The sequence below is a fragment of the Ictalurus furcatus genome, chromosome 29 (assembly GCF_023375685.1).
Source record: "Ictalurus furcatus strain D&B chromosome 29, Billie_1.0, whole genome shotgun sequence".
Lineage (NCBI taxonomy): Eukaryota > Metazoa > Chordata > Actinopteri > Siluriformes > Ictaluridae > Ictalurus > Ictalurus furcatus.
The window spans coordinates 7,743,442-7,804,389 of record NC_071283.1 but is presented as its reverse complement, the minus strand read 5'-3'; the positions used below and the strand labels follow the sequence as shown (position 1 = coordinate 7,804,389).

The 60,948-nt window shown below is 39.6% G+C and overlaps 2 protein-coding genes across 2 annotated transcripts in view; both read left to right on the top strand.

Annotated features, from left to right (window-relative positions):
* Nucleotides 1-3,315: 3,315 nt before the first annotated feature.
* Nucleotides 3,316-33,656, top strand: LOC128604158 (serine/threonine-protein kinase MARK1-like). The gene is made up of 3 exons (XM_053619029.1): nucleotides 3,316-3,944; nucleotides 24,143-24,328; nucleotides 33,366-33,656. The coding sequence occupies exons 1-3, from the start codon at nucleotides 3,894-3,896 to the stop codon at nucleotides 33,486-33,488; spliced, it is 360 nt and encodes a 119-aa protein (XP_053475004.1). The 5' UTR covers nucleotides 3,316-3,893; the 3' UTR covers nucleotides 33,489-33,656.
* Nucleotides 33,657-55,808: 22,152 nt separating this feature from the next.
* The window catches only part of LOC128604022 (serine/threonine-protein kinase MARK1-like), a 13,577-nt gene continuing 8,437 nt past the window's right edge, over nucleotides 55,809-60,948 (top strand). Inside the window, exons 1-5 of the mRNA XM_053618793.1 lie at nucleotides 55,809-56,552; nucleotides 56,723-56,788; nucleotides 58,603-58,673; nucleotides 60,313-60,369; nucleotides 60,539-60,775. Coding sequence (XP_053474768.1) covers nucleotides 56,525-56,552; nucleotides 56,723-56,788; nucleotides 58,603-58,673; nucleotides 60,313-60,369; nucleotides 60,539-60,775 — 459 coding nt within the window. The 5' untranslated portion in view covers nucleotides 55,809-56,524. The remainder of the gene's footprint in view (nucleotides 56,553-56,722; nucleotides 56,789-58,602; nucleotides 58,674-60,312; nucleotides 60,370-60,538; nucleotides 60,776-60,948) is intronic.

The window sequence follows — 60,948 nt, the reverse complement described above, 5'->3', positions numbered from 1 at the left end:
AAAAACTACTAAGCAATGAAAGCCCTGAAATAAGCAATTAATTTAGTACTAAATTTATTATTATTTTTTAAAATAAACTCTCTCAATTGTTCTATCCCTTTAAACCATATTTCACCATCTTCTTTCTTTTATTGTTGTAGGTCACTAAATATAATTCTCGGTCCAATAACCTAACTGTTAAAAGCTTTGTTTAACTAAAATGCGTAATTCCTGTTACCCTTCAGATTATTATCTATGGACTGCTCCGAAGAGCCTTGTTCACGCAAATAAAAAGACAACACTGCCATCTGGTGGACAAAGTTAAGTTATTTTATCATTAAAAATCTGCTTGAGGTTAATATTTAAGGGTCTAGTTCTATATTGAATTTGAATATATATATATATATATATATATATATATATATATATATATATATATATATATATATATATATATAAACATTAATTAATTAAACAAAGTCATAATTTGGTGTGACAAAAAAAAGTAGTCTCAGGTAGAATTAGTGCTGTTTTATAAGGAAATGGGCTGTAAGTTTTATTGAGTATCTTGAAGAATCAGACACGGTTCTTCTGGAGACTTTGACTGTCACACTTACTTCTTATTTTTGCAGCAAAATCCAGCAGCCTTCATTGTGGTTTTTGTCTGAAAAGTGTCTCTTACGTAATACGCTGCTTTCTTTACTGACATACAAACATTTTTCTGTAACATTTAATTTTCTGCTGGAAAACTAATGTTTGGGAATCAAAATTTTTTTTTTGTACTGACTTTATAATGTAGAAGTCATAAAATTAAAATCTATAACAAAGTTTGTATTAAAAAAAAATTGGGTACCTAAAACTTTTGCACAGTACTTTATATATACTCTAGAGACCGCTGTGTGAAAATCCCAGGAGATCAGCAGTTATAGAAATACACAAACCCATCTGGCATCAACAATCATGCCACTGTCAAAATCACTGAGATCACATTTTCCCACCATTCTGATGGTTGATGTGAACATAACCCGAAGCTGCTGGCCCATATCTGCAGGATTTTGCCATTTTCACTTAATTTTTATATGTTGTAATTTCACATTGAGGGTGGAAAAAGTTCTCACATGATTCATCTATGTTAAAAAATTTTTTGTCACATCACAAAAACCTGCCATTTTAACAGAGGTGTGTAACAGGGGTGTGTTTTTATTTTTTATTTTTTATTTTTTATATCCACTGAACCTCTCAACATGCACACTACAAGCATACATGCACGCTACTGCACAGACACTGGCTCTGCTTCTGACCTACTGCACAAACTCAGTCAAAGATCGCAACTTTTAATTTGACCAATAAATGCTTTGAAACCACACAATGACTGTAAATGGCACCATGTTGTCTCATATATGCAGTCACTGGTTGAGCTGTGAGCAACCTTTCTTATCTGCCTGTAGAGCTGGCTCAACCAATGTAGTAACATGAATAAATTAAGACATTACCAAACACAAATGGAAGGACAAACCATGAGCCCCAATCCATGGTACAGTACCAACGTATCCTAACCAAAAATATGTTAACGTGCTTCCTCTTGCGCTTAACTCAATCTAAAAATGCAGAGTTTATGAACTCAGTAAGATGGTGTTTGAAAAAAACGGTACTGAAGTCAAAAGGAGGCTACATCTCAGTGATCTCATTGAAAGGATGTCAGAGGAGTTGTATTATAACTATTAATATGTGTCCCTATGTTCCTACTTTACTTATTTACCACCCATGCTGCCTGTACTGTTTAATTTTGAGGTACTCCTTTGTTTGGCTGTAATAGGGCACTTATCTACCTACTGTATATGTAGTTCAATAACCATTCAATGTATTTAAAATTAGAACTAATCTAGCTGAGTAGCTCATTGAGTACATTAGGAGAGTAGGAATGATCAAGATTCCAAGAGTCTACTGATGGTTGGAGTTGGAAACACTGCCATACTAGAAGAAATCCTGTTCTAGTCTACAACAAACTTGACACTGGGCAGAGAGGAAAATGAAAATTATGTACACCTCCATGACACACACTCTGAAGATCTGATATCCAACAGGACATCATTAAATGTTAAATTTCATTGCCTTAAAATGCCATAATTGTCCATGAAAATCAAAGTAATATTTAAAGTTTGCTGCAGAAATGGGCCATCTAAGTCCAAGACTTCACAGACTAGAGAACCTTAATACACAACTCACATAGTAAACTGCAAAAGGTTGAGATTGGAAACAGTAGTGGAAATCTAATTGAATTCATTTGTCAGTGATGGTCCCAACTGGGGGCACACGGTGGCTTAGTGGTTAGCACGTTTGCCTAACACCTCCAGGGTTGGGGGTTTGATTCCCACCGTGGCCCTGTGTGTGCGGAGTTTGCATGTTTGTATGTTCTCCCCGTGCTGTGGGGGTTTCCTTTGGGTACTCCGGTTTCCTCCCCCAGTCCAAAGACATGCATGGTAGGCTGACTGGCATGTCCAAAGTGTCCGTAGTATATGAATGGGTGTGTGAGTGTGTATGTGATTGTGTTCCCTGCAATGGATTGGCACCCTGTCCAGGGTGTACCCCGTCTTGTGCCTGATGCTTCCTGGGGTAGACTCCAGGTTTCCCCATGACCCTGAAAAGGATAAAGCGGTTGAAGATGGATGGATGGTCCCAACTGGTTTCAGAGTAGCCTAAATACTATGTCAAGTCATTCAATTCAATTCAAACAAGCTTGAGAGGAACCTGACAAAAGTAACAAAAAATTGTGTTACTATAAAACATATAATGAAGTAAAATAACTACTTTAGTAAGAAATTAGTCATTTAACTCATTAACTCTTTTTTTCCTTGCTAGATCAACTTGTTATACATGTTGTAGAACAAACCCATGGTAATTAGTTGTAATCAGTCATCTTCAACTGATCTTTTGCAGTTGCAGCCGCAAAACTTTGGAATAATTGCCTTTACATGTTCGGCAGGCCCAGACACTTTCTGCTTTTCAATCTAGTCTTAAAACTCATTTTTACTCTTTGGCGTTTAACTCATTATGAGAGCTGTTTTTTTATGATTTTGTTCTTGTTTTATGTTTTGTTGTATGTGTTTACTGTTTTATTCTGATTATGTTTGTACAGCACATTGGTAAACACTTTGTTTTTAAAAGTGCTCTATAAATAAACTTTTACTTTATATGCAGGATTATTATTATTATTATTATTATTATTATTATTATTATTATTATTGTTGTTGTTGTTGTTGTTGTTGTTTTATTTTATAAAACAGAATTTTTATGTAAAAAATACTAACGGTCACATGTTGATATTGTTAAGCCCTGTTTGGACTGGATTTGTTGTACATGAGGAGGTGAGGTTGTTATGGAACTATTATCTGAATTCACATGATGCACCTGTTTTAACCTCCAACACCTGCGTTCTCTCTTGTGCGCATGCGTTGGGAGGCGCAAGCGCGCCGAGTGGAAACAGGAGTGCCTGCAGCGATATCATATTTCCGGTAGGTGGCAGAAGTCGACATCTGAATCTCCCTATTGATAACATGGAGCCCTGAGTGAGTGTTGATGCCTTTACTTCAACACAGGGAGTCTATGTAGGGACCACGGATACATTTGGTATACAGCTCACGCGCTCTCGCATCCATCCGGTTGGCCGCTGCACGCACATGAGCCAAGAAGACTGATGGAGTAACAGCGGATAACAGCGGAGCATCTTCATTCACACCAGCTGGTTTTCTTCATGAACACCACCATTCTGGATATTGGACTTCCGGAAGTTGGTTTGGATGTGGCTATGGGTTTTTGTTATGGTAGCGCGCGAGCCGTGTGACAGGCCGTTAGAGATGTAGGGTCCAGCGGGGACTGAAATACGCGTTAGCTCGAGCCGGCCTCAAAACCCAAACATGTCTATCCGGATGCCTTTACCCACTGTAAATGAGCGAGAGACTGAAAATGTAAGTATTGAGGAACATATGTGAAGAAATCTTTCCTGTTTTCCGGTGTGTTTGGGATGTTTATGCGCGTTATTAGAAGAGACAGTACACAGAGAGAGAGTCTTTGCTGTGTCACCGCTGACATGCACTTTTCCTGAACAAAACACAAACATGATGATACACACCAGTCCTTTGTAGCATATTTGGTCTAAGTGTCATAATGTTGGCTTGACAAAGCCAACATAATGTTCTGCGTTATTTATAAATTGTTATTCTAGTTAAACAGTTAATAAGGCATTAGTGTTATGTGATATTCGTGGTCCTCCTGAGATCACACCTGGACTGCAGGTGCCACTTCATTCCTGTTCAGATGTTGTTAATGAGGTGCTTCCTTCATTGTTCTGGAATTAACGCATCTTACACTCTAACACTTACAGCCCTTAATTAACCTGTTCAGATGACTCTCTTCTCGGATGTTCCATATCGACGTCGTTGTTCGAGACCAAACGTTGTGTGTCACTTCATTAGCTCTGGCCCTAGAGGTTCACGCTACAGGTGTCATAAAGGAAATTGTCCTATTTTTCCATTGTCCGTTGTCCTATTTTTCAGTTCACTTCCCTTTTATTTGTAAAGTTTTACAGACATCTAGATCCCTAATGAGCAACTCGGCAGCAAGGAAAAATTCCCTGAGACGACATGAGGGGGGAAGAACCTTGAGAGGAACCGGACTCAAAAGAGAACTCGTTATCTTCTGGGTGACACCGGATTGTGGGATTATAAATCATTACTCTTCTTCTACTGCATACTATATAGTCAACAGTACTGTGGATTAAAAACAGTATTTAACAGTACTGAGGATGTTTACATTACAGTTACAGCATATGACAGATGCCCTTATCCAGAGTGACTTACATTTATCTCATTTATGCAACAGAACAGTTGAGGGCCTTGCTCAAGGGCCCGGCAGTGACAGCATTGGGATTTGAACTCACAACCTTCTGATCATTAGTCCAACTTCTTATCACAGATCTACCACTGGCAATGTTTAGTATAGCTAGCAGTTCTTTGTTAAAAGTCTACAGTATCTAGGTGAGATTAGCCACTGACGAAACGGTGGGACTTGGGCATGAACTGTTTTTGGGAAGTGCAATTACTGTTCCCTTAACAATGTTACTGGTTAGGAAAACCGCTAGATAAAACAGCTTCCTACAGCAAAAAGCATTATTCTCAGTAGTTGATCAAAACGATATAGAAACACTATCTTCTCAGATGAGCTCTTTAAAAAGTAGGCTTTCATGTACCTTGAAATTCTAGGAGCACATTTAAAACAACAGCTAGATATAATGTCACCTAAACTAGTATAGCATAACATTAACCGATTTACCAATCTGGAATGAGTTTCCCAAAAGTATCATCACGTTAAGATCATTTTAACTAGAGAGGAGCATGGTTTGATGCTTGCTCTAACATTTATCAGTCTTAATTCCAACAGTGCTTTTGGGAAATATGTCAAAATCCCAAATATCCAATACCAAGATCCAGTACCAATCAAATGTTTGTATGTATATGTTAGGTACATCTCTACATCTGTTTTCAGTCATATTGATAAATGACAAAAAATAATAACGTGACATCTAACATATAAATAATACCAGATAGAAGATAGTTCAGGGCCAAACATGGATGAGCTTAGACACACCAGAGTTACTTATGGCAATAAAAAGGCACTTATGGTGTTGTGGGTCAACCTTGCATAAGCTTCACCCTCACCAATCAAAATGCTGATTCAATTCAGTTTTATTTGTATACCACTTTTAAAAATGGACAGTGGCACAAATGCCTGTTGTATTTATCGAACGCAATGCAAACTGTTGTCCATGGTCATGTACACTGAGTATCTACTCGGTCGTAGAACCACAGTTACATATGGAACCATCCTTTCTACGTCCTTCATTGCGGACCACCAGGATAGTTTTCTTCTGAACTAGTGGAGGTCATATATCAAAGTCATCACAAGGGTGTGTAACACTACCCAATGGCACCCCTTTCCAGACAATAACACACAGCACACAGCACTCTGCTGTAGTACAGATACCATACTGAGAATGAAAATCACTCAAGTGTTGATATTGCTCCATACTGAGGGTGAGAATCACTTGTGTTGGTACTGCTCCCTATTGAGGATGAGAATCACTTAAGTGCTCAAGTAGTAATACTGTTCTAAGCATGCTTGCTTGTTAAGTATTCATCCTTTACCCAGTGGGCTAACCTGGGACCATTGTTTTGCATGAAGCGCTCAGTGGTAAAGCCCAGTCTGTCCCTGTTGTGGAGACAGTGCTGCCACATGCATTTTTAGGGGAGATCCAGCAAGAGGAGATCCACAGTCTAGCAAAGATATCTTGCATTTCTAGAGCTTGTTTGCTTGACCTCAATTTTGTCAACCATTTTGTCATGGTTCGTGCTGGATGGCTATTGTTCTATTGTATCATTTTTTGCTTCTGAACAGTTGTGGTTGGTTTTATCTCATATATTACTGATAGATCTCAGTTTATCACCATTGGGAAGTATAAACCTTCCACTGACACTGTTTCTTATGGTGTTTCCCAGGGATCAGTCCTTGGCCCCCTTCTCCTTATTTACATGTTGCCCACAATGGTCTTCATTCACAGTTACAGTTACGTTGATGATACTCAGATTTATGTTAGCACCCAAACTACCTCCATCTTGCCACTCCCTATCCCTTTATCATGTATTCGTGAACTTTCTAAAACTGAATCCCAGCAAAATTGAAGTTCTACTCATTAGCCCAAAATCCATTGTATCACAAATAAATAACTTTTCACTTGACCTTAATAGGGCGACTATGAATCCTACTGTAAGACCAATGCAGAAACTCCATCTTTATTGGAATTCCTAAAATAAAAATAAAAAACCCTGCATCCACTACAATACATTCAAAATTCTGCAGCTAGAATTTTCTCTCATTCAAAAAAAAATTCCTCTCATCACCCCAGTCCTGGCAACACTGGCTACCTGTTTCACAGTGCATCCAGTTTAAAGTCCTTCAACTTACAAATAAAGGCCATACATGGCGCATCTACACTAAATCCAGTTGATTTTTTTGGTGTGCTTTTTCAGTGACCTTGTGTATGAGAGTGGTACTGTATAAATTAAATGTAGTATTATTATTATCATTACTATTATTATTAAAACACCACTGTGGTGTTGTCAGTCTGCGCTAGTATGTGTGACCCGCCGGGGGTCCTGAAAATGTTGTAGCATTAGCCACAATTTCTTCAATTTGGTTCTTTTAAACCTTTGCTGTCATTACAATTTCCCTCTTTGCAGGAAGAAAATATGCACTGGACCAGTGCCTCAAGGAGTGCGCAGACTACAACTGAAACCTGTTTTTGTAATATGCATGACAGGCACTGAGCATGCAGCCAACATCATTCACCAAATCCAGTTTTAGTACTAGAGTTTCAATTAATAGAGTCCCAGCCTACATATGGGTGATCTGTGGCCACTTGTAGTTTCATGACTGCATCCATACTTCATGCTCATTGGACAGTCTCCTAACGAGTCAAGTTACCCTTTTCCTGATTAACTTTAGTCGTAGTACTTCCACTTGCAAGATCAGGACATTTTTCTGGCTCAAAACTTGCTGTTGGGACTGTACCCTAGCATTGCAGGCGCTCTATGGCTCTTCACATACTCTTCATTCTTTGTGAAATCTGGGTGCCAAAGATAACCCAAGTGGAAAGAGATAACACTCCACTGACATGGAAGCAGAAATTTCGCCTGTATCCCACAGCAATTGAAAGGTGGAAATGCATCTTTCAGATCTGTGGTCACAGCCAAGCCATAATCTAGAATTATGGCCCCTTTTATTTAAATTGAAATTTTCTTGAAAGGAACATGGCCAAGTTTTTAAAATCTCTATTGCTTGTTGCTGTAGTAGCAAGGTCCTGCACTTCTGCCATCAGTATAGTCAGTTGGCATGGGTCCCAGGTTAGCGGACCCTTGTGTTTGGTCAACAGGGACATACAATCGCATACAATTGCTTCTTTATTTTCTTTTTTATTAAACAGTGGTTCAGTGAGCAAACTATGGCTCTGTCTTTAAATAAAAAACTCTTTCAATACTTCTGCAACCGGCTGCAACCTACTAATAAAAAAGTCAAATTTCCTTAAATAAAATCATGATCATTATTCTCTCAATTAAATACAAATATAATACAATAAATATCCATTAAGATATTAACTGTATTAACTGTACTGTATTTGTATTCAAATTTGCAGCTTTCAGCTTCACATGGTGATCTGGCTTTGCACTCCACTCAGTTTTTTCCTTGTATCAGTGATGTTCACATTCAGGCGATGTCGTCTCAGTTGAGTGAGCAAGTTCGACATACAGTCAGCTAGATACCCGATTGCCGGCAAATCGCTTTCATCCAATTCACCTGCCTTTCTCCGTCGTCATTGTAGTTAACTGAGAAATCATAATGTTCCCAAACTGGAGACTTTAATGATTGTGGAGGATCCTCAGGTTCTGGTTTAACTTCGTTCGCCATAACTACTTGTGCATGCTTAGTTGGGTAGTTGAACCAACAACATCTGGTCTTTTGTGGAAGTTGCTGGGGGGAAGCTTGGAGTTTCAAATTAAGTTTGGCGCACACAGAAGTTCTTCACGTTCAGTGGTTAAAACAATGCTGCAATTGTTCAGAACACATGCGTGCCAAACCGAAAGACCTGTACTGAAAATTTTTGGTATGAATGCGTGTACCGTTACACTACGTTACCCTAGCTAGCTCTCCGCTTCATACAACAGCTACCACCTGGGGAAGATGAAGGCTAACACATTCTCCCTCCCAGACAACCAACTGCATCTTTTTCGAACTGTTTCTCTTGCTGCATCACAGGGCAGTGTAACACACTTGGTGGAAAGCTCTAACTGCCCTCCTCCACATACCTGGGCTCACAAATGCCCACGATTGGCTAGTATCACTGGGATTGACGGAGAGAAAGTACGCCATCCCTCCCACACAGAGCGCACAGCCGTTTGTTCTCTTGGCTCTCAGTATTTGTACTCACTCTCCTCATCTCCTGACAGTATTCCTTTTTAACTCAAGAACAGATTTAAGAACTTTGGAGATGGCAGCCAAGAGTGCCTAATGGTAGCCTTCTGCTTGAAAATGTCTATGACAGAAGGAGGTGATAATCTAGTGTCTCCCACTCCTGGGTGCCAGAGACATGGCAGGATTTACATGAAAGGTTTCGTCGGTCTGTGCCACTACTGAGACCAGTGGTGTCTATAACAGAGGAGTTGCATGCATGCCTTTTTCTCAGGTTGCAGACTCTGTGTGCTGTTGAGTGTGCATAAGGGCTCTTTAATGCAGTTGATACACTGTGGGATAGCACAGTCACTCTCTTGGGTGACTATACCACTAATTGGGTTAGGCATTCAGTCAGATTCAGTTTCACTAAGGCAGCTTTAGTATCACAGTGCATTTGCTGCTTCTGAGCCACACTACTGCATTACACTCTGAACATCAGACTCAAGGAATACCGAATAACTAGTGTTTGACAGCCACTGAAACTTTAGGGTCTGTCTCTGTATGTGAACACACCTGTGCACTTCCTTTGCGCTGTTGCATTGCCACTAACAGCTCTTATGTTTAGCCCATGCCTGCTGCTAGGTCCTCTACTGTGGGCTTTAGCAAAGGCACTCACTCCTCTCCTTCCATGGGGCTGTTTAGCCGAGTCTTCTGCCCATTTCTCTTCTTGCCGATGCAGTGTGGCGAAGGAGCTTATTTAACTTTCATCTCATCAAGTTCTGCAGCCATATCTGTTGCTCACTTCACACAGCATCAGAGGAAGATAATGAATAGCCAGCAGTATTTCCCTGGCATTTGAGGAGGCTTGCCATCCTGCTCTGAGCCACCTCTACAAGAGGTTGATGATGTAACTACCGCATATTATGACGGTTACACTGCATCTGCAGTGCCCATGCTGCCATACGCTGATAAACAGTAGGCCACATGTCTATTCCAGTGACACGAATAACCATGATGGTGGTAGTAATAAGTTAAACACAAGAATAATTGTCATCCCTGGTGCATGGTGCAACAAAATTAAGCTTGTTAGCAAGACACAAGGGATTAGAGCACCATACTCAACATCTTTGAATCCACTTACTACAATACTCACATGGGGCCATTGTCACAAGGTCATTACTCTGCTTAGGTACTTGGTCAAGGAAAAAAGCAAGCAAGAATACTTGACTAGTTCTGAAGGAAACACCTTAGTGATTTGGACTAAAAGGAAGTAGAAACTATGTTAAGTGTGTTTTAGTAAAAAAACAACAACATTATTTAGAACTATCAAGTTTGTTTATCTTAAGGTGTATGTAAGTTTTTTTGTTTGTTTGTTTGTTTGTTTGTTTTTCCCCCCAAATATATGAACACAAGACCATGCTAAAAGATTAGGCAGTTGTTGTGCTATGAATATTTAATATTTGCACATGCATCATAAGGACAGAGCAAGGAGCTGACATCCAATTATGCATGCAAACCACACACACACACACACACACACGCACTCATCTGGGTGTTCTTGGAGGAAACGGTAAGTTATTTTCATTTTTGAAACTGGTGTTTTATCTGTGCAGCATCAAGGGCTCACCGGAAAAATAAATCCTGCTGAGTCTGTGAAGCTTTCAACCTGTGAGGTCTCGATCAAATAGCAAAGATAAAAGTGAAGAGCCTCAGCTTTTGCTCACTTTTTTTTTGTTGGTGGTAATTCACTGTTTGTGTGAGCTCATTTGCCTTCATGGCACCAGTTTACTGAAATTTTGTAAAGATGGGTAGCTACAATAGAGTACAGTAGGACAGACTGAAACAGTCCGTTTGTTTTCAATGCTTGCAACTTGCCTGCCTTCTTCCTGTACTAGGTGTTGATCATGATTATCTTAATCATAGTGCAGCCACTCTGTTTATTATCATATCACAGCAAACCAGTGACTACGATTCCCAATCCTGCACTGCGGCCTACAAACATGGCCGCCATGGACCGCAATTCACAGAACACTCGCTTTCAATCTAATCACGCACACCGGCATCCGATTCGCAGCACAATCACAACCACGGTTTAAAAGGAATTGCAATGCAGTCATTCTTTGCGAAGTATTAGGTGTGTTTCCGTTTACCAAGCCGGTGTTCAGTGTGTTTTGTGTCCTTGTTTTGATCCTGTTCTCGTCCACGCTTCTCGATTCCTGTTTTGCTTGGTTTGTGCCTGTTTGCCTGTTTTTGACCATGCTGTTGTCTCATGATTTGGATTTGTCTGCCTGCCTGTCTTTAATAAAAGCTCTTACCCGCACTTGCATCCGTCCTAACCCCCATTACGTGACACTTATTCTCATTCTTTTCACTCTTTAAAAGAATATCTGATGCAGTGAGGGGAAATAAGTATTCAGACACTTTTGATTTTGGTATTTAATATACTTTTTAGTGCAATTATCACCATCTTTTGGGTTTGTACTTATAAATGATGAACAAAAAAGTACGTATTTATAACCAAAAACCAAGATATGTTTCAGAAATAAAATTGATAGGGACACCACAAATGATCAAAATGAGTACTTTGTTGCAAAGCTGTTATGGCAATTACAACTTTGAGGCATCTGTGGTAAGAAGTAATTAGGTTTATGCAGCAATGTGGTTCAGTTTTTTTTCCCATTCCTCTTGGCAAACCATCTTCAATTCTCCAAGATTACGAGGATCCCTCTGATGGACTTGCAATTTTAAAATCCTCCATAAATATTGAATAGGTTGGCTAGGCCATGCAAGGTCCTCTTAAGTGATTTTGGCTGTATGTTTGGGGGTGTTGTCTTGTTGAAGTGACCATATTTTCACCATAGTCAGTTTCTTGGCTGATGAGGTTAAATTCTCCTCTAAAATGTCCTGGAACTAAACTCCATTCATGATTCCTTCGATGACGCAACCCTACATCATGATGCTTCCACCTCCATACTTCACTGTGGGTATGGTGTTGTTGGGATCATACTAGAGGTCGACCTATTGATTGGATTTTCCAGCATCGATAATCGATTGCCGGAACTATTGGTTATTTGCAAAAAAATCCACACTGTTTTCCCCAGTTGCGTGCATGCTGGGTGTGGCTGAGAGGGGTCTGCCTTCATTATACAGTACGAGAGCGGCCTCTAGAGGCGAAATAATCACTGACAAATTTTGTTGTGTTATTTGAAGTGAATTGTTGAATTTTTATTTGTTATTTGGAGTGTAACTTTTTAGTTCAGTTTGGATGTATACCTTTTATTTACTTTAATATTTATTAATAGGTAATACATATTAATATATTATATCTTTATTTCATTAAAAAAAATTACAGTACATTTTCACGGTACAGTCACTACTGTTTATTTTTGTAATAAATTTCAGCAATATTTTAGTTCAGCAGATATCGCCCAACCTAGTTATCGGTATCGGTAAAATCCATCGACCTCTAGATCATGCGTGCAATTTGTCTTTTTTCCAAACATGACAAGCTGATAATTTCCAAAGAGCTCTAAAAGTTCTATTTTTGTCTCCTCTGACCAGATTATATTGTTCAAAAAGAGCTCTGATTTGTCTAAATGCTTTTAGTCATGACTTTCTGTGCTTCTTTTTCTGTGTGAGATGTAGGAATGGAGATGATTGTGGTACAGTTCATTGCTTATTGTTTTTTTATTAATTGTTGTTCCTGCTGCTTTCAGGTTGTCCTGCAATCTTGTTGAGTGTCTGCTGACTTCTCTCTTAACTTCCTTATCAAAATCGAGATTTTTTTGCAGCATATATTCCTAGAACTTGATTTATTTTTATGTAACACACACACACAAACATACATATACATATATATATATATATATATATATATATATATATATATATATATATATATATATATACACACACACACACACACACACACACACACACACACACACCCTCGGTAAATATGAGCAAAGAAGTCCGTGAAAAATTCTCTATTGTTTAAAATAATTATAATAATTATTATTTATTATACATCTCTAACTATCTATGTATCTATCATTAGAGAAGGCTGCGAAAAATTGTCTTAATTGTTTAACCTTTTGATATTTTAGTGATAAAATTCACAAAACTAATCTTATATATATCAAACAATTGCAAACACAACACAGGTTTATCAAAAAAAAATCTTTGTTAAATATAGGTGTGCAACAATTATTGGCACTGCTATGAATTCATATGAGAAAAATATATTTGAAGTATATTTAAAAAATTTTAGGACACATGGGTGACTAGGAACAGGAAATTGTTCAACTAGGACTTCTTGTTTCACAGGGGTATACATATGAGGTAACACATAGGCCAGATTCCTTTAGTCATTCATAACAATGGGTAAGAGCAAGGAATATAGCTGTAATGTTTTTGAGCTTCACAAAATGAGTAGTGGCTATAAGAAAATAACAAGCATTGAAAATGCCCATTTCCACCATCAGGGCAATAATTAAGAAGTTCCAGTCAACTGGAAATGTTATGAACCAACCTGGAATTGGACGCGTGTCTATATTGTCTCAATGCACTGTGAACAAAACAGCAGAAAAAAGAAATTCAGAAGTAAGTTGACGTTTAGAGAGGCTCTGAACAGTATCAGAACAATCTCACCTCTTTGAGCTTTACTGACTGCTTTTTGCAGTTTTCAATAATTGCAGGACATAAAGGTGTATACATATATTGCCCTCCGAAGTTAAAAAAAAAAATGGAAAAGAAGTAAAGATAGCTCAGGTGTGGACTATTTATAAATCTATTAACTAGACCAATTGGCAATTAATTGACAAAATTTGACCATGGTTCAAGTTATGAACTGTGTACTGTCTTTATTTTTTCTTGTTTAATACACTTCAGTACAGTTCAGAAAAGCTACACTACAAGCTCCAACTAATTTTCACGTTTTAACCAAATTCCAAATCAAATTACAACAAAAACAAATGTGAGTGAGAAGTGAGAAGATGGTCGTGCAAAACCTTTGGAGAGCATGAACCATCTTCATTCCTCCAGCAGCAGAAAACGTAAGCTGTAAAGGCACTAATGACACCGATAGCCATATGTACAAGATCAATGCATCAGTGCTTAAGTACATACGTAGCCATAACATTAAAACCACTAACAGGTGACATGAATAACATTGATTATCTCGTTACAGTGGAACCTGTCAAGGCGTGGGATATATTAGGCAGCACGTGAACGGTCAGATCTCGAAACTGATGTGTTAGCAGCAGGAGAAATGGGCGAGCGTTAGGATCTGAGCGACTTTGATAATGGCCAAATGTGATTGCTAGACGACTGGGTCAGAACGGCAGGTCGTGTGGGGTGTTCTCACTATGCAGTGGTTAGTACCTACCAAAAGTGGTCCAAGGAAGGACAAACAGTGAACCAGTGACAGGGTCATGGGTGCTCAAAGCTAATTCATGTGTGTGGGGCATGAAGGCTAGTCCATCTGGTCCAGTCACACACAAGAGCTACTGTAGTACAAATTGTTGAAAAAGTTGGCTATGACCGTAAGATGTCAGGACACACAGTGCACATCAGTTGTCAGAGAGCGCCCATGCTGACCCCTGTCCACATCTGAAAGCACCTACAATGGGCACGTGAGCATCAGAACTGGACCATAAAGGATTTCCTGCCAATGTCTTGGTGACAAATACCACAGCACACTTACAGAGGTCTTGTGGAGTCCATACCTCGACAATTCAGAACTGTTTTGGAGGCACAAAGGGACATACACAATATTAAGCAGTGTTTATGATCACTGTTTATCCACATCAGGATATCAGAAACAGAACATCTCTCCAACAATATATTGTTTATTCCACCACTGTCTTTTACTTATCTCTTAAGAGTCTTCCAACACTGGCATCATTTTTGCCCCTTTTAACATCTCAGTGATTTGTTGATTGTTAAATGTAAATGTTGTGCCCCGACACCAAAAAGAACACAAAATTACAGGTGGTTTTAGTTGTTTAACTGGAGCTCCTGTGGTTTTAGCAGATTGTTGTGGCTAGTCAGCTCTGCATGTCCACTCTCAAGGAAGCTATTCCACCAGGAGATCATAGACATATTCGTTCATGAGTCATCCAACTAGAAGTGCTGCTGGCTCTTCAGCATAGTAGCGACATCACTGATGAGCTCAGTGGCTCTGGGCATACAGGTGATATTTTTTTTTTTCCGGGGGGGATTTGTGTAGCCAAAAAATGCTAATGCTGCCAAAAATGAATGCAACCTAGTAGGGGCCACTTAGCATGGTGTGAATGAGATCATGCCATCTGGTCACTGTTAGCTTTCCTTCGCTGTTGTGATGGTCATGGCATTTATTTATTTTCTGCACTTTCAGAGTCTTAGACCAGTGCAGTGGTTAAAGACGATTGAGGCAGAAGAAAACTTGCAGATGAATGCATAGAAAGCTTGAAAAAGACATTGCTGAGAGGAAAATATGGTTTAGAAGTATACAGAGAAGTGGGTCATGTAGAGCTTTCCACTATGTGAGTGCATAACATCCCAATCAATAGGACATGAGAAGTAGAACAGGACAACCATGCGGCCTGATTTCAATCAAAGTTTCACTCATTATTCCTGTCAAAGTAAACCATGAAGTAAACAGATTCAAGTCTGTGTGGATTTAAAGAATGTTAGGCTATTTAATCCAAAAAATTTATAACTGACAGAACTTTGTCACATGTCTTTGGTAAGCAATGGCAGTAATTCGTCCGCTGGTTAATCAGCTTTCTAAAGCCCTAATTGGATTGGATTAATTTATCAGGGGGACATTGATAATAAATTTGTACATGTCTCCTCAGTGATAAAACTCGTGAGTTTCTTGTGGACTATATTTTCTACAAACCCAGATGTTTGTGTCATGTGGTCACATCTCCATTCACAGCATGACGTCCAAGCAGTTGAAGAGTCACTGGAGTAGAGGACACCCTGGCTCTTATTACAGTTTGGGCAGAATCAAAGTTCCAGCAGCAATTAGAAAATACAATAAATTAATAATAACAAAGTATACAAAAAGCATCCATTTTTTTTGTTTGTTTTACAACTCACAAAATGTTTCATATCTGGGAGAGAGTCACGGATGCATGCGCTACACGATTAAAGTAAGTAGGAAAGTAACAACAGTCGGGCATCTATTTTTCCCAACGCAAGGTGACACCTGCATAGAAAATCAAGGACATGTGCATCTAAATAGGGCTAAAATGATCAGACTGCTGCTTAGTTTGGCAAAAATAGGAGGTAGTTTAATTTTCTCAGAGGAGGACAGACAAAAACACCAACATGGCTGATCTGGATGGAAATAAAATAACAGAGGAGTACCTGTAAATTAAGAAATTATCCCAGGGCCCCATGTAAAGGTAATTCTGGCTGGTGAAGGAATGATATACAGTATACCCGATACAACATTAGTGAGAACAGGTACTTACTTAACCTGTGGTATAAGAGAAATAAAACACTTCAGGTGTGCTGTTATAAGAAAATAATCAACTTCAGAATGGTAACAGTAAATTTGTTGGCTGTCAGGCAGAAAATTTCGCTGAGGTAAGGGTTTCAGTGCTGAATGCAGTCTAATTGCACCTGAAAACAGCTGCAAACAGCTTAGCTATCATCTGGCCCTGAGAGATTTAATCAGATCTTTAGTGACTCACTGGAGGACAAACTGGAATCTACAGTGCATCCGGAAAGTATTCACAGCGTTTCACTTTTTCCACATTTTGTTATGTTACAGCCTTATTCCAAAATGGATTCCTAAATTATTTTTTTTCCTCAAAATTCTACAACAATACCTCATAATGACAACGTGAAAGAAGTTTGTTTGAAATCTTTGCAAATTTATTAAAATAAAAAACAAAAAAAGCACATGTACATAAGTATTCACACCCTTTGCCATGACACTCAAAATTGAGCTCAGGTGCATCCTGTTTCCACTGATCATCCTTGAGATGTTTCTACAACTTGATTGGAGTCCACCTGTGGTAAATTCAGTTGATTGGACATGATTTGGAAAGGCACACACCTGTCTATATAAGGTCCCACAGTTAACAATGCATGTCACAGCACATACTAAGCCATGAAGTCCAAGGAATTGTCTGGAGACCTCTGAGACAGGATTGTATCGAGGCACAGATCTGGGGAAGGATACAGAAACATTTCTGCAGCATTGAAGGTCCCAATGAGCACAGTGGCCTCCATCATCCATAAATGGAAGAGGTTTGGAACCACCAGGACTCTTCCTAGAGCTGGCCACCCGGCCAAACTGAGCGATCGGGGGAGAAGCGCCCTAGTCAGGGAGGTGACCAAAAACCCAATGGTCACCCTGACAGAGCTCCAGCATGTCTCTGTGGAGAGAGGAGAAGCTTCCAGAAGAACAACCATCTCTGCAGAACTCCATCAATCAGGCCTGTATGGTAGAGTGGCCAGACGGAAGCCACTCCTCAATAAAAGGCAAATGACAGCCTGCCTGGAGTTTGCCAAAAGGCACCTGAAGGACTCTCAGACCAAGAAGAAGACAAAGATTGAACTCTTTGGCCTGAATGGTAAGCGTCATGTCTGGAGGAAAACAGGCACCACTCATCACATGGCCAATACCATCCCTACAGTGAAGCATGATGGTGGCAGCATCATGCTGTGGGGACGTTTTTTTTTTTTTTGGGAGTAATCAGGATCAAGGAAAAGATGAATGCAGCAATGTACAGAGACATCCTTGATGAAAACCTGCTCCAGAGCGCTCTGAACCTCAGAATGGGACGAAGGTTCATCTTCCAACAGGACAACGACCCTAAGCAGACAGCCAAGATAACAAAGGAGTGGCTACAGGACAACTCTGTGAATGTCCTTGAGTGGCCCAGCCAGAGCCCAGACTTGAACCCGATTGAACATCTCTGGAGAGATCTGAAAATGGCTGTGCACCAACGCTCCCCATCCAACCTGATGGAGCTTGAGAGGTCCTGCAAAGAAGAATGGGAGAAACTGCCCAAAAATAGGTGTGCCAAGCTTGTAGCATCATACTCAAAAAGACTTGAGGCTGTAATTGGTGCCAAAGGTGCTTCAACAAAGTACTGAGCAAAGGCTGTGAATACTTATGCACATGTGCTTTTTTGTTTTTTATTTTTAATAAATTTGCAAAGATTTCAAACAAACTTATTTCACGTTGTCATTATGGGGTATTGTTTGTAGAATTTTGAGGGAAATAATGAATTTAATCCATTTTGGAATAAGGCTGTAACATAACAAAATGTGGAAAAAGTGAAGCGCTGAGAATACATTCCGGATGCACTGTAACTCAATAACAATAAAGTGTGTTAAATACTAACGAGGTGCAATATCCCTTCTGCACTACACAGGCCTGAATCCCCTCTAACCAATCAATAATAAGCCAGGAGAGTGTGTAGAATAAAATCAACACATATACCCAGCCAGTCATCAGAACCTCAGAAAGTAATAAGAGACTGCTGGACCTACATATCAAAGCAAAACAATATTAAGAAATAAAAGGGGAAAAAAAAAAAAGTTATTGTTGGTCGAAGTTGGAATCCCAAGTGACATTATCAGCCAAAGGGAGGAATAAGAGAAGAAGGAGAAATACCATGAACTAAAAGAGTGCTGGAGAAAATGAAGGTTAACACCAAGGCACCCGGGGCTGTATCACCTGTGTAGACGTGGAAGAGAGAACGTAAAAAAATCTGAGGAACAGTAAAAGTACTGAACCACCCCCTCAGTCTCTGAACCTGGTATGTTATATGAATGTCTGTTCTACACATAGCAAAAGCCCCAGTGTTGCATTAACAGTCTAAAGTGGTTATATCTCTCCAATTGGACAGCCCTGTTGAATTCTTGATTTTGATTGGACAGAATCAAGATTGCTTTAATAGCATCTCTGATGGTAGTCTTGGCTGTAATTCAAATGGTTTATATTAAGGTGCACATTCCAATTCTCAGGAAATTGTATAAGGCTAATAATAAACAGATTAAAAGATATGCTGTTATTTAACAAAGGAAAAAAACATTAATATGGTGAAGCTTTCTGTAAGGAGATGTTTATTTAATATTTATGGGAGTCTCCAGTGTTACTCGTTTGTAACACAGGAAAGCCTTTAGGACTATGGATTTCTCAGTAATGTGACAGGCTGGGTGTTTTTTTTCTTGTTAAGTTAAAGAGAGGCTGGTGAGAGAACGACTATTCCAAATTTTAACTGTAACTATACAAGGTAAAAAACAAACAAACATCATTCACAAATTAGAATTGCAGTTGTTGGCAAATCATTGTGATACAGGAGGAATAAAACATGGTATTATAGGAAAGACATGTTAATATAGAAAAATGATCAACTTTACTGTAGCTCCTCTTTGTATCAGAACACACCACACCACCACGTTGTGAATTACTTTCCTATAACAGCACACACCCCTAGTGTTTTATTCTTTACTTATAATAAGTAGTAGCAGAAATTCTTTATAAAAATCATTATTGATGATGGAAGTTTCTCAGTACAGTGTCTGTAATGTTTCCTCTACAATAAAACTCTCATCCAGGCAGTTAAATGAACATAATGAGGCACAAACGAGGTTTAAGCATGTTTCCTTCCATGCAAACCCAGATATCTGCGTGACACCCGGTGAACACATTGTAATATATATTTGTTTATAGAAAGCAACGATTATTTTGTGGCATAGGCAAATATAAAGCAGCAGTGTATCTAAAAAATATATACACAGGTGCATTTCAAAAAATTTGAATATCGTGGAAAAGTTCATTTTTTCCCTGTAATTCAATTCAAAAATTGGAACGTTCATATAATCTAGATTCATTACACATAAAGTGAAATATTTCAAGTCTTTTTTTTTTTTTAATATCAATGTTTATGGCTTACAGCTCATGGAAATCAAAAATCCAGTGTCTCAAAATATTAGAATATAGAATTTATAATACAGAAATGTCGACCTTCTGAAAAGTATGTTAATTTATCCACTCAGTACTTGCTCTGGGCTCCTTTTTTTTTTTACGAATTACTGCATCGATGTGGTGTGGCATGGAGGCAATCAGCCTGTGGCACTGCTGAGGTGTTCTGGAAGCCCAGGTTGCTTTGATAGCGGTCTTCAGCTCGTCTGTATTGCTGGAGCTGGTGTCTCTCATAGATTCTCTATGGGGTTCAGGTCAAGCGAGTTGGCTGGCCAATCAAGCACAGTAATACTATGGTCAGCAGACCAGTTACTAGTAGTTTTGGCACTGTGGGCAGGTGCCAAGTCCTGCTGGAAAAGGAAATCAGCATCTCCATAAAGCTTGTCAGCAGATGGAAGGATGAAGTGCTCTAAAATCTCCTGGTAGACGCTGCTGTGACTCTCGACTTGAGAAAACACAGTGGACCAACACCAGCAGATGACGTGGCACCTCAAATCATCTCTGACTGTGGAAACGTCACACTGGACTTCAAGCAACGTGGATTCTTTGCTTCTCCAATCTTCCTCCAGACTCTGGTACCTTGATTTCCAAGTGAAATGCAGCATTTATTTTCATCTTCCCCATGATTGTGGTTCTGTACTGAACCAGACTGAGAGATTAAAGACTCAGGAAAGCTTTACAGATGTTTTGAGTTAATTCACTGAATAGAGTCTTCTCAGGTCGACATTTCTGTATTATAAATTCTTTATTCTAATATTTTGAGATACTGGATTTTTGATTTCCATGAGCTGTAAGTCATAATCATCAAGATTTTTTTTTTAAAAAAGGCTTGAAATATTTCACTTATGTGTAATGAATCTGGAATATATGAAAGTTCCACTTTATGAATTGAATAACGGGAAAAAACTTTTCCACGATATTCAAATTTTTTGAGATGCATCTGTATACACACTAACACACTGAAATATCTAATGACTGATATTAACTCGGACAATCAGCATCAGAATATTAACATTAGACATCGACTATGCTGATTTACAGAGTCTACCCTAAATTAAATCCAGTCTCTCTCTCTCTCTGTCTCTGTCTGTCTGTCTCTCTCTCTTTGTCTCTCTCTCTCTCTCTCTCTCTGTCTGTCTCTAGCTCTGTCTGTCTGTCTCTCTCCCTCTCTCTCTGTTGTCAGGGGTCATTAATGCTCCCAAAGGAAGCCGTGGATTCTCACATTTCACTGTCATCACAGACAGCCTGTGTCTTTCTTGCCTCTCTGTCTCTCTTTAGCACACACACACGGCATGCATGTCTAACATACACACACATGTCTACAACACACACATACCTGATCAGTGAAGTGTGTATGACTGCAGCAATACATACCATAATGTTATTAATCACAATACTGTTCATTTTCTACATTTAGATTGTGATTGGTCTTTTATTTATTGAGAACCTGGCCAGTGTTTTAGTATTTTGAGAGCGTCATGGAAGACACAATATGTTGTTTAACTTCTTCTTTATCTTGATTCATTTGTTGTAGTTGCCTAATTTATTGTAATATATTTATTTACCGTAATGAAAACAGCTATTACTAAGAAACGTATCTTTAAAGATGTTTATTTTTTACAATACAGTGATACTGTCATAAACCTGTTATAACATGCCGAACTTTGCACTTCATTAATGCGCAGTGTAGCATTACAGCGTAACAGGAGTGTGATGGCGGCCGAGTAACCCGAACCAGATTTTGTTCTCAACGCCAAAGACAGATAGCGCCAGCTGCCCAGGCATTCCTGGTGGCACCGGAGCATCTTATTCGCCTTCCATTCTTGTTCCACCACTAGTTTTCTATAGTTTGTCAGGCTTGTATGATCTAACTTTGGGGGAAAAAATAACCCAGGAGGGGATTTGATTTAAATTGGCTCTCTATATCTGTCTAAAATAAATAAAAGTGCATCAACTTGAATGAAAACACACAGCAGGGCTACATCAGGTCCAATATATAATGCCACATAAATAACCACATATAATTCACCACATACTGTATAATTCATGAGCAGTCCAGCCTGAACATATCTAATGGCCAAAAGTATGTGGACACCTGACCATTTACACCCACATGTGCATGCTGAACATCCCGTTCCATAAAATGGGAATTAACATGGCATTGGTCTACCCAGCTATAATAACCTCCACTCTTCTAGGAAGGATTTCCACCAGATTTTAGAGCATGGTGGTGGGGATTTGCCCATTCAGCCACAATGAGTTCATGCACTGATGTCGGGTGAGGAGGCCTGGGGTGCAGTCACTGTTCCAGTTCTCGCCAAAGGTGTTTAGAGGGGTTGAGGTCAGAGCTCTGTGCAGGACACTCGAGTTCTTCTACTCCAACTTGGGCAAACAAAGATCCTATAATAACTGTGTGCCTCCAACATTGGAACCACACATGGGTGTGATGGTCAGGTTTCTACATACTTTTGGCCATGTAGTGTATCATGGCTATTTGGTATATAATGCTATAATTAATTAATAAAACATGATTGCACGCCCCTTTAAAGGAAAATAATCAATGACAGGGTGTGGCGGGCCGTTACCACCCAGAGGTTACTGTCCTACAACAGCATACTGAATTGTTTTATGCCTCCTATACCAAAGGAATTTGCTACTGATTCATATTGTGGAAATCAGCATTCTATTAATTATGTAATATCTAATGCAATTCACGTGCATTTTTTGGAGAAATGTATTTTTTTTTTTTTAAGATAGGGTGGTCTTCTGTTACATTTTGTTTATAATATTAAACCTCTGTTCATAGCAATTTTATTAAACCTCTGTTTGTAGACTTACTTAGTTTTATACAGACATGCCCACTGTTTTGTGTTGTTTTTAGTCATCATTTTTAGTCATTAAAATTTTGTTCAAAATATTCTAAGAATCGAATTTAATTGAAATGTATCGTGTATCATGTGGGATGTCCATGAAACATGTCCGTGAGTAATTCCCTCACTTCCTCTTGGAAATCACAAAAATACTCTGCTCTCATGGATATCAAACACTTGCAATAAGACAAAAAATGCAGCTTGATCCTGAGAAAGCACAAAACAAAAAGTTCTCTATCTCTCTCTTGAAAACATTCCATTGGCAGAAAACTTAAACCTCCATTTTTATCTCTGACTATTACAAAGTGCTGACACTGGAGATTCCTTCCAAAATGCTAAATAAATCTCTACACGTCAGTACTTTTTAAAATCTGATTGTTTTTAGGTTTAGATTATGTAGCTTGTCCACCACATTGTGTAACTTGTTATTATAGAGGCACTATATATTAATATAGTTATATATTAATACTAATTATTAATTATATATTAATAATTAGTATTTAATACTAATGTATTAAAATGAGTGCATAAATATTAACCTGTGATTTGCAGCTAAACATACAGTCAGAGCTGCCGTTATTGAAAATGAATCCACACCTTCTGCCCAATCAGAATCGAGAGCAGTTATGAAGTAGTCACGAGGTAGTTACGCTGCCCTGCGATGCAGCATGAGCAGCAGGCTGTGCTGTTTTTATCACGCTGTATAGTTCCTGATCATCAGTGCAGGTGGTAACGTTGTGCAGAGGTTAGGGTTGAATCCATATTTTTGAAATTCATTTCATATTCATTGTGGTACTCGGATAAAATAGTTGGTTCCCAAATCAGTCTTTAAAAATTCGGATCAGTGCACTTCTACTGTCTATACTTCCTCTATTTACTTCATTTACTGCCCAGATATGCCAGGTGTCTCTCCCTGTAGTGTTTTAAATTTGGGCAAGCCAGCACTTGAGCTCTCAGGCGGCCATTATCAGAGATTATTGGAGCCACAGAGCACTTAGTAGCCTTGGCTGCAGTGTACAGGCTCTCAGATTCAGCTTACACACTGTCTCTTTGTGATGCAGTCTAACTCATTTGCGCAGTTGTATCGAATAGCACTGCATATTTCTGTCAGGATGGACAACATAAATTGTTATGAGAGAGTCTTTTTAGATTTGAATGCATTCCTAATGTACATTTCTGTCATAAAGCTTTAGTTCCAGAAGAGACATTAAGCCATACTACATGGCACAAGTAATATTATTAATTTGGAGACTTACTGTGCAATTACAGTTATCCAGACTGAGAAGCTTGCACAGCACGTTAGAAGTGAGTATGTATAACGATGCTGATGGTGCTAACCAAACTGCTTTCTATGCAGCACACATCCCTGGATGGCTTTTCTACCAAATTGGCGAGCCGCCAGAACCTGCCTCGCTGCAGGAACTCACTGAGCTCCAGTGTGGACGAGCATCCGCATATCGGCAACTACCGCCTACACAAGACCATCGGCAAGGGGAACTTCGCCAAGGTCAAACTGGCACGGCATGTGCTCACTGGACGAGAGGTGAGTGTCATGAGAGAGTGGTGCTTACAAGTTATGTTCATGGTGTCAAAGCATTGTCAGATTTTTGTTGTCTGTCCACCTGATTTTTGCAACACAAAAGTAAGTAGCAGCTCGTATTCCCTATTTTTGTGAATATCAATTCCGCGCTTGCTTGTAAATGTAGTAAACTAACAGTGAGCTAGTGCTGTTATACTGTAATAATGCTATTATTAATTTTAGTAGTAGTACTAGTAGTAAAAAATGTCCATTAACTGCAATAACTCACAGTTCCTTTATAGGTTTTTCTGCTTTAACTCAAGTAGAAATATACATAGAAAACCTCTACTTTTATTCAGGTGCAAGATTTTTAGCGTTTTGTTATTTGCTAATTCTGAACTATAGTGTAGCTGTTTGACTCTGCAAGCCACTGTTATACAGTCCCTCCAGGATTTCACAATTTTACGATAGCAGAATTTAACACAAAATCAAGCAAACTCCACAATATTCGGAGGAGCTTGCAAGTTTTCAAAATTACCACAGATTTTCTGCAGATTTGGGCCAAGACGCATCATGTTACACCATCACAACATGCATTCAGCCAAAGCCCAGCCTAAAAGGTCCAAATTTACCAACAAACATCACTGCGAAAGACCATGCAAAACAATTTTGTGCACTTGCATTTTCGCCAATTCAAGTAGTTTACCACAAAAAAGCACAACAGACTCTGCAAGTTCATCACAAAATTAGAAAAATTCCCGCAACAAAATCAAGCGTTTTATTCCACATCAATCACAAAAAAACCCTCAACAAAATCTGGTTATATACAGACATCTCTAATGTTAGCTTGCTAGCTAGCTAGTCTCACGGTTATGTCAGAGAACGAACAAACTCCTGAAATAACTTGATCCTTAATCGGCAAATCTCAGCAACATTTAACTTCGTTCACATGCAGTTTAACTTACATTTATGTGTTGATATCCTCTTGACATTGCCTTGTGGAGAAAGGCTTCAAGGGACTTGGTCACAATTTGTAACCGACGAAGCTTCATGAAGCTCGGGGAACATGGCAGGGGACAGCCTGGATAGGGTACCAACCCATTGCAAACACAACACATGTCTTTGGACTGGGGGAGGAAACTAGAGTGCCTAGAATAAACCCCTGAAACACAGGGAGAATATGAAAACAGAGGCAGAGGAGGGATTCGAACCTCCAACCCCAGAGGTGCAAGGCAAACATGCTAACCACTAAACCACAAGCACTGCTTCAATGTATTCACTCAAGTTATAGTAGAACCGTATAAACTCTTAAACATAATTAAAGTATGAAAGAAAGTGTACAAGAAAGAAGTCTGTCTCTGATCACACACCGATTTTATTTACTGATTGTAAATTAAGCCCCTTTCACAAAAAGCAGGAAGACATTAGCTAAGGCTAATTAGGGTTAGGGTTTTATTCCTGGATTGAACTGGCTTGATAAATACAATGTGCATATACAGTGGTGCTGTATAATATTATACTGTATTAATTTGTGAAACATTTAGAATTTTCTATATATCTGCATAAATATAACATAAACATCATCAGATTTTCATTTATATATTGAAGAAAATGATCCAATATTTCATATTTGTAAGTGGCAAAAGTATCTGAACCTTTGCTTTGAGTATCTGGTGTGAGCCCCTTGTGCAGCAGTAACTGCAAATAAAAGTTTCTGGTAATTGTTGATCAGTTCTGCACACCGGCTTGGAGGAATTTTAGCCCGTTCCTCACTACAGAACAGCTTCAACTCTGGGATGTTGGTGGTTGTTCCTTACATGAACTGCTTGCTTCAGGTCCCTCCACAATATTTCTATTGGATTAAGGTCAGGACTTTGAATGAATGAGTCTTTATTGGTCACATACACTACAGCGAAATTATTTTCTTCGCGTACCCCAGCATGTCAGGAAGCTGGGGTCAGCCATGATACAGTGCCCCTGGAGCAGAGAGGGTTAGGGGCCTTGCTCAAGGGCCCAAAAGTGGCAGTTTGGCAGTGCTGGGGCTTGAACCCCCGACCTTCCGATCAATAACCCAGAGCCTTAACCACCAAGCCACCACTGCTTGGTGACATAAACATCATTAGATGATTCAGATTTTAAGATATGTAAGTGGCAAAAGTATCTGAACAGGACTTTGACTTGGCCATTCCAAAACATTAACTTTATTCTTATTTAACCATTCTTTGGTAGAACAACTTGTGTACTTAGGTTTGTTGTCTTACTGCATGACCCATTTTCTCTAACCCTAACCCTAGATTCAGTTCATGAACAGATGTCCTGACATTTTCCTTTCCTATAATTTGCTGGTATAATTCAGAATTCATTGTTCCATCAGTGATGGCGAGTTATCCTGGTCCAGATGCAGCAAAACAGGCCCAAACCATGATACTACCACCACCATGTTTCACAGATGAGATAAGGTTCTTATGCTGGAATGCAGTGTTTTCCTTTCTCCAAACATAACCCTTCTCATTTAAACCAAAAAGTTATATTTTGGTCTCATCTATACACAAATCATTTTTCCAATAGCCTTCTGGCTTGTCCATGTGATCTTTAGCAAACTGCAGAAGGACAGCAATGTTATTTTTTTACAGAGTAGTGACTCTCTCCTTGCAACCCTGCCATACACACCATTGTTATTCAGTGTTTTCCTGATAGTGGACTCATGAACATTAACTTTAGCCAATGTGAAAGAGACCTTTAGTTGCTTAGAAGTTACCCTGGGTTCCTTTGTGACCTCACAGACTATTACAAGTCTTGCCCTTGGAGTGATTTGTTAGTCTCCACTCCTGGGGAGGGTAACTGGTCTTGAATTTCCTCCATTTCTAGACAGTCTGTCTGACTGGATTGGTGGAGTCCAAACTCTTTAGAGATGGTTTTGTGATCTTTTCCAGCTTGATGAGCATCAACAGCTCTTTTTCTCAAAAAAAAGGTCCTCAACCATGATACACTTCCACGAACATGTGTTGTGACGATCAGGCTCTGATAGATCCCTGATCTTTAAATAAAACAGGGCACTCACTCACACCTGATTGTAATCCCATTGATTGAAATCTGAACCTGACTCTAATTTCACCTTCAGATTAACTACTAATCCTAGAGGTTCACATGCATTTGCCACTCACAGATATGTAATATTGGATAATTTTCCTTAATAAATAAATGTCTAAGTATAATATTTTTGTTTTGTTTCTTTAATTGGGTTCTCTTTATCTGCTTTTAGTATTTGTGTGAAAATCTGATGATGTTTTAGGTCATATTTATGCAGATATATCGAAAATTCTAAAGGGTTCACAAACTTACAGTGATGGTTATTAGGGCTTCTTGTTTCTGTCACGTCTGTTAAAGTTAGGTTCATTAGGAATCTAGAGCATGTCCTTGAAGCTTTGTGATGTTAAAAAGTCACCTCATGACTTACCAAGTACATCATTATAGAGAAATGTAGTAATGTAGTATTTGCAAAAGGTGGTGGGAAAAAATCCAGGGAATACTTAAAAACCACACTTGTACTTGTTACTTCCCACCACTGTTGTAAACAATGGCTTTTAATGCCTTTAAGGTGTGGGAGGCCTTTTACTTACATCAGTATGCACTAGCATGAGTTTACTGGACTGTTCATGATGTTTATCTCTTTTTGACCTCTCACACGCCCCTAAGATTCATGAATGAATGGGGACGCGTAAATAAAGTGTAATGCCAGGAGCACACACTGCAGAATTTTAAGGTCCACTTATTGCTTTTCGTGGTTCTTAGTAGCTTAGTCAGTTCTAAGGGAATAAGCTGACCTTGTTTATTACTGCCACAGAGTACCAACATTTCAAAATTAGAGACGCATGAAGTCTCTACTTCTAAATATTTTAAAACTGAAAGTCCACAGAGAGGAGATTGTGGTTGATTAATGAGAATGTGTGTGTGTAATATATATATATATATATATATATATATATATATATATATATATATATATATATATATATATATATATATATGTGTGTGTGTATATATATATATATATATATATATATATATATATATATATATATATATATATATATATATATATACACACACACACACACACACACACGCATGTATATATACACACACTGTACTGTGCAAGTTTTAGGCACCCTATTTTTTTAGTATGAAATTTGTTACAGATTTTTATTTCATGTCTTCTGCATTATCGAGTCAGTACAAAAACACTTTAGATTTCTGAACATTAGTTTTCTAGCACAAAATGAAATGTTACAGAAAAATGTTTCTATATCATTAAAGAGAGCAGCATATTATGTACAGTAAGAGACACTTTTCAGACAAAAAAAAACACAATGAAGGCTGCAAAAAATTTTTTTCATTTTGCTGCAAAAATAAGAAGCAAGTGTGATAGTCGAAGTCTCCAGAAGAACCGTGTCTGGTTCTGTAAAATGCTCAATAAAACTTACAGCTCATTTCCTTATAAAACTGCACTAATTCTACCTGAGACTACTAATACATTTTTAAAACAAATGGTCATCACACCAAATATTCATTTATTTCTGTTTACTGCTCTTAATAGTATTTTTTTTTAAATGTAGAAACATTTAATTTCATTGTTTGAAGGCATCTTTGCTCTACAGCATTTCTTTGCATGTGCTTAAGACTATTGCACAGTACTGTCTGTGTGTGTGTGTGTGTGTGTGTGTGTATATATATATATATATATATATATATATATATATATGTGTGTGTGTGTGTGTGTGTGTGTGTGTGTGTGTGTGTGTATATATATATATATATATATATATATATATATATATATATATATTTAATAATGTGCAACATATTAGTTCCTGTTCCATTATTTATTGTTAAGTCATACTGCACTTTTCTCTAGAAGTCTCAGCACACCCGCACCGTGTGTCCCTGCCTCCATGAATAATGCACCACAACGCACATGTTGCCCTTCTGTCCAGTGAAGGTTAAATTATTTACTGCAAAACATATGAACTCAAATGGACACAGACATACGACTGCACCAGATCAGATTACACACTGAAACCATGAAAGCAAGCTAAACATTAATTAAAATGTGTGCATTATAAGAAAATAAAAATCCCTTATCAAAAAGGGTTTTTTTTTTTTTTTTGTGGAACCCTCAGAAATGTAACTGAAGACCTAATGCCCAGTATGGAAGGATGTGTGGCATCAGGGACTCCATGAAATACAAGGAGATTTTAAATGAAAATCTGGCTGCCTCTGCCAGGAAGTTACAACTGGGTCACGGTTGGATCTTCCTGCAGGGCAGTGATCCAAATCAGGTTTTCAAATACACACAAAGATGGTTTAATGAGCTGCTTGCACTCAGGGCTATGTCGCATTTCCATTTTTAAAAGGTTCATTTCTAGACTTTATATCATTCAGTACTGTTTGTCCTTCGTAACTCTATCGAAATTAATGTTTGCTGTAATGTATTTAAGTCAGAATATTTTCAAAGACAAATTAAGAAATATCATGAGCATTTCTACGTACTTCTCTGCACAGCTTTAATCTTCCACTGCTTCCCAGCTCAGGGTGATCTCAGGAGACAAAAGCAAACCTATGTCACGTTACTGTCACCATTTCCACCAATACAGAGGTCTGTATCCACCAATACAGGCAGTTCACACCAGATTAGTTTGCATGGGAGAGACCTTTTACATGCTAATAACATATCTAATATGTGTTGCTAATATTGACCTTTATAGCATGTGGGTTGTTATGGGAAAAAAAGACAGCCTGACCTAATAAATTGTCACACATAATAATTTAAAGTGTTTACCTAGAAGCTAATGTCATGGGTGGTATCCAGTTTCGACTGAACACATCCCGTTAGCATTAGCACAAGCTACTTTGCAGTGAATTGTCTGTGGTAAAGTTAGCTTGGGTGTTCTTGTTAATAGACATGTTCTTACGTTCATAGTAGTGTATTTAAGACCAGTTCTTACAGTATGTATCTGACGAATGTCTTTGGAGCTCCCGACTGTAAAATACTGCAATTACCAGTGCAGTAAATGAAACTGCAGTAGAGGAGCTGTGGTAAATATCATGCGGAAGTCGTTTTGCAAGTATATGAGAACCACAGAATCAAGCTCCAGTCCTCTGATCTAAACTCCATTGAAAATTTGAACCAAAGAGGAGCGTCCACAAGAGAGGACCTCAGACCGTAAGAGGTTATATTTTGAGGTGGTCTCAGATTCCGTTCTCTGTATTCTCCTATCACATCAAGTATTTTAGGAGAAAACTGTGGCATTATGGTCGAATAATTTTGGAGTTGACCGTATTATAGTCTGGGGAGGAAGCAGAGGCTTACCCATGCTCCTTTAGGTCCAGGGCACTGATTTGTGAGCAGTGAGAGAGGTTGTGATCAAGAGTGGAGTGTGGACATTACTGTAATGAGCTCAGCTTGTTATGAACTGCAGAGAGTATGCGTGCGCCGTCTGCTCACCTACCCACCCGAGAGGAGCTGAAAATAGAAGCCACCTGCGCACATCATGTCTCTCTCTCCTTTACTTTGTCTTTCTTTCACACACAGCCTCTCATTCTTTCTCTTTCTGTCTCTCTGTCTTCCGACACCCACATAGACAGAGTTGCTATTGAACAACTCATGACCAACCTGGCATCATTTCTCTATCTCCATATACCATATTGGACAAACATTCACTTGCAGTAAAACTAATGAAATTATTGACAGTAATGGCCAATGCTGGAGGCGCACTGATGTCCCAGATGTGAATACTGTCTACAGTAAAGCTTGGTTCTTCAATGAGTAGCTGGAATGCACAGTATTTATCACCATATGCAAGTAGAAGCATTTAAGGCCACTTCGGAGTGTACAGCTAAGAGCAAAACTTCTTTTTCCCAACCTTTGCCTTATTTAAAAACATTTCAAATCATTCATTTAGTTTTCTTGATGGAATGATCTGTGATGTTCCTCGATGACAAGAGTTAAGATAATATAACACTTTAATCCCTGTTGCCCGTATACTGGTTGACTTTACTTGGACCACTTTTGGTAGGTACTAACCACTGCATATCGGGAACACCCCACAAAACCATCACACCCGGTGGCTGTGGCTCAGGTGGTAGAGCGGGTTGTCCACTTACCTTAGGTTTGCAAAATGATTACACTAGTAATCACCTGTTTGCTATTTTTTAAATATTATTTTCCTCAAGTGGATCTCTGGACCGTTGCCAGGCTTGAAAACAATGTTCTCAAATGGCCAGCAAAAAATGACCTTAAACCAGATGCAGCACGGAAAGTGTTCATGGTAAATGGTCTGCACTTATATAGCACTTTTTTAACTTAGTGGTTCCAAAGTGCTTTAAACTTGTTCTCATTCACCCATTCACACACACACACACACACACACACCAATGGTAGCAGAGCTGCCATGAAAGGCTCTAACTTGCCATCGGGAGCAACTTGGTGTTCAGTGTCTTGCCCAAGGACACTTCGGTATGTGGAGTCACGTGGGCCGGGAATCTAACCGCCAACCCTATGATAAGTGGACAACCTGCTCTACTACCTGAACCACAGCCGCCCCTAGGGTAGTTCATAGGGACGAATGCACAGAATGGTATGAAAAAGTGTAACTGAGACTGATTTCTTTCTAGCCCATGATTATTTATTGTGTTTGGTATTCAGAGGAAACACATCGTGAACCCAGATTCAAAATCATGAATTCAGCTGCAGTCCCCTCCAAAACTATTGGAACGTCAAGGCCAATTCATTTGCTTTGTTTTTTGCTGTACAAATTATTTGTTTTGCTTCACACTGGAATATGAAAGACGGGCTAGCTGTTGAAGTTATTTGTCCACCCCTGCATAAGATTTGACAGTGCCCTCCACTAATATTGGCATCCTTGGTAAATATGAGCAAAGAAGGCTGTGAAAAATTGTCTTTATTGTTTAACCTTTTGATCTTTTGTTAAAAAAAAATCACAAAAATACTCTGCTCTCATGGATATCAAACACTTGCAAACACAACACAGGTTTATCAAAAAAATCTGTTTATATATATATATATATATATATATATAAATATATAAAACTATGATGTGTTTGCAATTGTTTGATATCCATGAGAGCAGAGTATTTTTGTGAATTTTTTTAACAAATGATCAAAAGGTTAAACAATAAAGACAATTTTTCACTTCATTCTTTGCTCATATTTACCAAGGGTGCCAATATTAGTGGAGGGCACTGTATGCCAAATCTCCAGTTTCAGTAGGATAATTTGCTTTTATAAAATTCTATTATTGATTAGTAATCTCAAAATAACCAAACTATAGCAAATTTTATGAAATTTAGAGGAATTTGACTCATGATCATGATTTCTGTTATTATTTTCAAAACTCTCCTAGTTTTAGTCACAGAGATAATAAAACATCATAATCGACTTTCTTAGATTGATCATTTCTCACTGTATCACAATAAAACACAGTATTAAAACCTGAATTAGAGAAAGAAAATGTTTGTTTTTTACAGGAGATGATATGTGCAATGTTAGTTGGGTTCATGTAGATGATATATATTAGAGGTACGAAAGAAAAGCCTCTTGCCTACTCAGCGTGGCTCAAGGTCCCTTTCCAGAACCTTCACACTAACTGTCCTTCAGTGCTCGAAATGAACCTCCAACCTCAATCCGGACCACAGAATCTGTCACTATCTTCAAAAAACAGCTAAAGACCCAACTCTTCTGTGAACACCTAACTAACCCCTAAAATGCCAACCCCACATTATCCCACATTAAAAAAGCTTACTCTGACACTTACACCTGGACTCTGCTCACTTTGCTTTTCTAGAACTTTTCTAGAATTAAAAGATCTTGTATGGTAGCACTATTGTATTGTTCTCTGCATGATATATCGCTTTGCTTGTATTTCCTCATTTGTAAGTCACTTTGGATAAAAGCGTCAGCTAAATGAATAAATGTAAGTGTAGGTACGTAGAGTGTGTAAAATGCCAGTACATAACTGTTATGTAACTTTTTTCCATACAGGTGGCTGTCAAAATAATAGACAAAACCCAGCTGAACCCCACTAGTCTACAAAAGGTAAGGTTTCTTAAAACAGTTCAACCAAAGATTAATGCTTCTTTCTACTCATTAGAAACATCTGCTTAGAATAATAACTGGGACCATTAAAACCAGTCCTCTCTGATGCATGATCACTTCTCCATGCCGAGCATTTGAAACATCTGAAAATTTGCTTCCTGCATGACAAAACGGTCAAACATTCCTCTGTGCTGATTTCGAAGGCTCAGAACGGTCTCCTGGTGCCCCGTCTTTTACATATTTATCACAGATTGATAATGATGTATTTGCTTTTGTGCATTTTATTCTGCAGTGGCAGTTAGTTTGTTGCAGTGCATCAGGAGAGATCCCTGAGTCCAATATCAGCCTCACTTACATTACTGCCACTTATGTTTTACATTTGCTTATTCATGGTATGCAAAAATGGAGGTGCTTCTGTGCCTTATACTGTTTCTGTGTAGTGACCTACTTGTGTTTTTCACAAACAGTGATTGATCGTGATAATGAGTGATTATAAACAGATAGCACATACTCAGCACGCTAGTGTCACATTTTTGCCAGGACTGATCTCTACTGAAATCCTGAACTACAATTCCCATCAAACCCGCTTACCAACAAACACAAGGATGATCACATGACCATGACCATCTCAAGAAGCCTATCCCTGTTCACAGTCCCCTGATTATTAAGGCACCCTGTTCACAGTCACACCCAGTCCTTTAAATAACCCAGACAAATGTTCAGTGCGAATGTTCAGTCACTCATGCTTCTGCCAGTGACGTTACAAATCTTTTCTCTCATCTTCCTCATTTAAAAAAGAAAGTACTGATTATTATCCTTGCCTCGTTTACAAGCTTCCTGATCACCAGACTTTTTATCAGACTGATTCTTGTTCCTGATTGCTCTCGTCCCACCGGTTAGTCTGCCCTGGTCTTTTGAATAAAGCCAACATTAAAACAACTACAATTATCAATATATGACAATGCAGTGTTGGTTCGTACCAATTCAACACACAGTTTATATCACTGAGACAGTTGAAGAAGCCTTTGTCACATATATATTATAGCACGATGAAAATTTTTTTTCACATATCCCAGCTTGGTAGGAAGCTGGGGACAAACATGATACAGCATCCCTGAAGTATTAAAGCAGTTTTAAAAGTTACAAGTAGAGAGGGGAAAGAGTGCTATAAGTTAAAAATGGAGCAAAAATTACAGAAAAATAATCTGAGAGAGTTTTGGAAAGATTTAAATAGGACGTGAAAATAAAGTACGGAGGTACACTGCCTCTGGTGGTCAGACGTGGGTAGATGAACTAAACTTATTTTTTAATAGATTTGATAGTGGGTCTAATGATTTCAAACATTCCTCACTAAATGGAATACTGCGGATTTCTTCATCAGATCCATCTCCAGCTCTAAATCCATCTTTTTTCCCCCACTTGTGAGTATGTTCCTTGGTTTTCTATGTCAGTGGAGCAAGTTAGAAGTGGGTTAAAGAGAATTAAAATTAAGAAGAAACCTGCAGGTCCAGATGGTTTTAGTTCTAGAGTTCTTAAAGCCTGTGCTGATCAGTGCTGTGGGGTGGTTCATTACATTTTTAATTTCAGTTTGCGCTTGGAAAGGGTACCCGTCTTACAGAAGACATTGTGTGTACCAGTACCTAAGATAACAAACCCTACGGAATTTTTGCACTACAGACCAATTACTTTAACAACAGAGTTGATGAAGGTCTTTGAGAGATTGGTATTAAACCATATTGAGCAGGTGATGTATGCTGCTGTGGATAAACTACAGTTTGCCTATAAAACTGGTGTTGGGGTTGATGATACAATTATTTATCTCTTACACACATCAGTAAGTCATTTCAAGACTCCAGGTAACACTGTCAGAATGATGTTCTTTGATTTCTCTATTGCATTTATTACTATTCAGCCGACACTACTTAGAAGTAAGATAGAAAATTCTGGAGTACATCAGAGTATGGTCAACTGACTATCTCGCTAATAGACCACAGTATGTGAGGATGCATGACTGTGTGTCTCAAGTAGTGAAGTGCAGTACTGGAGTCCCTCAAGGAATGGTTTGGCTTAATTTTTGTTTATTTTTTATACATCAGACTTTCATTACAACTCTGAATCCTGTCACCTTGAGAAATTCTCTGACGACTCAGCAATCGTTAGCTGTATAACAGACCATGATGAGGATGAATGTAGAGCTATTAAAGAGTTTTGTGGACTGGAGTGAGATAAAAGGTTTTAGGTTAAATGCTAGTAAGGCTAAGGAAATTGTGATTGATTTTAGTAGATATCCTCAGCAAGTTGTACCAGTAAACATAAGAGGGTCTGAAATTGAGATTGTAACAACATATAAGTATACTTCAATAACAAGCTTGATTGGTCTGACAGTACGATACAAGTCTAAAAGAAGGGTCAAAGTCGTATTCATTTGTTAAGACGACTGAGATCCTCCGAGGTATGTCCAGTACTACTTAAGACCTTCTATGATTCTGTAGTATCATCTGTGATCTTGTATGCTGTCACGTGTTGGGGAGGGGCATTGTTGGAAAAGGAGAATAACAAATGAAATAAGCTCACACAGAAGGCAAGCTCTGTTGTGGGGAGTGTGTTACCCACTATAGAGGAGATTGGGCATGGTAGAATGATTGATAAATTGGTGTCTATAAAGAATTATGATTGTCACCCCTTCATGAAACAGTTTGAGCCCTAGTGTGTACATTTAGCTCAAGATTAATTCATCCCCGCTGTCACACAGAGCGATTTAGAAAGTCTTTTTTACCAACTGCTATTAGACTGTACGATCAGTGCTATACAAGATGATGGATTATATTATAGGATAATTTGGTTGTATATAATCATAATGCCTTGCGGAACTGATATTGTAAAATTATGGTTGTTACTGTGAATGTCTTTATATTTATTTTATTATTGTGTATGTGCTGCTGTGACAATATTAATAAAATATAAAATAAAGTTTAATCAATCAATCAATCATGGCCGTACTCAAGGGCCTAACAATGGGAGCTTGAACCCATGACTTTTGGCTCAGTAACCCAGAGCCTTAACTGTTGAGTCACCATTGCTCGTTGTTCACCATGGTTAAGGGCTGGCTAATGCTCACCATTAGCTCTATTCAAGGATGAATAAACTTTAGTAGAGACTTCAGTGGTGTGAATTTTGGAGAGCGTTCTGGATGCAGTGCTGTTTACTCACAGTGTTTGTACTTTGTAGTGGAAATTAATTACTTACTCAGTTAGTATATTAGTTTGTAATTAATATTTGAGGTTTGGGTAATCTCTTGCGACTATGTTTTTCCGAGATGAGCTCTCCGGAGCAGCACGGAGCATCGCCATCTTCATTAGCATCTTGGCATCGCATTCATAAACCACAATTAGCGAAAAGGAAGCTCAGCACAAAGGAACCTGTTAACAAAGAATGCTGTTTATTGCCACTGAGTTCACTGTTTTCCATTTCAGAGTGTTTCTTCTTTCTCATTGTGTATTTTTGTTTGTTTCTTGAAAAGTTACTTTTGGTACTTTTGGTTACTTTTGTTACTTTTGGCACAAATTTTAATTCCATACCGAGGTCCCCAACAAAACATGCCTGATCCCCAAGTCCTGCTTTCTCATCAAAATAAACGTGAGAGCAGTTGGAGAGACGGGGGCAGCTGTCATTGACTGTTACTCCTTGCCAATGATACATGAAAATATTGGCACATCTGTGATAGCTTGCAGACTGAAAAAATCGCATCACTGAACCACTCAAGCATTTGCCATGGGGGCTAATGTGTGTCATCCTTATGTTTCCTTGTTTAAGGTAAACACAATTTATTTGCCTTACAATTATTTTACCAAACTGTCCTGTTTATTTATTGTTTATTTTCTTTATGATTCTATGCTTTTTTTTATCCTAATGCACCTGATGCAAGTTATCAGCTCATGATGAATAATCTGTGCTACAGCAGAGAAAACATGAAACCACTCAAGTCAAGGAGTCTCCAGGGATTGGGCTAGAAACCATTACTCTCGCACGTGAAATCACACGTTGATATTTTGCTAATTGTGTAGTAATCTCTGTGACTATTAATCACATGTATCTCCCGTCTCATTGATTCATTACTCATGCATGTTAATAGAATACATTAGGAATGTTTCCTTCCCCTTTCATATAATGCTGTGATCTCATAATAATAATTATCTTTTCACATGCCGTGCATCCTTTGTTAATGAATGAGTCTGTGAACATTTTCATTAAAATCGCACTTTAAATAGGAAACAGGAAGTCAGCATGGCTGTGATTGCAGGATTGCAGTGCACTGTGGACAGGTTCTTTTTAAAAGAAAAAAAATAAACGTTTATTTTTAGAGTAGAAACACAACCACAGACAGTGGTGAGCAATATCAGGTGGCGGTTTCTCAACAGCATGGGTGAAATACAAGCAGTCTACATTGACGTTTGTGTGATGCGATTGATTTTTTTTCAGTTGTGCAGGCCCTGATATAATATCATACCTCGTTATACCTGCTAATCTCAATGAACATGTGATTCATAGCAAACTGAAGAACATCAGAATGATCTGAGCTGTCTTATCTCCACTTCTAATCTCACATATAAAGTCGCAAATCTTATGAAAGGAATGAGGTGAAGCTGAAAAGTCAAGGATGTTGCAAACAATTCGTAACACTGCATAAGACTCAGAAGATATGGAAAGTCAAGGCTCATCATTCTCACTCCAGAATGCCATGTTGTCTGCATGTGAGTCATATCTGGGCATTCAATATTGTTCTCTCATCTTCTAGGCCCACACTTGTTCATCCTTATCCTACTGTTCTCTGAGTCACGAGAGGCGAGATGAGCTCACGATTGAGTCTCTATAACCACAATAGCTGGTACAGAATTCCAGACTGCTGAATACTTGTCTAAGGCAAATGATATGCTGGTATTGTTCCCCTCCAGGACTTATCCATCCATCCGGGGCTGGGCGATATATCGATATAATAACGATATCATGATAAATGATTACACGATAGACTTTTCTGAGATATCGTTGGTATCGTGATGTATTTTTTATGTTTTTTAATCATTACTAATTAAATGGTACTGAATGGATGCTGTTGATTTCATGTAATTAAAACAAAAATTCTTTCTTTGTAGGCATTAAAGAAAATTATCATTGAAGTCAGTTTAACGTTTATATTACTACTGTTTTGTGGATAGTTTGTTAGTTAAATTACATATCATGATACGCATCGTTTATTGTAGAAATGTCCTCAAGTATCATGAGATGATATTTTTGTCATATCACCCAGCCCTATCCATTTTCTGTACTGCTTATCTTACACAGGGTCTCAGGGGAGACCTATCCCAAGAGACTCAGGACACCTGGTGGGGGACACCATGGACTGGGGGGGGGGCAATTTGAGAAATGTCTTTGGAAAGTCCCAAAGCACAGAGAGAACATGCAAGCTCCATGCACATGGGGCAAATTCAGGATTTGTACCCGCAACCCCAGAGGTACAAGGCAAATATGCTAACCACTAAGTCACCATGCCCCCCTACAGGGCTTATGATTTGGTTCACGTGCCATGAAAAGAAGAAAGAATGTGAATGAAAGAGTAACACAAGTGTACAGGTCTAATTCTTTTCCTAATAGTAAATAGCAATTTATACACCACATACAGCTGTGTCTCCTCTTCAAACTTCTCTTCATACTTCTCCTCTTCAGCCACTTATGCCATGATAGCTAAAATGGAGACATCCAGACGGTAATGCATTGCTCCCTTTTCCTTCTGCCCTTGACTCACTTATTGATTTTCTATAACTTAAAACCCAGCAGTCTCTCGTGTGCTACATTAAGATCCCTGCATTTCCTTACCAGCTCAGTAAGCAAAATGTGCTAGCATACAACAAAATAACACAAATTACTACAAAATACTTCATAGCTTGCTTGAGTTAGCCACTTTAAAATCCCAGTGACGGTCCCTAAGCAGACATATCTAGCAAACACTCAGCTTTTCAAAAGGCTGCTGAATCATGGCTCATGGATTTACTTTGAGGTTGAAGTGGCAGTTAAATGGGGGTAGGGATGATATTGAGCTTTCTAGATGTACAAGGGCATAAAGAAGGTGATTTTCACTTTGAGTGAGACGTGTATTGATAGGTCCATTGTGTATAGGATTGATAGTGCTAGTAGTAATATGTCTGTTGAAGAGGTGTTGTGTGGCATTTTTTAAGTGTAATCTTCACACTTTCATTATTTTAGATTATCGTGTTTGGGTGGGGGAAGGGGGTGTTGGGGGTTATGAGGGGTTTGTGGTTAGCACTTTGCCTCGCACCTCCAGGTTTGGGGGTTTGAATCCTGTCTCCACCCTGTGTGTGCGGAGTTTGCACATTCTCCTCATGCTTTGGGATTTTCCTCCGGGTACTCTAGTTTCCTCCCACAGTCCAAAAACATATGTTGTAGGCTGATTGGCATTTCCAAATTGTCCATAGTTTGTGAATGGGTGTGAGATTGTGCCCTGCCATGGGCTCCTCCCATCCCCGTCCAGGGTGTCCCTGCTTTGCGCCCAGAGTTCCCTGGAATAGGCTCCAGCATTCCCTGTGTAGGATAAGCATGGGCGTAACCACACATTCTTTGGGGGGGTCGTGTCCCCCCAATGTTGAGGAAATACCAATCTGTCCCCCCAATATACAGTACAAAATACTTTCTATATGTCCCCCTTTAAGGAACCCTGCGAACGGATCTGTCTTTTCTTCATCTATTCTATTTATTTGTCTATTCCTTTTTAATATATTTCCGTTTGTTAAGGAAAATAGGTGTGTGCCCCCCCTCCAATTGTACACTTGGTTGCGCCCATACTCAACGCAAGTTCTTGATATATTTTAGCAGCTCAGTCTGTAAGAAATGGAGACAGCAGCCAAGCATAGAAAAGTGCATCAGAACATACGAGCTTTTATTCAGACAGTAAGTAACTAGATACCTAAATATTAGGTAACCTTAGCTTAGTATAGAAGGCATCATACCATGGCTTGGTTTGTTCTTAATGTCAATTAACTTTTGGTATTTGCACACCCACGAAGTAGGCTAGGCTAACGTCAGTTCCAGTTTTTGACCATTAACGTTATATTCACTTGCATATCCTCCTGCCAAGTTCGTTGTGAACCCTCACATTGTGATAGACTGTTATAAATGTGAGTGAAAGTGAGGAAAGTTGCACAGCATTTCGTTCCTTTACACTACATTTGGGCTAAGGACAACTAAGTGATTTTACAAATATAAGGCTCAGCATAATATGCTGAGATGTGCTAGCTTGGCAATGGAGATATGGAACTAACGTCTAAGTTGTGGCCATATTGTAGTTATCCATTCAGAACTAGTTATGGCAGTTTGCGATATATATCGGTTACATAATAAATGACACCAGTTACACAAACAGAATATTCAGTTTACCAAATTGAAATGATCATCTAAGTCAGTCATTGCTCTTCTAGGAAAATAATGGTACCTGGTCACAATGCAGTTGGACATCTATTGGAAGTCTATTGCAATTTTTTTTTCGTTGATAAAGGAATAATCTGTCATATGTTCAAGTACAGCATTGGTTGTTGTAGTCACATCATTTACATAAACATATTTTGGATATGTAATTTGTCCCCATTAGAAGTTATTATATTTGCTACTACTGGAAAATGCATAATTCTATTTGGCAGGTGCGATTTCTTGCATTTTAGCCCCATCTAGTGGGTCTTGTTGAAATAGAAAAATATTTGAATAAATTAACCATTTCTTATGTTGATGGCGTTTTCACTACTGTAAGAGGTGAATCGGAAGTAGCCCGCTTGCATGTGTCTGTAAAGATTCTACATCTTTGAATCACATTCTTAGAAAATTTCCTAAAATGTTTTTCCCTTTGAACGCCTTTGCTTGGAAGCATCCGTGGGGAAACTGTATTTACAACATACAGTATCTCACAAAAGTGAGTACACCCCTCACATTTTTGTAAATATTTGATTATATCTTTTCATGTGACAACACTGAAGAAATGACACTTTGCTACAATTTAAAGTAGTGAGTGTACAGCTTGTGTAACAGTGTAAATTTGCTGTCCCCTCAAAATAACTCAACACACAGCCATTAATGTGTAAACCGCTGGCAACAAAAGTGAGTACACCCTTAAGTGAAAATGTCCAAATTGGGACCAAAGTGTCAATATTTTGTGTGGCCACCATTATTTTCCAACACTGCCTTAACCCTCTTGGGCATAGAGTTCACCAGAGCTTCACAGGTTGCCACTGGAGTCCTCTTCCATTCCTCCATGACGACATCACGGAGCTGGTGGATGTTAGAGACCTTGTGCTCCTCCACCTTCCGTTTGAGGATGCCCCACAGATGCTCAATAGGGTTTAGTCCATCACCTTCACCCTCAGCTTCTTTATCAAGGCAGTGGTTGTCTTGGAGGTGTGTTTGGGGTTGTTATCATGCTGGAATACTGCCCTGCGGCCCAGTTTCTGAAGGGAGGGGATCCTTCTCTGCTTCAGTATGTCACAGTACATGTTTGGCATTCATGGTTCCCTCAATGAACTGTAGCTCCCCAGTACCGGCAGCACTCATGCAGCCCCAGACCATGACACTCCCACCACTATGTTTGACTGTAGTCAAGACACACTTGTCTTTGTACTCCTCACCTGGATGCCGCCACACACGCTTGACACCATCTGAACCAAATAAGTTTATCTTGGTCTCATCAGACCACAGGACATGGTTCCAGTAATCCATGTCCTTAATCTGCTTCTCTTCAGCAAACTGTTTGCAGGCTTTCTTGTGCATCATCTTTAGAAGAGGCTTCCTTCTGGGACGATAGCCATGCAGACCAATTTGATGCAGTTTGCGGCGTATGGTCTGAGCACTGACAGGCTGACCCCCCACCCCTTCAACCTCTGCAGCAATGCTGGCAGCACTCATACGTCTATTTCCCAAAGATAACCTCTGGATATGACGCTGAGCACGTGCACTCAACTTCTTTGGTCGACCATGGCGAGGCCTGTTCTGAGTGGAACCTGTCCTGTTAAACCGTTGTATGGTCTTGGCCACCATGCTGCATCTCAGTGTCAGGGTCTTGGCAATGTTCTTATAGCCTAGGCCATCTTTATGTAGAGCAATAATTCTTTCTTTGCCATGAGGTGCCATGTTGAACTTCCAGTGACCAGTATGAGGGAGTGTGAGAGCGATGACACCAAATATAACACACCTGCTCCCCATTCACACCTGAGACCTTGTAACACTAACAAGTCACATTACTTTATATTGTAGCAAAGTGTCATTTCTTCAGTGTTGTCAAATGAAAAGATATAATCAAATATTTACAAAAATGTGAGGTGTGTACTCACTTTTGTGAGATACTGTATATAGTGTTGAATTTAATTTCATAGGTAGCCATCCTTTCTGAGTTTATTTAAAAGTCGTGATTGCGTGTTTAAATTAAGATTTAGCATGTGTGGTATGCCTGCACACATCTTAGCTTGCCTCTACTTGGTATGGTAGGTTTCATGGTAGGTTATGGAGCAGAGAATACATCTGCCCACAGGACGTCCACAGCACCCTAAAATTTCCCCATGCTGTGGGAGCTTCTATCACTCAGAAATCACCTGAATTCAAACGGTAACTGTAATCCTAAAACTATGTTCTAAATATGCAAATTTTCAGTATCAAACTTTGGATGTTGGGGGCTTGGACTCCCCCAATGTCCATACCATGGTTACACCCTTGAGGATAAGCGATATGGAAAATGGATGGATGGGTGGATTTTACACAGGAGCTCTGCAGTTTAACATCAGATTACACTAGTTATCACACAAAGAGAGCTGTACTTTTCTCACAGTAAACTAGGAGATGAGCCAATCATGCAGATGTTCTGAACTCTCTGACCTTAACTAACAATGCCTGGAAGAACCCCACACCACCATGTAGACAAAAAGCTTACAAACCATGTACAGGATCTCATTGTCAAAGGGTATTGGGAGGGTATCAGGAGAGGAGTACAAAATAATTTCCAAAACATTAGCTGTACCATGGAACACTGTGAAGGCCTTCAACAAGTGGATAAAATGGAGCACCAGAGTGACATTACGGAGAACTGGACAGAACCCTCCAAATCTGAAAAAAGGATAAGAAGAAAACCTTTCAGGGAGGCTGCTGAGAGACCTATAGCAACATTAAAGGACCTGCAGGAATATCTGGCAAGTGCTGGTCACTCCCTGCATGTGAGAACAATCTCTCATATTCTTCACATGTGTGGGCTACGAGGTAGGATGGCCAGACAGAAGCCCTTTCTCACAAAAAAAAAAAACTGATGTGGCAAAATGTGTTATGGTCTGATGAGGTAAACGTAGAACAGTTTGGGCATAATTCTAAAAGATACAGTATGTTTTGCACAAAAGCAAGACAGCAGCATTGTGCTATGGTGCTGCTTCTCTTCAGCTGGGACTGGAATCATGGATTGGGAAGGCTTTCCAGCTGTTATGAAACAGGACTTGGAGACAGGAAGTAAGCGCAGGAGAGCAGTCTTTATTGTGCCACTTAAATAAACACACGAGGAGGCAGGAGACCAGATGTAAACATAAAACTCTAACTCATGCAAAGAGCGTGAAACTTAACTCAAACAGTTCTCCTTTAACTATAAACAAGACAGGAAACAATCCTAGAACAGGAACATCTATTTAACCAGAACAGGAAACTCTCATTTAACAAGAGCAGAAACATCTCGTTTAACTATAGCGTGGCATAAGCACTCTTATCTAGGGCATGGCGTCAACATTCTTATCTATGACAGGACTTAAACTTTCTTGACTACGACAGGATACAAACACTCAACTACGACAGGGTTTAAACTAAGTAACAGGAAAACAGACAAAGCATAGCAACATCACAACCTGGCACCATTATACATTCCGTCGTCTTTTCTGTTAGTTCGTTCTCCTCTTTACTTTATTTGGCTTGATGTTACGTTGCTTTATGGGATGTTACGTTACTTTACTTAACTTCACTTTAATGCCGTGCCATGTGTGCAGCACCGCGAGGGGTTTAAGTAAACAGTCTCTTGATTGCCGACAGCTGGCGACACTTAACCCAGCTTTAGTGTCCATGCGCACTTCAATCATGTGCATGTGCGCATTATCAGGCTGCTCATGCACGTTGTCACAGAAGCGCCATCTGCTGGCGGTACCGTAACAGAACCCCCCTCCAAAGGCGCTCCCCAAAAACCCCCTTCCAACAGGGGTCCTGGGCCAATTTGTAATCTGTCTCTTGATGCATTGGAAAACAAGGCGGCCTCTGCCGGGCAGCAGACAGGCGGAGCACCACCCCCAGTGGGACTGAAGCTCGGGGCGACGTCCTCAGCGGGACTGGAACTCTGGGCGACGTCCTCAGCGGGACTAGAAGGCTGGGCGACGTCCCCAGCGGGACTGGAAGGCTGGGCGACTTCCCCAGCGGGACTGGAAGGCTGGGTGACGTTCCCAACGGGACTGGAAGGCTGATTGACTTTCTCTGCGGAGCAAGAAAACATCCTCATTGGCGCAGGCAAACAGAGCACTGTACTCAGTGGGGTAGGCAAACGTAATGCCATACTCAACGGAGCAGTCAAACAGAGCATCGTACTCAGCGGTGCAGGAAAGCAGAAAGACGTCCTTTGCGGGACAGGACAACGGGACAGCTTCCTGGGCAGAACAGGACAGCGGGATAGCTTTCTCGGCAGGGTAGGACAGCGGGACAGCTTCCTCGGCAGGACAGGACAGCGGGACAGCTTCTTTGGCAGGGCAGGGCAGTGGGACAGCCTCCTCGGCAGGACAGGACAGCGGGACAGCTTCTTTGGCAGGGCAGGGCAGCGGGACAGCCTCCTCAGCAGGACAGGGCAGCGGGACAGCTTCCTCAGCAGAACAGAGCAGCGGGACAGCCTCCTCAGTAGGACAGGACAGCAGGATAGCTTCCTCAGCAGGACAGGGCAGCGGGATAGCTTCCTCAGCAGGACAGGACAGTGGAACAGCTTCCTCAGCAGGACAGGACAGTGGAACTGCTTCCTCAGCAGGACAGAGCAGCAGGACAGCTTCCTCAGCAGAACAGGGCAGCGGGACCGCTTCCTCAGTGGCAGAGACCTCCCCACGGGTCTCTGGCTGGAGCTCCGAGGTCGCCAGGTTAACCTCGGGCTGGAGCTCTGGAGCTGAGACCTCCCTGCAGGTCTCGGGCTGGAGCTCTGAGGCCACCAAGTTGACCTCAGACGGGGGCCCAGAGATCGCCAGGTTAACCTCGGGCTGGAGCTCCGGAGCTGAGACCTCCCCGTAGGTCTCGGGCTGGGGCTCTGAGGTCGCCGTGTTGACCTCAGGCGGGAGCTCCAGGGCTGAGACCTCCCCGCAGGTCTCGGGCTGGAGCTCTGAGGCCGCCATATTGACCTCAGACGGGGGCCCAGGGGTTGCCAGGTTAACCTCGGGCTGGAGCTCCGAAGCTGAGACCGCCCCGCTGGTCTCGGGCTGGAGCTCTGAGGCCGCCATGTTGACCTCAGACGGGGGCCCAGGGGTTGCCAGGTTAACCTCGGGCTGGAGCTCCGAAGCTGAGACCGCCCCGTAGGTCTCGGGCTGGAGCTCTGAGGCCGCCAAGTTGACTTCAGATGGGGGCCCAGAGGTCGCCAGGTTAACCTCGGGCTGGAGCTCCGGAGCTGAGACCTCCCCATAGGTCTCAGGCTGGGGCTCTGAGATCACCTGGTTGACCTCCGACGGGATCTCCGAAGCTGCCCTGTTGACCTTGGGCTGGATCTCTGCACGGGCTCTCCGGTGTAGTTTTTTATGCTCCCGCCAGCTGCTCTTGAAGCATTCGTTTGAGCAGTAGAGTGCTTCCTGGAGACCCAGCTTTTTGCAGGTACGGCATTGTAGCTTGGTCTCCCTACCGCAGCCCTCAGACATGCATCTAGACGTCCTCTCCACCACGTTGACCGGAACCTGAAGTGAAGCTGCTGCTTCTGTCCGGTCCAGCCATGAGTAATAGAGGTGGAATGGCCAGTCCTCCTTGTCCATCACTTTGAATCCCTGCTCCAGTACATCCAGGTGGTTTGATTGCCCCGGCTGCGAGAACTCCTTCAGAAAAAGTTCCGAGAACTGGGTGACGTCGTAGAGGGCACTGGACCCTGAACGGGCCAGCTGCTCTGCCCAATCCCGGGCCGGGCCATAAAACCAGGATACTAGGAAGCCCAGCCACTGTTTCTTGGTAGGCTTGGGGGGCACCAGGCTGGCAAATTACACCTGGCTGTGGAAAAGGAAGAGCAGCGGGTGGTGTCCCCACCCAGGCGTTTCCAGTGGGAGTTCAGCGGCCGTCCTCTGTGGAAACTGCATGGACTTGTACCGCGGCCAGTAGTCCGAGCGCCTCCCAACAGGTGCTCTCCTGCTACTTCCATGTTTAGGCACGCGGCATTCTGTTACGAAACAGGACTTGGAGACAGGAAGTAAGCGCAGGAGAGCAGTTTTTATTGTGCCACTTAAATAAACACACGAGGAGGTAGGAAACCAGATCTAAACATAAAACTCTAACTCAAGCAAAGAGCGTGAAACTTAACTCAAACAGTTCTCCTTTAACTATAAACAAGACAGGAAACAATCCTCTAACAATGGCAGGAACACATCTAACTAGAGCATAAACACTTCATATAACTAAAGCATGAACATCTCATTTAACTAAAGCATGAACATCTCATTTAACTAGAACAGGAACATCTCATTTAACTAGAACAGGAACATCTCATTTAACTAAAGCAGGAACCTCTCATTTAACAAGAACAGGAACATCTCATTTAACCAGAACAGGAACCTCTCATTTAACTATAGCGTGGCATAAGCACTCTTATCTAGGGCATGGCATCAACATTCTTATCTATGACAGGACTTAAACTTTCTTGACTACGACAGGATACAAATACTCAACTACAACAGGGTTTAAACTAAGTAACAGGAAAATAGACAAAGCACGGCAACATCACAACCTGGCACCATTATACATTCCGTCGTCTTCTCTGTTAGTTCATTCTCCTCTTTACTTTACTTGGCTTGACGTTACGTTACGTTGCTTTATGGGACGTTACGTTACTTCAACACTTTGATATTTTGTCACTTTAATGCCGCGCCATATGCGCAGCACCACGAGGGGTTTAAGTAAACAGTCTCTTGATTGCCGACAGCTGGCGACACTTAACCCAGCTTTAGTGTCCATGCGCTCTTCAATCACGTGCACGTGCGTGTTCTCAAGCTGCTCGTGCACGTTGTCGCCACAGCGCCATCTGCCGGCGGTACCGTAACACCAGCGCTATTTGGAGCGTGACTATTGGGATATACCCATATACTCATTTAGACACAAGAGCATTAGTGAGGTCAAGCACCGATTTTGGGTGAGGAGGCCTGGTGTGCAGACGGCGTTCCAATTCATCCCAAAGGAGGTCACGCAAACATTGTCTTTATAGAGCTCGCTTTGTAAACAGGGACATTGTCATGCTGGACCATTTTTGGGCCTCTTAGTTACAGTGAAGGGAAATTGTAAAACTACAAGCATTCAAGGAAATTCTAGACAATTGTTTGCTTCCAACTTTGTTGCAACAGTTTGGGGAAGAAACACATACAGTATGGATGTGATGGTCAGGTATCCACAAACCTTGGCCATATAATGTATCTGACAGGTTGGCTAGCCCCATGGGGTAAAACTATTTTACAAAAAAAAAAGTTGCCAAAGGCTTCCTTTTTGGTTACTGAGCTTAAGGTTAGGTTTAGGCAGAGCATGTAGGTAAAGGCAGAGCATGAATTAACTTTAATAATACATTAATAACATTAATAATTATGTCAACGTAAGGTCCTCAGAAGAGTTGCGTGTGTGTGTGTGTGTGTGTGTGTGTGTGTGTGTGTGTCTATGCACAGTCATTTGAAACCGTGGACCTACCATCTGGCCCCTCTGGGCACCATGCATAGCACCTGGCATAAGATCGTTTACCGCAGCACACTAGAGACCTGTGTTAGGGCACCAGCTGGAAAAAGCTTTCACTAACTAAAATGTCTATCTGATGAATTCGAAAAGAAATTAAGCTATGAAGTAATCACAGGTGACTCGATGAAATAGGCTACTATGTAGTGAATTTTTAGAGTGACCCCGTAATCATCAGACATCTGAGAGTCCACAGCATATGCAGTCATCCATCATAGGGCTGTCACAGTAACTACTTTTGTTGGGTGATATATTGTTCCAGAAATAATTGTGCTAAACAATATTATTGTCATTTTATACCACTGATATAATTATAAATTTCAGCTAAATATGAATTTTAAAGATATTATTTCAGCTAGGGAAACTACTAGTGAACACCATATTTGCAAATCAACAGTTCAGAAGACCGCTCAACGTACAAATACAAACCAAACAGCTCCGTGTTATGCAAAGAACAAACCTGGCTGTCAACAAAGTGCATTTATTTTTCAATTAAAGTCCATAAAATCACAAAATTAAAATATTAATCTAGGCCAGTTCCAGTGTTAATTTTCCACCCTGTTTTCAGACATAGTTTTTGTCTTCTGACGAAAATATCCTTTAAATTTAGTCAATATTTTGTTATGTCATATTTATTCATTTTAGTCAGTTTTACTCGGATTAATATGGCATTGAATATTAGTCAACGGCAAACCATATATTCACACATTTTATACATATTTATATATCAACAGAAACATGTGAAAACTGCTCTTGTTGTGAAAACCTAACAATAACATTGCAATGAGTACATTACTGTAATACAATACTGTGAATTCTTTATGCTTTAGTTATTCGTTGTCCGTGTTTTAGTGTCCGTATTCACAACGTGATTTACAGTTCTAACTAGCGCCTTACTTAAGTTCAGCTTCACTCGTGCGTTCACATCATTTTGTGCAGAAACAAGTTGTAATATTAGGTTTATGTTGCGTAGATGTCTGATCAAGCTCATATGTGTATAGGATGTGTTTGGGTGAGTTAATTAACCCGCTAGTAAAACGCTTCAGTTTACCGCTGTTCATTCACTGTTCAACTTCAGCTCACGCAGCTTAAAACGGCTCAATCCCCGACATTACTGACTACGACTGGATTATTTGAAACACTAGAACTTTTTCTTTCTAGATTTTTCTTCTTCACACAACATCGTTAGTGCATTGTTAATACCTTGCGTGTCCTTTTTTTTCAACAGTATGTTTTAATTAAAATCAGTGCTGGTACTTGGTGTACATCTTAAATTTGATGCACAGTTTTTGCATTCACATGTACTTTTTATCTTAAATTCAATGAATATTCAAAGTTTCAGTTTTAATTTGACAGCCCTAGAGCAGATGAGAGGACAGAAGCAGCACAAATGACTAAACTGTTGGTGACATTCATTCAAACAAACAGCAGAAATGATTGAGGTCATGTCCATATATCCGATAAGTCGCTAACGTAATTAGCATAACAGGCCTAGGCCAACGTGCAGCCTAGCAGCTGGTTTTGATCGATTTTAGATGTACCTTTTTTCAGCTGTTTTTGATACACACAGTATGCTTCCCAGCAAGGTGCACACAGAAGAGTTAACCAGGGTTGCCAAGTTTCAGCCAATTTTCCAGCCCAATTTCATTTCAAAAAAGACATAAAAACTTTAAACTAGCCACAAAAAATAAGAACATTTGAAAAAGGAGACATTTTCCTTCAGGTGGCGTGCACGCATTTCTGGTGCACAGACATTATCCACTTACACTTTGCCTTGTTTTGCAGAAATGTATTCGATTGAATTAAGTTCTGTCATTCTCGTACAAAAAATAGCTAATGCCTCATTTTCCAAATGCTAAATTACTGTAACTGTCACGAATTCAAGGTGGACACCGATGCAAGTGCAGATACTAAAGTTTAATAAAGAACAAAACAAAACACATAAAGACACTATGACCTTGAGGCAAAACACTATGGCAAAAACTAAACATATACCAGAGGCTTAAACACAGCAACAAAGACAACGGCAAAGACAAACGTAAGACCAGGAGTATAGTGCAAACTGTGGCTATATACACATTAGTGCTCATTAACAAGAATGAGATTCAGGTGCAGGTGGTCATGTGACATTGATGTAGTGAGGTGCAGTGGCTGCTGGGAACTGTAGTTCAGAGTCCCTTCTCTGCTTTACATGACAGTAACCTATAGTAGGGGAAAAACCAAGTATTTTAATGCCTCTTTTTTTCTACTCCAAATTCACAAGTAAATTGTTAAAAATGTGGTTTGATGTACTGTTGCATGTATCAGCTATAAAAAGGAGGCATATCCATGTTTTCATTCCCAGTGGTTTAGGAAATTCAGGGCCAGGCTGCCAATTTGCTGTACTCGGATTCCTCGCTGTGGCTTTAATACTGCATTGAGTAGAGAATAATGATGAAATCCTGTCATAATACACCCTGGTAGCAGGGGGTCAGACATTACCAGAATAGGAACATTGCTTATAGAATGATAAAATGTGTGTATTCATGTATGCGTGTATGTTTGTTTTTATATGTATTCTTTTTATTTATTTAATGATTTATTATCTATATCAATTGCCTACCTCTGTTATCTCTATCTTCACAGTATCCCATGATGAATTATTTTATTTATTTACATTTTGGGAAACACAGACAGGTTCTTAGTAATACAGATTCCAAATATGAGAAGACACAAATCAAAACCATTCAAGTAAAAGAAAAAATAAAACTTATTAACAATTATAACCATTATAAAAGTGTAAGTAAACATTTATAGTCATCCATAAATAGGTCCATAAATAAATGTTTCAAATGGTTCTGTTTAATGCTGTCCAAGTTCAGGATGAGTTTATACTAGTGTACTGGATATTAATCTATGTCGTATGATGTAGGTGTATTTGAGCATGGATATTAATCCACGTCGTATGATGTAGGTGTATTTGAGCATGGATATTAATCCATGTCGTATGATGTAGGTGTATTTGAGTATGGATATTAATTCACGTCGTATGATGTAGGTGTATATGAGTATGGATATTATTCCATGTCGTATGATGTAGGTGTATCTGAGTATGGATATTAATCCATGTCGTATGATGTAGGTGTATTTGAGTATGGATATTAATCCACGTCGTATGATGTAGGTGTATTTGAATATGGATATTAATCCACGTCATATGATGTAGGTGTATTTGAGTATGCATATTAATCCATGTTGTATGATGTACCTGTATTTTAGTATGGATATTAATCCATGTCAGACTGATGACCCCGGTCTAAAAAAAATCAACCATTTGATTCTGCCCCAGAGTAAAATGTTTTAGTCTGTTGTGTTTGGACTCCTGTCTGCGACACCCTGATGTTTGTAAGAATATCATTCTAAAAATACTCTCCTGACTCCCACGGAGCTTTGCATCGCCATAAGCCTTCCTTTTTCCAGTGCTTGCCTCCCACATGATGCTGCCTTTAAAACCAGACATGCAATGTGTGACATAAGGTCCTTTTAAATCACAATCAGTCTTACAAATCCAGCTAAATTGGAGCTCCACAGGCCACAGTTAGTATTGTGAGTGTATGAGAGTAGTGATGCCCCAGTAATTACACATAATTAACTAACTGGCTAATTGTTTAGCTAACAGCGAAGCTATTTGTTCATCTTCATTTAACAGTAGCATGATTGTAGCATCACTGCATATTTTAATCGAGAAACCTAAATAGTTCAGCTAGTTTTTGAACTTACTAATGGACAAGCACTATTTTTTTCAAATTCTTTAACATAGCAACAGATGGACTACAGGCATACTTACAAATGCACCTGTACGGTAGGTCAGGGATGTCCAAGCTTATCCACAAAGAGCTGGAGTGGGTGCAGGTTTTCATTCCAGCCAAGCAGAGGCCACACCTGAGTTTATTGAAAGCCATGATCAACTGATTAAACAGGTGGAATCAGGTGTGGCTCCTGCTTAGTTGGGATGAAAACTTGCACCCACACCGGCCCTTTGAGATTGGACACCCCAGTGGTAGGTGAACCTAACAAATGGGTGACTGAGTGTATTTGGTTACGGAAGGCCATATTCATGGGTTAACTCAAAAGTGATGTCATTATTTAAGTGGGGAAAGTTCCTCATATGCAGAGTCAGATACTTACTCACTTACTCGAATTTTGTATGTAGTTCAGGCCTCAAAATTTACAGAGGAGTAGGCATCTTCCTGACTTTCTAGGACTGGACCAAAAGATTGAGTGGACTGAAGAAACAGGTTTTTTTCTTTGCTGTCAAATTTACTATAATGTGAACATAAAGTCCAGTACATTGATATATGAATGAGAAGATGCCATTTAATACATATGTTTATTGCTGCATGAATAATCCTAGTTGTAAGTATCACATTAATCACTGCAACTTTTGGTTTACTTTAACAATATGGCTTTCACCCTCATTATTCAGCAGCTTGAAAATAACACTTGATCCAGCACATCCTATTATTTAGCAATTTATTTTATTTTAGTTAAGTGTGCACTACATGATGTATCCATGTGATGCTAAATTAAGGTCATGAAGCCATAATACTGTATGTGTGCAGGATGTAGGCTTTTTGATGTTTTATAAGTGTACTTCATAGTTTTATTCATAAAAAGTTTGGTCAGTCCATCCAATCCAATCATTCTGTCATGATCATATACTGGTTTGCTTCACACTGTATTAAAGCATGTAACTGTCTAACTCAGTTGTTTTCAAAGTGGGGACCGCGACCCCCTTGGGGGCCGCTAGGGGGCGCCCGGGGGGCCTCAACAATTTAGTGTGAAAAATAAATAAATACATGATATATATATATATAATATAAAAAATATGCATTACTATAACATGTTATTTGTAAGAAGACATATTAAAATCACATTTACTATACCTAACTTTCTTTCTAATTGCTAAACAGACAAGACATCAACGTAATTATTAATAAAAAAGGGGGATATATTCAGAAGTCGTCAGTATTTTTAATGTGTTTTAAAGACATCTTGCAAAAGGGGGGCCTCGGTTAAATGTTAATGCCATTTGGGGGGCCGTGCCCTGGAAAAGTTTGGGAACCCCTGGTCTAACTAACTTTTTTTTAACTAAATTTTTAGCTTTGTCAGCTGGGTTTCCTGGCAACCAAAACGTGGGACTGGGCAGGGCATGATAGCTTTTACTTATTTGTATAACCTTTCCGTGTGTTTTATCAGCATGAACGCCTCAGGACAGAATTATTCTTTGTGAAATTTTCTTCAATTCTTAAATGACATTTCATTAATTTGGATGAGTCAGTGCCCCTGGGCAGCTGTATGTAGGTCAGTGATGCATCTTGGACCAGTGTTTTTGTGTGTGTGTGTGTGTGTGTGTGTGTGTGTGTGTGTGTGAAAGAGAGGGAGAAAGAGAGAGAGAGAGAGAGAGAGATTTTCATGCACTCTAGTATATATCAGAGTTAGTGGCTTCCAAACATCATGAGGCCGCAGAACATTAAGGCATTATAAACACATAGTGATGCATTCTTTACATTCAATATTGAAACTATTATTTAGTGTTCTTTTTTTTTTTTTAAACAAAAATTGTCTCAATGTCATCATCTAAGCTTTTCTCGAAATCAGATAATCTGGAAAGAGATGATGTGTGTACATTAATCACTAGAGTACACCACATTGTGCAACAGTGTTACACAATAATGTGTGTGTGTAATTTTGGGATTATGTGTGTTCTGTTAATAATGCCATTTTGATGATTTTTGAGTCTCCTGATTTGAAATCAGGTTTCGACTCTCCACATTGCTGCTTTACTTAACCTTGGCTTCCTTCCTCACTTTTAGCTCATTTTGGGCCAAGCACTGTCAGCACATTGTCGCCTCACTGTAAGGGATGCAGGTTGATTAAACAAGCAGAAATGCATCCTGAGAGAACCAATTATGCATTTTGTAGAATTTTGTATTTTGAGAGTGTTTTTTTTTTTTTTGGATACCCTAAGAGATAGACACCGATCAGCCATAACGTTAAAACCACCTGCCTAATATTGTGCAGGTACCTCTGTGCCCCCAAAACAGCTCTGCCCCTTCGAGGCATGGCCTCCACAAGACCTCTAAAGGTGTTCTGTGGTATCTGGCACCAAGACGTTAGCATCCTTTAAGTCCTGTAAGTTACGAGGTGGGACCTCCATGGATCAGACTTGTTTGTTCAGCACATCCTACAGATGCTCGATCGGATTGAGATCTGGGGAATAGGAGGCCAAGTCAACACCCTGAACTCTTTGTCATCATTATCCTGCTGAAAGAGCCCACTGCCATTAGGGAATACCGTTGCAGTGAAGGGGTGTACTTGGTCTGCAACAATATTTAGGTAGGTGGTGCATGTCAAAGAAACATCCACATGAAAGCCAGAACCCAAGGTTTCCCAGCAGAACATTGCCCAGAACAACATTGCCTTCTTCCCATAGTGCATCCTGGTGTCATTTGTTCCCAAGGTAAGCAAATCACTCTCAACTGTGATTTATAAGACCAGGCCACCTTCTTCCATTGCTCCATTTAATGTTATGGTTGGTTAGTGTACAGTATCCTCACCCAAATATGTTGATTAATGTGAGCTGTACGGCTGATCACCTCTTTTTCTGAAAGCGCATCATTATTTTCATCCATTGCAGATGAATTGAACATGAAGTTTACCAGTTTCCTCGATCTGACAGGACGGCACGCTAAACTCATGTTGGCATAATTACAATACATTGCCCTTCATTAAAAAAAAATCATATATATAAAAAGGACAACACATGTTAATGGAGTGCATGACCAAAATGTTCAACTTTGGTCTCGTCTGACCACAACGTACAGTAGCAGGAGTTGGGTGAAGTACAGGCACTACGTTTTGGGAGATGCTCTCAGGAAGAGCTTTTTCTTTCTTCCTGAACGATGCTTACAAACAGCGTGTTTAACAGCATTTAACAGTTCATTTTCTAAGCCACAAGAGTCGACCCAAACTGTCTCTAGGCTCTTGTTTCCCTCCTTCACCAACATCCTCTCTGTGTTGTGGGACAGTTCCAAATTTCCAACTGTTTCACGTGGAGAAACGTTTTATTATGGCCAGAATTGTGCTTAATGGCATTTCAGCTACTTATGGATTGTTTTATATTCATTGCACGATTTGTGAAGGTCAAACACCATATAGTTTTTTGTTAAAAATTATACAGTTTTCCTCATGTTAATGGATGGATTTTACTTGTGTGCAACCACATATTTATCCCCCATGAAAATAGGATATGGTTCAGGTTTTTCAAAACCGACAGTTTGTCTGCATTAATTTTAAATATTCCGTATGGGTTGTGTCAATAATTGTGGAACATATATTTTTGGGAAAAATACTCTTACGTTAAAAAAAATAAAATAGGTGTAATGAGAATGATTGGTTGTTAGAACACGGATAGTTTCTCCTGTTGTTTAGGGGGAAAATGTTTATTATTATGTGTAAGGGTTTTTTACAGTGTTGTTTTTATGATGAGTGCCAATACTTATGCAGGGGACTGTACGTAGTTTTACACTTAGTAGGTCCATCATAATATACTCAGCCCTTATTTAGATGAATTATTAATGTGAAGCAGAATTACTTGTTCAGTCCAGGTATAACATGCGGTGAGAAGCAGGACGCAAGCGCATAAACTCAGTGTGGGCTTAATTTAGGGCAAATCCAAGAGTCCTAGTCCTTAGTGGGGTCAGACAACAGGAAGGCAACATCAGAAACCATAATCCATAATCAGACATCAGGAAACACAAGCGAGGATCGAAATGAGGAAACAGGGAAACTAGAACAAGGCTCAGACCTTAGCGAAACTAAATACATGACAAGACTTCGCGTCGAGACTTTAATACACAAACTGATTGAGGAACTGAAAACAGTAGAGAATGATCATGACACGGTAGGAAGATAAACCAATGACAAGACGAGGAGGAGAAAAAAATTAATCAGAACAAACCGCACATGGTGATATAAACAAACGAGGGGGAATACGTGACACCAGGAACGACAGCAGTAATAATATTTTTTTCCTCCAACAGCTCTTTAGAGAAGTCCGAATAATGAAGATCTTGAATCATCCAAATATAGGTATGTATATGTGTCATTAATATTAATAGTTTAATAAAGCATATAATACATATTTTATTACCCCAGTAATATTTGAGTGTTTTAAACATTTTACAGGCTGCAGATATTTTTGCATTTGACATGTTTTATATATAATGTATATGTATATATATATTTTTTTCCATTTTCAGTAAAGTTATTTGAAGTAATTGAGACTGAGAAGACACTTTATTTAATAATGGAATATGCCAGTGGAGGTGAGTTTTCAATTCATACTGTTTTTCATCAGTATTGCATTGCAGGAACTCTGTTTATATGTTTAAAGAATCCATTAAAATATCTAGTATTATACACTCACCTCACCAGCTGTTTTAATTGGAACACCTGTACACCTGCTCATTTATGCATTTATTCAGTCAGCCGATCATGTGATTGCAGCACAGTGCATGCAATCCTGCTAACCAGTTCATGAGCTCCTGAGAATTTGCATGCGGGGGTCTCTTAGAGTTTATACAGAATGGTGCAAAAACAAAAACAACAACAAGAGAAACGTGCAGTGAGCAGAAGTTCTGTGTGTGGAAATGCCTTGTTGATGAGAGAGGTCAGAAGACAATGGCCAGACTGGCACAGTTTAACATGTTGCTATAATTGCCCCTGATTTATGTTGGTATTGCACCAGATGGACACGTAAAGCTAATTCCTGAGGAAGTGGATAAATACCGCTCCGAAGGACCACAGGATGCATGCGGGAGTGACCTTGCATGCACATATGTGTAGTGTATATTCTGTATAATGCAAGTATAATCCAAGCTTAAGACACTTGTTATATACACTACCGGTCAAAAGTTTGGGGACACTTGACTGAAATGTTTCTAATGATCTTAAAAGCCTTTTGATCTGAAGGTGTATGATTAAATGTTTGAAATCGGTGTTGTAGCAAAAAAATAATCGTGCCGATGTATTCATTTCTCTCATTAGAAAACTAACATTTTATTTACAATTTTTTTTTTTAAACGGACGACTCGGAGCGAAATATTCCGAAAAGCAGCCAATAAGTGTCCACTGTAGGTGTGAACTCTTTAATACTGTTTAAAATGCATCTCAGGGAAATTCCATAAGAAATCGGGTGAGAAAATGCCAAGAATACATTTCTGGAAATTCTAGGCAAAAAGGGCTTTGAAGATGCTCAAATACTAAATTATTTAGATTTATTTAGGATTTTTTTTTTTTATCACAACATAATTCCCATAGTTCCATTTGTGTTCTACAAGAGTTTTGATGACTTTATTATTATTCTAAAATGTGGGGTAAAAATAATAAATAAAGAATGAGTGTGTGCAAATGGTAGTGCTACTGGTAGTGTATGTATCTTGATCATGTTTTAAAGAACAATCCAAAAATAGTTTTTGTGTTGTTTTCAAAAAGGTTTGATTATCTTGAGGCAACGTACGTTGAAAGTGACCGGACTGGAAATTGGGACAGGTTCCATGAGACTGACCCAATAAAATCCTGACTTTGTGCTGGCTTTCATCTGTGTTTTTTCAAGAACTGTGCTTGTTAAATGGTGAAAAAAAACACACGAAATCTAATTTGATGAGTTGCATGTCTCATACTGTGATTTTTAATGTTATTTGAACCCAAATTCTAATGTGGCTCGAATGTGGTCTGCTCAAATCAGCTATACCTAAAAAAAATCAGACATGACTTACTTATCTGAACATGGATTGTATCATAGCACTGCTTGTAAAGTTTGAAGGTTTCTCAGAAAGTAAAGGGGTATGATGGCTCAGAGGTTGAGGCGTTGGGTTACTGATTCAAAACCCAGCACAGCCACAATTGTATCCTTGAGCAATATCCTTAACCCTAACCTAACTGATTTGGATCAATGCAAAGTAAAGAAGACTGTTAATTGGAGAAGATGATGCAGCAAACTTAATTGAATTGGAAAATAATTTGCAGATTTTGTTCTCCCAAACTGGTAGGACTGTGCGCTGCTGCTGACACTAAACACACTTAATTAGTGGAGACATCATTATACTGAACCTGACAGCCCTCTGCTTCTTCATTACAGGTGAGGTGTTTGATTATTTGGTGGCTCATGGCAGGATGAAAGAGAAAGAAGCCAGGGCAAAGTTTCGTCAGGTAAGCTACAACCAAGCAACCATTAATTTCACTTAACCCCATCAATCCCATGAACCCACTCTTCTCACTCATTCTCTGTCCAGCATGTGATCATGTAGTGGTCCTAGTGTGGATGTGCACTAAAATAGTGATATAAACTAGTGATATAATTGTTGTTATTTGTCTTTAGCCGAGCTTTATTAATACCGTGTTAGTTTCTTTTGTTGCCGTTTTGTGACAGCTGTGTATATCATGAATCAGAGGAAACCTGAGTCACCAGCGATGCTTTGCGTATTTTGGTCTGATTTGCTTCAACAAGGCTGGTGAATCAGAGGGCTGGGGTGTGTGTGTGTGTGTGTGTGTGTGTGTGTGTGTGTGTGTGTGTGTGTCTGTGTGTCTGTGTGTCTGTGTGTGTCTGTGTGTCTGTGTGTGTCTGTGTGTGTCTGTGTGTGTCTGTGTGTGTCTGTGTGTCTGTGTGTCTGTGTGTCTGTGTGTCTGTGTGTGTCTGTGTGTGTCTGTGTGTGTCTGTGTGTGTCTGTGTGTCTGTGTGTGTCTGTGTGTCTGTGTGTGTGTGTGCTTGCAGCCTCCCTCATTCTCATGCTGTACATCTGCAGTGCTGGTGCAGACCAGTAGCTGATCTAATCTTTTCAAAGCAGTTCACCCTGCTTTAGGTTTTGCATACTAATAAACCAGTGCCTTACCTTCATCCTACACTGGCACTGCCATTTAGTGTCAAAGCATGAAGCTGCGAGAAAGGGCACAGAAAGACGTACTGAGTTTGGGGCGCTAAAATTTTAAGGAACATACAATGACATCTTAGTAAATTCTATGCCAAACTTTTTTTGGTTTGTTTTGCAATTCTTAATGAAGTTGGTGTAATGCACAGAGACAATAATGCACTGCTAAGCACATGACACACATTCTGTAGTATTGTAATTTCTTGTAAAAGCTGGAATTCTTGTCAAGTACATCATAAAATCAGTGTGTCAGGAATAAAACATGAGTCTACAGACTGTTATAGGATAATAAACATTGGTGGTGTTTTGTGATGTGGTATTTTATTCCTCTTACAACACAGCATTTTACCAACACCAACATTTTTTTGTATTTTTTACAGAAAGATGTCATAATTTTTATCTGTTTATACTTACTTTTAATGTTGTGGAATGTCCATGGAACAAGTTAGTTTCTGTTATCACTTATAACAGCAGTGAATAGTAGTTGCCTCATCAGCATGAATAAAAACTTGTGACTTGAATTACTGTCAGAGCTGCTGTTCTAGAAAAGTAATCACCACTTTCTGACCAATCCAAATTGAGAATTCAACAGCACTGTGGTATAACGGCTAATAACTACTGGCTGATAATGATAACCTGGATAGTAACACACAGGTTGCATGAGAGCGAGAGTTTGTGACTGTGATAAACTAACACTTTATTTTAAGTTATCTCACACTGAACTTAGGCCCATATAAACAGATACCCTGATATACCCTGATATGATGTCATATTGGGTTATGACAGCATGTTTATTATTATTATTATTATTATTATTATTATTATTATTATCATTATTTACATTTTTAATTTTTTTTCATTCAGCAACATTATACCTTGGATGTCCTTTTCGATGCTACATGCATGTTACTGGTGTGTTTCAGATCGTATCTGCAGTGCAGTACTGCCATCAAAAGAGAATAGTCCATAGAGATCTTAAGGTAAGTATTAGTTGTAGAAAATGAGCATTTAAATGCACACTAACTGAAAGTTAAGCCACTCGTAATTAAGACAGGTCTGATGTTCTTTATTAGAATTCTACCACTACTAGTAATGCAACAGCTGCTAACTTTGAATTCATAACTATCACCTCTTTGTTCCAAACTCAAGGCTGAAAACTTATTGCTGGACGCCGACATGAATATCAAGATTGCCGACTTCGGCTTCAGTAACGAGTTCATGGTGGGAAACAAGTTGGACACGTTCTGCGGCAGTCCTCCGTACGCTGCCCCTGAACTCTTCCAGGGCAAAAAATATGACGGCCCTGAAGTAGACGTCTGGAGTCTTGGTGTGATCCTGTACACACTCGTCAGTGGATCGTTACCTTTCGATGGCCAAAACCTTAAGGTTTCCTTTATATTTTGCTATAACTGTATCAGAGACAGTGACATAATTACACAGCTATCATATATCGTCTTGAGACCTATCTAAACAAATGTTATCAAAGAAACTCTGATATTCAAAACCGTTCTCCCATAACAGTCTGGCAAAATACATGAAGCTACTAAATTGATTCTTTG

What these genes read in the sequence shown, in the direction of transcription:
- LOC128604158 (XM_053619029.1), top strand. Translation starts at nt 3,894, where the DNA reads ATGTCTATCCGGATGCCTTTACCCACTGTAAATGAGCGAGAGACTGAA. An exon ending in ATGAGCGAGAGACTGAAAAT is followed by an intron (nt 3,945 to 24,142) that starts GTAAGTATTGAG and finishes CTTTCTATGCAG; the next exon opens with CACACATCCCTGGATGGCTT. An exon ending in ATGTGCTCACTGGACGAGAG is followed by an intron (nt 24,329 to 33,365) that starts GTGAGTGTCATG and finishes TTTTCCATACAG; the next exon opens with GTGGCTGTCAAAATAATAGA.